The 64,691-nt window shown below is 38.5% G+C and overlaps 3 protein-coding genes across 3 annotated transcripts; 1 reads left to right on the top strand and 2 right to left on the bottom strand.

Annotated features, from left to right (window-relative positions):
- Positions 1-17,407: 17,407 nt before the first annotated feature.
- Positions 17,408-17,794, bottom strand: LOC138877736 (serine/threonine-protein phosphatase 7 long form homolog). The gene has a single exon (XM_070157368.1). It carries the CDS (start codon positions 17,792-17,794, stop codon positions 17,408-17,410), a length of 387 nt encoding a protein of 128 aa, XP_070013469.1.
- A 12,384-nt stretch (positions 17,795-30,178) lies between these two features.
- LOC104245191 (probable E3 ubiquitin-protein ligase BAH1-like 1) lies at positions 30,179-35,992 on the top strand. The gene is made up of 6 exons (XM_009800757.2): positions 30,179-30,723; positions 32,075-32,319; positions 32,402-32,656; positions 34,802-34,939; positions 35,489-35,547; positions 35,651-35,992. The coding sequence occupies exons 1-6, from the start codon at positions 30,540-30,542 to the stop codon at positions 35,754-35,756; spliced, it is 987 nt and encodes a 328-aa protein (XP_009799059.1). The 5' UTR covers positions 30,179-30,539; the 3' UTR covers positions 35,757-35,992.
- Positions 35,993-50,215: 14,223 nt separating this feature from the next.
- Positions 50,216-52,060, bottom strand: LOC138877735 (uncharacterized). Its single transcript, XM_070157367.1, has 3 exons — positions 51,629-52,060; positions 50,471-51,535; positions 50,216-50,344 (listed from the first exon to the last, which is right to left on the bottom strand). Exons 1-3 carry the CDS (start codon positions 52,058-52,060, stop codon positions 50,216-50,218), a joined length of 1,626 nt encoding a protein of 541 aa, XP_070013468.1.
- Positions 52,061-64,691: the final 12,631 nt, after the last annotated feature.

Below are 64,691 nucleotides of genomic sequence, written 5' to 3'. Positions count from 1 at the left end.
GAAGACAAATAAAAGGCGAAATAAGTGGTAATTCTTAAATTATCACTTGGATTTACCTTGACGAAGTTAAATTAAGTTCAAAATTCAAAGAGTTATCATAAGATAAAAGTTTTATGAATTCTATCTTTTGAATTTTCTTGAATTCATAAGTTGTGACTAAGTTCTATCATTAAAAAAAAGTGGTAATAAGGTGCAAATATTTGATTCTAAGAGAATGCAACACTAATTGCTCCACAAGCTCAGAGGATGTTGCCACTACTTTTTTGCCATAGCACATATGTGCCTCATACAGATAACGAGCAGAGGACAAAAGAAAGATTTTTTTTTTAAAATTTGATGAACATCTCAATTATCATATGGGATTAAAAGAGGAAATGTGTAAAAGTTACGGTCTTTACTTATCTTTTTCCTAACTTTAAACTTATGGGACAAATATGCATTGGATACTGTGGGAACTAAAAGCACAAAAAGGACTAAGAAAAGTTGGAGTCCGGAACCAAAATGTGGTTCTTTTGGACAAGTAGCAACTTAATAGATGTAAAAAAAAGATGACATTTTTATATATAGCGCCCAAATACTGGGCGCTATACATTAACGTTAATTGTGTCGTTAATGTATTTGGGCGCTATATATAAAAAGCTGACAGTAACAGGTATAACGCCAAGTTTTATGTATAGCGTACAGTATTTGGGCGCTATACACCTTTTTCCTAGCCCCACCAATAATTCAAAAGCGTATAGTGCCCACTTTTTGGGTGCTATATATAAAAAAATTCCGGCTAGCCATTTCCTATATAAAGAGGTTAGGATTGTATAGAAATTCATTCAAAAGGTGTATAGCGTAGAAATTTCCCGGCTAGCCATTTCCATACTCTTATTGAAACGTTTATTGTTGTTAAATTCTCCAACATTTTTTCATTATGTCTGAAGAGAGTAGAATAAGAGTTTCATTATATTGGGGGTGAGGTTGTGATGGAGAATAACTCCGTGGGCTACAGTTTACTTGCTCAGTGTCAAGTTAAATTGCTAGTTACAATGGAGTACGATAAATTGATATTGTTGTTATGCAAAAAAATGAGTGTGAGGAAACGTTCAGTGATACTTAAAGTAATCGGAAGATATCCGTATTTGATCACTCCGCAAGGGGTTGCTTTTTACTCGGAGTTTAACATCGACGATGATGAAACTTTGAGTGATTTTCTGAGGACTCCGGATGAATGCCGGGAATTTCTTGTATTCACAATGTATGAGATGTACGTGAAGGTCGAAGATGTTCCAAAAAACGAGGTTGTGCGTCGTAGAGATAACCCCCAGTTATCGGGTGTTTATTCTGGAGCAGTTTTTGCCAGACAGGTTCCGGATAAAAGAGTTTTCCTTGATTTAAACTTATCACCGCCGGCGAATGAACAGCGAGAAAATAATTTATGCCCTGCTTTCCATAATTCACAAGACGAGTGGTAAACTTCAATTTTCATTTGTGTTAATTAAGTATATTTTTGGTGTATTGAATTTGTATTAACGCTCATATATTTAATAGGGGGTACCAGCCGGATATGAATTTTACAAGTGGCCCATCTGGTAGTCATCACCTAATTGAAAACGTCCATCATGGAATTTCATCACATTACGACTTGTAGGTGAAGTGATATAGTCATATGGAAAGCATTTATTAATTCAGTAGCTTATATTTTTGTTGGTTGTGCAGTGAAAACGGGCAAGTTGAACCACCCGTACTCACTCAATTGCCCAAAAATGACGTATTACATCAGGATCTGGCAGATGCACAGAGTGAGGAACAGAACAGTGATTACGATAACAATGCCGATGAATCCAGAGACGAGACACCCTTTCCTCGTGAGGATGGTGATTCGCAGGATGAGGAGGAAGGACCTGATTTGAAGAGAGACCCCCCTAGACGAAGAGTGTACGAGTCCGAAGTGCCGTTTCATTCAAGGGAGATTCCTTACATTGATAACTTGCCAACCGTGCCGGATGTGGAAGTTCTCACAAGGGATTTTGATGAAATCCGAACAACAATGTGGGATGAGTCTAGACCAACGGTGCTTGCAAAGGGATGCTTTTTCTTGATAAAGCGCGCGTAAGCAGGGCTTGTAAAATGCACAACGTAAAAGAGTGTCGTGAGATGCAGGTATGAGAGTCAAGTTCGATGGTACAAGGCTTTTTGCCGCAGGTGGTTTTGGCCATGTAATTGGATGTTGCGTGTGACCAAGAAGAAGACAGGTATGTGGAAAGTGGGTAAATACATTCTCACCCACATATGCGAAATGGACACATTCAACGGGAATCACTTCAACTTGGATATTGACTTGACTTCTCTTGTACTTATTCCGCACCTCGAAGCGTCCATAAAGTATAATATCAAAGAGTGCATTACATCAGTCCACCAGGAATATGGCCATACCATTACAAAAAAAAGGCATTTCTCGGCCGCAAACGAGCGTTTGAAATTGTCTACGGTAATTGGGATAAGTCATTTGCATCTCTGCCAAAGTACATGGCCGCACTGCAGCACTTTAACCCTGGGACAGTTGTTGAATGGAAGCTTGAGCGAAGTTCGGGAACACCAGAATACATATTCAATTATGTGTTCTGGGCGTTTAAGCCAGCAATTGATGGTTTTTCGCATTGCCGGCCCGTAATATCCATAGACGGAACTCATGTCTATGGAAAGTACGATATCAAGCTATTGATAGCCGTGGCAGTGGATGCTAATGGACAGATATTTCCTCTAGCTTTTGTTGTTTGTGCCAATGAAAGTACAGAGACGTGGACGCAATTTTTGAACCACCTGAAAGAGCACATTGTCAAACAACGTTCAGGTATTTGTCTAATATCTGATCGGCACGGTGGTATATTAAGTTCTATGAAGAACTTGCCTGCATGGCAAGAACCTTATGCATATCATCGTTACTGTGTGAGGCACTTTAAGGCCAATTTCCAGAAGGCACATCCCAACAAGGATCTACATGATTTGATGTGGATGGCAGCAACAGACCACCAACAGCATAAATTTTGGAGGCATATAGATTCTATCAGGCAAGAAGACGAGGCAGCCTATTGTTGGTTAATGCGACATCACCCGAAAAAATGGACTTTGCATGCGGATGGTGGAAGACGATGGGGAATTCTTACTACAAACGTGTCAGAGTCCTTCAACGGGTTATTGAAGTCAGCAAGAGGATTGCCCGTCACAGCCATGGTGCGAATGTCGTTCAAGCAGATGGTGGAGAGGTTTGTTGAACGGTCTGTAGTTGCAACGGAATTGATGGAAATGGGTGTTGAATTTATGCCAGTGACGATGCAGAGATTTGAGAAATACAGATGGCGAGCACATTGGCATTGATTTTTGCAGTATGATAATGAAAGAGGTGTTTTTGAAGTTCGCACCACTATCCATAATAATCGGGGTAATAATGTACATATTATAAATGAATCAGCAATGTTATGCTCCTATGGGAAATGGTTCATCTACCACATGCCTTGCTCACATGCATCAAGTGTTTTCAACATGTCGGTTATGCGGAGACCAACTATGTTGATCAACAATATAGTGTTTCCAAGTACCTAAACACATATAGTGGTCAGTTGCAGCCAGTGAGTGCTGAGTATTATTGGCCTCCGGAACCATTTAAAATGGTGTGTAACAAGTCCTATTTGCGTAAAATATAGGTGCAGAAGAGAGTGCGTATACGGAACCAAATGGATGTTAGTGATACCGTTTATGCGTGCAAATGTGGTATATGCTCGCAAACAGGACACGACTGTCGTAAATGTCCTTCAGCTGGTTTGGGTGGCAAAACTAATCAAGCTCGTGGTGGGTGTTCTTCTAGTGTACCTAACTACCCATGAGTTGATGTTGTAATAATTAGTTGTTATGTCTATGTTGCAAGATTTATGAAATAAAATTATGCTTATTAATTATGATTTGTACTTTCCCAATGTACCTATTTAAATAATAATTTAATAAAATTATCTGTATATTTAGCGCGGTTAAATATACAGTTTTGTGTGTGTTGTCTTGTCGAACTGAAAAAGCTGACCAGCTGACATAAAGTTCTCTTGTCAGCATCATGATATTTAACACGCAAAATATAGCGCCATTAGATAGTACGTTATGTATTTAGCACGGTTGAACACTACGTTATGTGTGTGTTGTCTTGTCGAACTGAAAAAGCTGACCAACTGATATAAAGTTGTCTTGTCAACATCATAACATTTAACACGCAAAATATAGCGTCGTTAGATAGTACATTATGTGGGTGTTGTCTCGCCTATAAATAACAGGCTCATTGTAGTTATTTTGTGTACTCAAAATTTACTAAAAGCAAATATTTCATTAAAAGTAAGGTTTTTTTACTAAAAGCAAATATTTCACAAATGGCTCAACCTCTTCGTCCACCAAAGCGCAAGTGTGGAAAAGCATGCTTGATGCAAAATTGTTGGGACGGTGGTGAAGTTTGACGCTGCTACTGGCACTGTATGAACCAGTTTTACAAGGTTCCCGGCGAACCTATTTGTGATTTTGAGGAATGGGTTGATGAACCATGTTATCAGGAATGCTACAGAGAACAACTACAGTATCTTCATAATGTGTGTTTAAGACAACGGGAACATGAAAAAGAAAGCAATAGAATTATTGCAGACTTGAGGGCGAAACTGAAGGAGGTGGGAGAAGAAAAATGGAAAACACAATGGAATTGTGAAGCACAAAAGGAACGTAAAAAAAATATAAATGGGAACTTGCGGAGGTGAAGGCGAAACTGAAAGAGGTAGAAGAAGCAAAAGAACAACTGAAAGAACGATTTAAGTGGTTGGAGCGGAGAAAAAATGGCAACCGGGGCTAAACATTGGCATGTATGTGTTTAGTGTATTTTTCATATTTCATGTATTTTTATTATGTTAGCCTGCTATGTTTTGTGTTTGTGCTTGTAGTAATGTTTTCCTTGTTTGTTGTACTAAATTTTATTTTAATTAAAGTGGAAGTTAAGTTAAGTGCTTGTGTTGTTATATGAAACTATCAAACGAATGAGGAACTAAAAAAAGTGATGGGCATATTCGATTAAATATTGTTGTTAATGTATACAAAAATATTATTTACACCAAATAAAAAAAGGAAGGCTGAATCAATGTGTCCCACATCCGGTGTGTCTCAATGCAGTCGCTGGCCTGAGGTGCATCCCCTCCCGCCCGGGTGCGCTATCAGGATCATCATCATCATCAAGTCGTCTCCTTATAGCCGGATGCGGCGCAGGATGACATGTATCGGTGGTGCTGTCAGATCTAGTAGAAGGATACATAATAATATGAAACTTAGTATAGAAAACTACATAACAATTCACAACAATTTATATTATCTTACCATCATCGTGTCTGGATCCTGAATGTAGTCATCTATCGCAGCATCGCATGAAGCCTTAAAAGGAAATTAATAAAGTTAAAGAAAATAAATAAGTTATAGTTAAAACAAATTCAAATTCAATACTAATAAACTCATACCTGTGCATGTGATGTGGATCCATAACTCAGTCGGCGCCCACTATAAAATTCTCGGGTCGATCGATCCTCATCAGTGGTAGACGGGCCTGGGAAGTATCTACCCCAATCCACTCCTTGAATATCCGAGCCCGTGATCAATAATTGACCCGATGGGGTCACCTGCTATGGCACTGGAGTGCGATAAATTCCAAGGTTGTAAGACGACATGTCCGTCTCATGCATGCCACCTACCATATCAGCAGCAACATCATCAGTAGGAGCCTCAATGCCCCCTTGTTGGGGACCACCTCCTCTCCGCCCATGACTATGTCGTCCTGCACCACCAGCTCGTCGGGCACGTCCAGCTCGTGGGATACCACGACCTCGCTGGTATTGCGCTGGGTCCATATAATCAGCCTCGTGTGCCAAACGTTGATCCGATCGGGCTCGCTGCAGTGTCTGGGTAGCCACATCCATGAATCGACGACTATACTCCTATATGAATCCCTCTCATAATGTAAAGCAAGCCATGCAGGCGGACTCGGTATAGGTATGACAGGCCAAACTGACGAAATACCTGCTCGGAGGCATGATGCTCGACAATATCGAGACATATGAGGGGGACAGAAACCCTCCAAATATGTCGGCCGAACGTGCAATACGCTGGCAGGGTACCTATCACCTCATCGCTGTACGACGTCCAGATGAACTATCATATAAGAACACAAACCGTTAGTATGCGCAACACTAAGTTAATCTATAACAGGTAAGTTTAGTTAGATATTCACCTATGCGTCCTCCAGCAGATCCAACACATCCCTGCAGAGGGGGAGATTATGATGGGCATCATACTCTCGTGCAAGAGTACGATGCATAACCCACCTACAGGCTAGAGGGAGATGCAAAATTTCTACATTAGCCGGTAGCTGTGGTAGAGGTGGCTGAAACTGCAGAAATCGCTCCCAGGCCCAAACCTAACATACAAAGTTGACGTAAAGTAGAAGATTAACTATAACAAGGTAGAATTGTAACTAATGGACATATTATTTGAATATGTTGTCACCTGTAGAAGTGGAAGAAAGCCACCAACGTCTCTCTGTGTGCTGATGCAAGCCCGACACATCTGTCTGTACAAATATGAGATGACAACACCACCCCAGCTGTAGATGGCTATATCCTCGAACCGGCCAATATGATGCAGAAAACAGAGGCTCACTAGGTTCTCCGAAGTGTTCGAGAACAAGACACCCCCCTAAGTAGAAGGAGCAACAGCAGCCTCGTATATCGTTGTACATCCACCTCCGCTGACTCGTCGGTGATAGTATGGTGGATCTGCTCCAGGTGGTCTCTAATGGGGACCAACTGCATACGACTAGACCCAGACGCTACAGTCTCGTCCTCCGGCCTGAAACCGTAAACATGTGCAGCATATCCCAATAAGACTGCCGCGAATAATATCTCACGGTCGTAGGCAGTAACACTAGCAAGCCATCAGCGAACATGCAATATAAAATCTCAGCGTACTAGAGTGCGATGGTGGCCCCGCCGATGGGCAGATGGAAAGTGTGTGTTTCTGGTCGCCACCGCTCAATCAAGGCCGTGATCAAAGCCCAGTCGAGCTGTATCTGGCCAATCCTAATAATCCTATATAATCCCATCTCCTCCAGGTAATGGACCACGCAGGGATGTAGATCTCTATGACTCAAAAAGTCCCACGATAGATCCACTCTCCTGGCCCGGAAAGTCTGCGTAAGCAATTGTCTGTCCCATATATACTCGGATCTATGCTGGGGTTGTAGGGCTAATAGATCCAACGTCCGAGGCCCGGGATGTATAGTCGTGTCCATGTCGTCAACTGTAAATTAAAACAACATTAATTGTATTTTATTCTGTATATTAAATATTAATTTTTTGAGATACACAATTTTTAGCGTTATACAAAAATTATACCTATGGGTTCCAGGCTCGATATTTGAGTCCCAGTAGCACCAAACTATCATTAATAATTATGTGTTTGTTTTATAATTTAAATTCATATTTTTAATAACTTAATTGTACAAATATATATATATATATATATATATAATTTGCAAGAGTACGACGTATAACCCACCTACAGGCTAGAGGGAGATGCGGAATTTCTACATTAGCCGGTAGCTGTGGTAGAAGTGGCTGAAACTGCAGAAATCGCTCTCAGGCCCAAACCTAACATACAAAGTTGACGTAAAGTATAAGATTAACTATAACTAGGTAGAATTGTAACTAATGGACATATTATTTGAATATGTTGTCACCTGTAGAAGTGGCAGAAAGCCACCAACATCTCTTTGTGTGCCGATGCAAGCCCGGCACATCTGCCTGTACAAATATGAGATGACAACACCACCCTAGCTGTAGATGGCTGTATGCTCGAACCGGCCAATATGATGCAGAAAACGGAGGCTCACTAGGTTCCCCGAAGTGTTCGGGAACAAGACCCCCCCCCCAAGTAGAAGGAGCAACAGCAGCCTCGTATATCGTTGTACATCCACCTCCGCTGACTTGTCGGTGATAGTATGGTGGATCTACTCCAGGTGGTCTCTAATGGGGACCAACTGCATACGACTAGACCCAGACGCTACAGTCTCGTCCTCCAGCCAGAAACCCGTGAGCATGTGCAGCATATCCCAATAAGACTTTCGCGAATAATATCTCATGGTCGCAGGCAGTAAAACTGGCAAGCCATCAGCGAACATGCCATATAAAATCTTAGCATCCTGGAGTGTGATGGTGGCCTCGCCGATGGGCAGATGGAAAGTGTGCATTTCCGGTCGCCACCGGTCAATCAAGGTCGCGATCAAAGCCTAGTCGAGTTGTATCCGGCCAATACTAATAATCCTATATAATCCCATCTCCTCCAGGTAATGGACCACGCAGGGATGTAGATCTCTATGACTCAAAAAGTCCCACGATAGATCCACTCTCCTGGCCCGGAAAGTCTGCGTAAGCAACTGTCCGTCCCATATATACTCGGATCTATGCTGGGGCTGTAGGGCTAATAGATCCAACGTCCGAGGCCCGGGATGTATAGTCGTGTCCATGTCGTCAACTGTAAATTAAAACAACATTAATTGTATTTTATTCTGTATATTAAATATTAATTTTTTGAGATACACAATTTTTAGCGTTATACAAAAATTATACCTATGGGTTCCAGGCTCGATATTTGAGTCCCAGTAGCACCAAACTATCATTAATAATTATGTGTTTGTTTTATAATTTAAATTCATATTTTTAATAACTTAATTGTACAAATTATATATATATATATATATATATATATATATATATATGTTCGAGGCTCGATATTTTGAGGCCCAGTGGCACCAAACTATCATTAATAATTATGTGTTTGTTTTATAATTTAAATTCATATTTTTTAATAACTTAATTGTACAAATTATATATATATATATATATATATATATATATATATATACCTATGAGTTCCGAGCTCGATATTTTGAGGTCCAGTGACACCAAATTAACATTAGTAATTATGTATGTTGATATAATTATTAACTTAATTGTACAAAGTTTGCATTTTCAACTACCAGTATAAGATACTTAAACAAAAGAAATTCTAAGCTAAAATACTACACATTACTATGCTACAAGGCTCTAAATTTTACTACGCTAAAAGGGTCTACATTTTACTACGCTAAAAAGGTCTAGATTTTACTATGCTAAAAAATAATCTAAACTAAACATAAACAACAAATAAATTTAATTGCAAATAAAACACAAAACGGCATGAAAACACACATATATAAATCAGGATATTAACAGACAAATTTATTTGACAAATTTATATTTTTTTATAAAACACTAATATTAAATCCGGAAAAATTTAATATACTAGTTTCGAAAAAAAAAAAATAACACAAACTGAAATAGAACACATACAAATCAAATAATATGCATTATTACAAAAGTTTCAACTTCAAATAAACCGAAATACCTCGATTTAGAATTTTCGGAAAGCAAATAGATTGAAATTTTGACTCCGGAAGTGTGAATCAACAATAATACGAAGCTCTACTCGAATGTGGAACCTACGTTCTTCACCTTTTATGTGACGGGGGACCCAAAAAAAAAAATTGGGGCAGCGGGTATGGAAGTGGGGGACCAAGATGAAGAAGGTATAAAATATTGAGGAAGAAGAAGCAGAATCGTCGTCTTGAAGAAGACAGCTCATTTTAAAAAAAAAAGGTATAATGCCGGGTATTTGGGCGCTATACCTGTTACTGTCAGCTTTTTATATATAGCGCCTAAATATTGGGGGCGCTATATATTAACGGCACAGTTAACGTTAATGTATAGCACCCAGTATTTGGGCGCTATATATAAAAATATCATTTTTTTTACACCTATTAAGGTGTTACTTGTCCAAAAGAACCATTTTTTGGTTCTTGACTCAAAAAGTTGGCATATACCTATTGTACTATTTAAAAACAAAGTGTCTTAAAACTAAATTTGTGATCAAGAATGTCTTCACGTAAGGGAAAAGGTGAATAGTACTAAAACAAAAGACATTGTACTTGATATATCACATATGAAAAGAGAAATTGAGTAGTACAAATAAATCTCATGGTACTTGTCATTGAAAATGACATAAAGCAAAAAGCGAGTCCGAAACCTTTTTTAATTATTTTTTGGACAAAAAATACTTTTGTACTACTTAAAAAAAAAGTTACATAAATGAGTAAAACGCAGTATTATACTGCGAATTACGTTAACGGAAATTTTACCGTTAAAGTAATTCGCAGTAAAGTACTGCGTTTTACTTAAAAAAGTTTTTTTTTTGTAAATCGCAGTACTATACTGCGTTTTACTAAGATATATTTGTAAAACGCAATATAATAATGCGTTTTACATTAAATAATTGCGTTGTCCTCTGGTTTTTGCCCCAACCAATGAACTGACATAACAATAATTCAATACATAAAACGTAGTATTGTACTACGTTTTACATAGAAAAATTCTACACCCCAACGTCGGACTTGCCTTATTTAAAGGCGTTTCAATTTTATAAAAATTCATTCAATACTTTATTTCAAACTTATGTTCATACTTCTCTCTTCTTCTTATCAATTATTTTTTTACAATGTCTGAAGTGGCAAAAATAAGGGTTTCACTATATTGGGGGGTGAGGTTGTGTTGGATAATAACTCTGTGAGGTATAGCTCACCTCCACAATGTCATGTTAAATTGCCGCTTACTATGGAGTATGATAAATTGGTATCGTTGTTACGTAAAAAAAATGAATGAGAGTAGGCGTTCGGTTAACCTTAAAATAACCGGTAGATTTTCGTATTCAGTGACTCCGCAAGGGTTTGCTTATTATTCTGAGTTTAACGTCGAGGATGATGAAACTCTTAGAGATTTTTTGCTGATTCCGGATGAATATAGGGAATTTATTGTAATAAAATTATTGGAAATGTACGTCAAGGTGGAAGACGTTCCCAATAATGAGGGCGTGCATAGTAGGGATAACCCCCAGTCATCGGGTGGTTATTCTGGAGCAGTTTTTGCCAGTCAGATTGGTGATGAAAGAGCTTGCCTTTATTTAAACTTGTCACCACCGGCGAATGAGTAGCCACAAAATAATTTTTTGACTTTAGATAATCAACAAGACGACTGGTAAACTTCAATTTTACTACGCTTTAGCGATGTTTAATTTATGTTTTAATTGGATTTGTATTAACACTCATATTTTTCATAGGGGGTACCGTCCGGATATGAATTTTACAAGTTATGACCCTGCCCCTAGTTGGAATATGCGTAGTTCTGGAGTATTGGACCATGGTGGTCCATCTGGGAGTCATCACCAACAAGAAAATATCCATCATGAAACGTCAAGACAGTACGACTTGTAAGTAAAGTGATATAGCTATATCTAAAGTATTTATCTAGTTGGGTAACTTATCATTTTGTTCTTTATGTGCAGTGAAAACGAGCTTCTTGAAGCTCTTGACCTCACACAATTGCCCATAGACGACGTATTTACTCGTGATTTGGCAGATGCGCAGAGTCAGGAAGATGATAGTGATTATGACAACAATGCGGATGAGTCTGGGGATGACACACCCTTCCATGATGAGGGTGATGATGAGGAGGAAGTGAATGTTGAACCTGAGTTGACGAGGGAGCATGTTCCTCCACCTCCAGCTAGACCAAGAGTGTACGAGTCCCACGTGCCATTTCATGAGCGGAATATTCCCTACCTTGATAATTTGCCAAGCATGCCGAACGTGGATGCCCTCACAAGGAATGATGATGAATTTTGGCCAGCGATGTGGGATGAGTCTAGACCAGCTGTTCTGACAAAGGGCATGTATTTCCCCGATAAAGCTCGCCTAATTAGGGCTGTAAAAATCTACAGTATAAGAGAGTGCCGTGAGATGACGTTAAGTGAGTCAACTACGGAGAAATACAAGGCTGTATGTCGTAGAGACTTTATGGGTTGTCACTGGATGTTGCGTGCCACCAAGAAGAAATCAGATTTGTGGAAAGTGGATAAATTTATTAGCGAGCACAGATGTTAAATGGACACATACAATGAGAATCACTTCAACTTGGATGTGGACTTGATTTCTCTTGTCTTGATTCCATATTTGGAAGTGTCCATTAGGTTCAAGATTAAAGAGTGTATTATAGCCGTCCACCAGGAGTATGGTTGTACTATAACCAAAACAAAGGCATATCTCGGTCGCAAACGTGCCTTTGAACTTATTTATGGCGACTGGGATAAGTCTTTTTCAAATCTGCCTAGGTACATGGTCGCATTGCAACACTTTAACCCCGGGACTGTTGTTGAATGGAGGCGTGAGCGGAGTCCGGACAGACCCGAATATATTTTCAATTATGTGTTCTGGTCATTTAAACCAGCAATTGATGGTTTTGTGCATTGTCGTCCTGTTATTTCCATAGACGGTACTCATGTCTATGGAAAGTATGATATTAAGCTTTTGATTGCAGTTGCAGTAGATGCCAACGGGCAAATATTTCCACTAGCTTTTGCCATATGTGCCAACGAAAGTGAAGAGACATGGACGCTTTTTTTGAACCACTTGAAGCAGCACGTTGTCAAACAACGTTCAGGTATTTGTCTAATATCTGATCGGCATGGTGGTATTTTAAGTTCTGTACGTCACTTGCCTGAATGGCAGGAACCATGTGCATACCACTGTTACTGTGTGCGTCACCTAAAGGCCAATTTCCAGAAGAAATATCCTGACAAGGCATTGCATGGCTTAATGTGGCTGGCTGCAACTGAGCACCAGCAGTGCAAATTCACGAGGCGCATGGAAGCGATCCGGCAGTTAGAACCACAAGCCTATACTTGGTTGATGGGGCATGAGCTTCACATGTGGACATTGTATGCTGATGGCGGCAGACGATGGGGAGCCCTCACTACAAACATGTCGGAGTCATTCAACGATTTGTTGAAGTCTGCCCGTGGACTGCCTGTCACTGCCATGGTCCGCATGACATTCAAATAGAGTGCGGAGAGGTTTGTTTAAAGGCATGCAGCTGCATCAGCATTGATGGACAGGGGTGTTCAATTTATGCCAATACCCATGAGAAGATTTGGAAGGTCCAGGAGGCGAGCACAGTGGCATTCATTTCTTCAGTACGATCATGAACGGGGTATTTTTGAAGTTAAGACCGCTATCCGCGGACACCGTGGGAATAATCTACAGACGGTGAATGAAAATAGAAGGTTATGTTCATGTGGGAAATGGACCATCTACCACATGCCGTGCGCACATGCATTGAAGTGCTTTCAACAAGTTGTATATAGGGCAACAAACTATATTGATAGGCAATACAGTGTTGCTGCATACATAGACACGTATAGTGGGAAGTTGCAGCCATTAGGTGCTGAGAATTATTGGCCGCCGGAACCTTTTAAGATGGTATGTAACAATGACTATTTGCGCAAGCTGCAAGTGCAAAAGAGAACGCGTATATGGAACCAAATGGATGTTAGTGACACCGTTTATACGCGTAAATGTGGCATATGCTCGCAAACAGGATACGACCATCGTAAATGTCCTTCAGGTGGTGTGCGTGACGGTGGTAATCCGGCTCCTGGTGCAAGTTCGTCGAATGTACCCAACTATCAAGGATACCCCTAGTCTTTTATTTTGGTATTATTTTTTGTAATACATGTTTTTACTTGTGTATGTTGCAATATATATCAAATAAAATTATGTTCCACAATTTGAAATGAGTGAAGAAAAAGTTGTTTAATTGTTGGAAATGTAATATGTAAAGCGTGGTTTGATAGTTTCATATAACAACACAAGCACTTAAACTTCTTGCACTTCAATTAAAATAAAGCATTACTACAACACAAACACAAACATAACAGGCCAACATAATAAAAATACATGAAATATAAAAAATACACTAAACACATACAAGCAAATATTTAGTCCCAGTTGCCATTTATTCTCCGCTCCAACCACTTAAATCGTTCTTCCATTCATTCTTTTTCTTCTTCTACCTCTTTCAGTTTCGCCTTCACCTCCGCAAGTTCCCGTTTATATTTTTCTTTTCGTTCCTTTTGTGCTTCACAATTCCATTGTGCTTTCCATTTTTCTTCTCCCACCTCCTTCAGTTTCGCCCTCATTTCTACAATAATTCTATCGCTTTCTCTTTGTGTTTCCCGTTGGCATAAACACATATTATGAAGAAACTGCAGTTGTTCTCTGTAGCATTCCTGATAACATGGTTCATCAACCCATTCCTGAAAATCACAAATAGTTTCGTCGGGAACCTTGTATAACTAGTTCATACAGCACCAGTAGCGGGCATCCAACTTCACCATCGTCCCAACAATTTTGCATCGAGCATTCTTTTCCACAGTTGCACTTTGGTGCACGAAGAGGTTGAGCCATTTGATGAAATATTTGCTTTTAGTAAAAAAAAACCTTACTTTTAATGAAATATTTGCTTTTACTAATTTTTGAGCACACAAAATAACTATAATGATGCTGTTATTTATAGGCGATACAAAATACATAAAGCGTAGTAAAGTACTACGTTTTATGGAGTTGTCTTGTCATTCTGAAAAAGATGAAAACCATATAAAAACGATGGTTTATTGCAGAAAAATTTAACACATAAAGCGTAGTATAGTACTACGTTTTATGGAGTTGTCTTGTCGTTCTGAAAAAGATGAAATCCATGTGAAAAAAGCTGGTTTATTGCAGAAAAATTTAACACATAAAGCGTAGTATAGTACTACATTTTATGGAGTTGTCTTGTCGTTCTGAAAAAGATGAAAACCATGTGAAAAAGCTGATTTTAGTTATCCTTTGTGCAGTGATGGTTTTAGTTCTATTGTTTGTTTTTCTGTGTACTGTTATCCTTTGTGCAGTGATGGTTTTAGTTCTAGTATAGTACTACGTTTTGCAATGTTTGTGTTTCTTGTGTACTGTTTAAGTAAAACTGCTATTCAAATGCAATTAAAATATAAATGTTGTTAAAAGATAATTGTTATCATTATATACATAATGCACTATTTACACAAACTAAAAACCTAAGTAAATCAGTGAGTCTCGCAGCCTGTGTGCTTCAGTGCTGCTGCTGGCCTGAGTCGCATCCCCTGTTGCCCGGGTACACTATCTGGATCATCATCATCAAGCCGCATCTTTATCTGAGGATGTGCAGCAGCATCGACACCACAACTGGCAGGATCGGAAGAATAGGCCGTCGGGTCGTCAGCAACCAACAAAAAAAGTACTAAACTTAGCATGTGACAAAGTATATTTGTATTGTACGTGTTAAGTCAAAAAATATTCTCCCCCCGTGGTCTTGTCGGCCTCCTGAATATACGCATCAGTGGTGTCCTCATCAAAGCATGTAGTGGCCTCAAAGATGGGCTGGGACGATGCCTTCATAAGAAAGTTAAAAATTAATTAATGGCAGCTCATTAAGGAAAAGAAAACAAATTAAAATTTTAAAGTAATACAAACATACCTGCGCCTGTGATAGATCTGCATCAACCGCCAGGGATGAGGCATAACTCAAACTGCGCCCGCCATCCACGTCCCGGGTGGGACGATCCTCAGCTGCGGTAGATGGGCATGCAAAGTACTGGTCTACATCCCCGTCGAATGTACCCGTGATCGACAATGCTCCTGACGAGGTGACCTATGATGCTGGCAGAGATAGCTGAAGGCTGTACGAAGGCATGCTGCTGGAAGGCTCATCTTCCCGAGGTATATAACCCGGCTGATCATCTCTAAGCACCACAACTCCAAAGTCCTCATATTGTCCCTCAATAGGTGGGTCGACAGGTGCCTCAACGCCCCCTTGCTAGGGACCACCTCCTCGCCGTCCCCCGCGACCCCGTGGGGCACCCCTACCTCGTGGGGCACCCCTCCCTCGTGCCCTACCCCTTCCTTGTGGGACACCCCTACCCCGATGGTAGTCCTCTGGCGCCGCATACTGAGCCTCGTGGTCCAACCTCGTGGCATCTCTCGCCTGAAACAGGGTCCGATGAGCCAACTGTGCCACCCGCCGGCCATAGTCAACGACTGCAGGGATGTCGGTATGCTACTGCATCTCCTGTCCCAACTGGTAGAGGTGATGATGCCCAATAGCGTGTGAAATATTTAAAATATTAATTAAATAACGCAATATCACAATTATACGATATTAATAAGCCAAAAAACATACCACTGCCTCGTGTCTCCCGGTGTATGGTCTGTAGCGCTCGCCAAGTACATGAATGGGGTTCCCGATAATCAGTCGGGTGTGACGGCGGTACCATGACGCATACATATGAATAATGGCTTGCTGGGTAAATGTAGGTGCTGGCGGAATATGGTCAGCTCGCTGCTCCTCCAAATATGGACCTGCTGCTCTAGCCATCCCATATATATATCGTCCAGCCTGGCACGGTCATCCCGCTGTTAGTGTATAGCCAACCATCCAGGATCCCTCGGTATAGGCTGGGGACGGTGAAACTGGCGAAGCACACGCTCTGTGGCATGATACTCAACCATATTGAAGAAGATCATCGGGACAGAGGTGCTCCAAAGTATTCGATCGACTGAGCAATAAAAGGGTAGCTGAGCTACCAACTCGTCGATGTATGGCGTCCAGATGAACTGCCAAATAATAACATAAAAGTGAGTATGCGCAACACAACTCAATTTAAACAAGTAAGTGTATGTACATATCTACCTGTCCGTCCACCAGCATATCTACCACATCCCTGATAAGGAGGAGATTATGATGAGCATCGGTCCCTCGGTAGTTCCCACGCCGGAGAATCCACCTAGAAGCTAGAGGGAGAAACGAATAAGCCTCACCAGGCGCAAGTGGTGGTACAGGTGGCTGCAACAGCATGATCCGCTGCCAGGCCCAAACCTAAGATAAAAGGTTGATGTAAAATTTATGAGTCATTTCGACCATATAGAATTCGGAGAAATGAACAAAGTATTCAAAAATGTTGTCACCTGTAGGAGGGGCAAAAAACCACATATGTCCACCGCTGGGTCCATGCTCGCCCGACACATGCTCCTATATAGGTATGCGAGAACAGCAGCACCCCAACTGTACTGGGGTAAACCATCCAGCTGCTGAAGATGATGGAGAAAGCGCATACTCACTTTACTCCCCGAAGTGTTCGGGAACAAGACACACCGGAAAAGCAGGAGCAGCGCCAACCGCGTGTACCTCTCAATGTGGAGATCCTCAGTCTCGCCGGTAATGTCTGGGTGCAAAAATGCCATATGATCTTTGATGGCTGACAAAGCAATGCGACTGTCCCCAGCGTCACCCTGAGGTCTATAACTAGTAAGATGCCCCATCATATCCAAAAACTGTACACGCATCATGGATCTAATGTACTAGGGCAGTGCTACGGCCTGTCCATCTACACGCAGCCCGTACAAAACCTGAACATCCTCCAGTGTGATGGTGGCCTCTCCAGTTGGCAAGTGAAAAGTGTGCGTCTCCAGTCGCCACCGCTCTACCAAGGCCGCGATGAGAGACCAATCAAGCTGCATCCGTCCAAGCTCAAAAATCGTATAGAAGCCCGTAGCCTGTAGGCGCGTGACTACACGTGCATGGAAAGGATTCTCCCCGATGAACTCCCACAAATCGTCAGGTCTCCTGGGGCGGAGAGGCTGCATCGATAGTTGTCCCTCCCATACAAAGGAGGACCTATGGTCGCCCTGCAACACTAGTAGTTGATCCTCGGCAGGTCCGGGATGCGCAGGCGGAGGAAAGTCCATGTCGTCTACTATAATTTAAACAAAATTAATTATGTATGTTAGCTTAATAAATTAAATAATTAATTATGTTTACAATTGGACTGAATAATTATGTATGGGTTCCAGGCTCGATTTTTAAGGCCCGGTAGTACCGAGTTATCCTTAATTATTATGCGTGTCAATTTCAATATTTTTAGAATTGTGTGAGTTAGCTTAATAAATTAAATAATTAATTATGTTTACAACTGGACTGAATAATTATATATGGGTTCCAGGCTCATTTTCTGAGGCCCGGTAGCACCGAGTTATCATTAATTATTATGCGTGTCAATTTCAATATTTTTAGAATTGTGTGAGTTAGCTTAATAAATTAAATAATTAATTATGTTTACAATTGGATTGAATAATTATGTATGGGTTTCAGGCTCATTTTATGAGGCCCGGTAGTACCGAGTTATCCTTAATTATTATTCGTGTCAATTTTAATTTTTTTAGAATTGTGTGAGTTATCTTAATAAATTAAAGAATTAATTATGTTTACAATTGGACTGAATAATTATGTATGGGTTCCGGGATCATTTTCTGAGGCCCGGTAGCACCGAGTTATCCTTAATTATTATTAGTGTCAATTTTAATATTTTTAGAATTGTGTGTGTTAGCTTAATAAATTAAATAATTAATTATGTTTACAATTGGACTGAATAATTATGTATGAGTTCCAGGCTCGATTTTTAAGGCCCGGTAGCACCAAGTTATCCTTAATTATTATGCATGTCAATTTCAACATTTTTGAATTGTGTGAGTTAGTTTAATAAATTAAATAATTAATTATGTTTACAATTAGACTGAATAATTATGTATGGGTTCCATGCTCATTTTTTGAGGCCCGGTAGCATCGGATTATCCTTAATTATTATTCGTGTCAATTTTAATATTTTTAGAATTGTGTGTGCTAGCTTAATAAATTAAATAATTAATTATGTTTAAAATTGGACTGAATAATTATGTATGGGTTCCAGGCTCGATATTTGAGTTAATTTTACAACATATAGGAATTTGTTACTTTTGTAAGTTTATTGTTATAAATTAAATAATTAATTTTGTAAAGTGTAATTGGATAGAGTTTGCAGTTACTACATACTTAAACTACATAGACTCTACGCTAAAAGGCTCTACATTTTACTACGCTAAAAGGCTCTATATTTTACAACACTAAAAGGCTCTATATTTTACTACACTAAAAGGCTCTATATTTTAGTAGAAACGATACCCAAAATTTTGCAACGGCAAAATTGCTGTCAAAACCTTAAACGATTGAATCTGATCAAAGGTATCACCTTTTTGGGTTCTTGATACCTTACTGTAGTAGCTTCCTGCGCGGCATCACGTTTGATTCCTTATTTTTATTCCCTCTCTACGGTCCACCTATTTCTCTCTCTGCTCTAAGTTTTGGGTTTCAGAAAAAAGGTAAGCTCCTTTTTACAGATCCATTTTCGAATCTTCAATTCTTCTTCTTATTTCAATTTCAATATCTTAACCGCTTTTCAACGCCTTCGGTTTGTTTCCCATTGTTACATCTGTATCCAGTTCTCTGCTTCTCAGTTTATTTATATGTCCGCTGATTGCTCTGTATCACTGTAGTTATAGAACGTTGACATAATTTTATGTTTTTCATTTGAAGCTCTTTTGTTTCTGTACTTTGTATGATTTTTCTTCAGTTAATTTCGGCTGCTAGTTACTTTCGGTGCTACACCAGTGGTAGCGGTGATAGCCCTTTTTGGTCTTTGGGTCGTGGTATTTTCTGTGTTTTCAGGGAAATTCTCAAAGTGGTTGGAGACAAGTTGGGCGCACGAGCACTAGCAAAGGAGAGCAACCTAGACGAGCGTCAGCAAAGGGCGGTGGGAAGCGGTGCGAGAGCTTGCAAGTATATCGAGGGCTGCAAATCAACACAGGTTTGGTTCTCGGGAATTGGTACCTCCCGTTCTACTGTTTTCCTTTTGGTGTTATCTAAATTGATGTTACTTTAGTTCACAATAGTTAAATCATTCAATAGGTGTACAGGTAGTCACTTGTTTCCTTCTAGTTTGATTCGTTGGCCGTTGTGCACTAGCGAGTCTTTTGTAGGTCTGTTGTAGGTGTAGTGGCGGCAGTCTGGGATGATAGATTAAAGGCATGTCCTCAGGTGGGGCAGAGTGTGAGGCAAAGAGTGGGCCCAAGGTCAGGGGGTGGGTCGGGAGGCAGGGGATGTAGAGGGGGCAAGGGAGCCTATAGATTGAGAATCGGGTCATGGAACATAGGATCGCTAACGAGTAAGTCTATAGAGTTGGCGAAGATCCTTCAGAAGAGGAAGATTAATATAGCGTGTGTCCAGGAGACTAGGTGGGTCGGATCGAGGGCGAGAAACGCGGATGGGTATAAGTTGTGGTACTCTGGAGTCGTGAGGGGTAAGAATGGAGTGGGTATCCTAGTAGATAGCCATCTTAGGGAGTCGGTGGTAGAGGTCAGGCGTGTGAATGATAGACTAATGACTATTAAATTGGTGGTGGGTGAGTGTACTTTAAACGTCGTTAGCGCGTACGCACCGCAAGTAGGTTGTGATGAGGAGATTAAAAGGCGTTTTTGGGAAGGGTTGGATGACATTGTTCGTAGTATTCCACCTTCCGAGAGGTTATTCATAGGAGGGGATTTCAATGGCCATATTGGGTCGTCTGCAGGTGGTTATACTGAGGTGCATGGCGGCTTTGGTTTCGGGGAACGGAACGGAGGGGGCATCTCACTGCTGGATTTTGCCAAGGCATTCGATCTAGTGATTGCAAACTCGAGTTTTCCGAAGCGAGAGGAGCATTTGGTTACTTACCAAAGTTTCGGTGGCGAAGACTCAAATTGACTATCTCCTCCTCAGGAGATGCGACAGAAGGTTGTGCGAGGATTGCAAAGTTATCCCAGGTGAGACCCTTGCAACGCAACATAGGCTCTTGGTGATGGACGTTAGTATTATGATAAGAAGGAAACAGAGGTCAGTACGAGGCCGCCCGAGGATTAGGTGGGGCGCCTTGACTAAGGTTAAAGCCCAGGAGTTGGAAGGAAGGTTGTCGGCAATGGGAGCTTGGAGAAGTAGTGGGGACGCAAACACTATGTGGTCGACAACGGCGGACTATATAAGGAAGGCGGCGAGAGAGGTGTTAGGGGTATCTTCAGGCCGCACCGGTGGCCACAAAGGAGACTGGTGGTGGAATGCAGTTGTACAAGGTAAAGTGGAAGCGAATAAGGTGGCTTACCTGCGGTTAGTGGGGAGCACTGGAGAGGAGAAGAAGAGAGTGAACATTGCGAGATATAAGGTTGCTAGGAAGGAGGCAAAGATGGCAGTGACGGAGGCAAAGACGACAGCTTTTGCTCGTTTGTATGAGGAACTAGGGAACAAAGGCGGGGAGAAGAAGTTACTCCGACTAGCTAAGGTGAGAGAGAGGACGGCTCGGGATTTGGACCAAGTGAGGTGCATAAAAGATGAGGACGACAAAGTTTTGTTGGGGGATGACCAGATAAAGAGGAGATGACAGACCTACTTTCATAAACTTCTAAATGAGGAAGGGGATCAGGATATTGTACTAGATGAATTGAGGAACGCCAAAAGCCCCCATGTACTAAGTGATTGTCGGGACATTGAGGTCGATGAGGTCATGGAGGTAATGCGTAAGATGAGAAGGGGCAGAGCCACCGAACCAGATGAAATTCCGGTTGAGCTTTGGAGGTGTGTGGGTAGAGCAGGCTTGGAATGGCTTACTAAGTTGCTTAATGTTATATCCAAGACTAATAGGATGCCCGAAGAGTGGAGGTGGAGTACAATGGTCCCGTTGTATAAGAACAAAGGCGATATCCAGATCTGTAACAACTATAGGGGTATTAAATTACTAAGTCATACCATGAAAGTCTGGGAGAGAGTGGTAGAAATGAGAGTGCGAAGGACGGTGTCTATTTCAGACAACCAGTTCGGGTTCATGCCGGGGCGATCTACCACAGAAGCTATCCACCTTATTAGGAGGATGGTGGAACAATACAGGGATAAGAAGAAGGATCTCCACATGGTGTTTATCGATCTAGAGAAAGTGTACGACAGGGTTCCTAGGGAGGTCTTATGGAGATGCTTATAGGCTAAAGGGGTCCCGGTTGCCTACATTAGGGCGATTAAGGACATGTATGATGGAGCTAAGACTCGGGTTAGGACAGCAGGAGGCGATTCAGATTATTTTCCGGTTAGTACGGGGTTGCACCAAGGGTCTGCATTCAGCCCTTTCCTATTTGCCCTGGTGATGGATGCTATAACGTATCATATTCAGGGGGAGGTGCCATGGTGCATGCTATTTGCTGATGACATAGTCCTAATCGACGAGACACGACGCGGCGTCAGCGAGAGGTTAGAGGTTTGGAGACATACCCTTGAGTCCAAAGGTTTCAGGTTGAGCAGGACGAAGACGGAATACCTTGAGTGCAAATTTGGGGCAGAGCCGACGGAAGCGGGAGTGGAAGTGAGGCTTGATTCTCAAGTCATCCCTAAGAGGGGTAGTTTCAAGTACCTGGGGTCGTTTATTCAGGGGTCCGGGGAGATCGACGAGGATGTCACACACCGTATAGGGGTGGGGTGGATGAAATGGAGGTTAGCGACGGGAGTCCTGTGTGACAAGAAAGTGCCACTGTTACTGAAAGGTAAATTTTATAGGGCAGTGGTTAGGCCTGCTATGTTGTATGGGACCGAGTGTTGGCCGGTGAAGATCTCACACATCCAGAGGATGAAAGTTGCAGAGATGAGGATGTTGAGGTGGATGTGCGGGCATACAAGGAAGGATAAGATTAGAAATGAAGATATTCGAGAGAAGGTGGGTGTGGCCCCCATGGAGGACAAGATGCGGGAAGCAAGACTCAGATGGTTCGGGCACATTCAGAGGAGGAACACTGATGCACCGGTGAGAAGGTGTGAACGACTGGCGGTGGTGGGTACGAGGAGAGGTAGAGGGAGACCTAAGAAGTATTGGGAAGAGGTGATCAGGCAGGATATGGCGCGACTTAGGGTTACTGAGGACATGACCCTAAACAAGGAATTGTGGAGATCGAGCATTAAGGTTGTAGGTTAGGGGAAATTGTGATGTCTTTTTTACAGCGCACTAGAGTGTGGCTAGCCAGTTAGGAATTAGTCTTAGGATGTTATTGATCAACTACTGATGATGGGCTTTATCTGTTGTGTATTAATACCTTACATCTTTCTCGTATTTCCTATATCTCTTATATTGCTGTTACTTTGTTATTTTATGGTATTTATGTTATGTTATGGATTTTATGGTATTTTATGTTGTTTTATTATGAGTCTATTGATAGTACTAATATAGTGTCTCTTGTTGCCTCTTTGAGCCGAGGGTCTCCTGGAAACAGCCTCTCTGCCCCTCGGGGTAGAGGTAAGGTCTGCGTACATATTACCCTCCCCAGACCCCACTTGTGGGATTACACTGGGTTGTTGTTGTTGTTGTTGTTGTAAAATGCTATTTATTTTACTACGCTAAAAGGTCATTATTACATATAAAAACAACTAACATAAAATACAAATATGAACAACAAACAAAATAAATAATATTAATTTTTTAACAATACAAATAATTTATCAAATTTTAATAATTTTTTGTACCAAAGCTAATAAATCAATCCGGGTATAAATAAGATACAAATTTAAACACAAACATAACACAAATTAACATGGAAACACATTAAACAATACAAATATGCATGTACTATATGAGTTTCGACATAAACAAAATTGAAATACCTCGATTTAAGTTTTATGAATTTGATTGAAATCAAATTTTTGCACTCGAAAGAAGGAATCCAAAGTTTGTATTGTATGTGAGACCTACACTCCTTGCTCTTTAGGTGACGGGTGGGGCCCAAAAGTAAAATGCAGTACTATACTGCTGGGCCTATATTTTATTGAAGTTGTTCGCAGTATAATACTGCGTTTTACTCATTTATGTAACTTTTTTTTTAAAGTAGTACAAAAATCTTTTTTGTCCAAAAAAAATAATTAAAAAGGTTTCGGTCTCGTAAATAAGGGTGCATCGTACTATTTTTTTGTACCGTGCAAATTTCCTCTCAGCAATTCCAGAAAGCTGGAGAGCTCTTTGTATTTTCCAAAGGGTAATCTCCTTCTTTCATGTCACTTTTAGTATCAGTACAATGATTATTATCATTTAATACCGGTACTTTTTGCAAACTGGGGAAGAGTAAGGAGTTCTATGCATTTGTTTTTTCTTTAGAAAGGTAGTCATGTCCTTTTACATGAAAGCTTTTTTGCTGAGTCCGAAACCTTTTTAATTATTTTTTGGATAAAAAATACTTTTGTACTACTTAAAAAAAAAGTTATATAAATGAGTAAAACGCAGTATTATACTGCGAATTACGTTAATGGAAATTTTGCCGTTAAAGTAATTCGCAGTAAAGTACTGCGTTTTTGTTTAAATTTTTTTTTTTGTAAATCGCAGTACTATACTGCGTTTTACTAAGATGCTGGGCCCAACTATATTTTATTAAAGCTGTTCGCAATATTATACTGCGTTTTACTTAAAACGCAGTATAATACTGCGAACAGCTTCAATAAAATATAGCCCCTTCTTCTTCCTTGGACCACTGAACCGAAGGAAACCAAAAACCTTCGATTATGTTGGTCCCTTCCCCTCCCCCCCCCCCCCCCGCGTCAAACTTCAAAAAAAAAATTTTTGGGTCCCACCCGTCACCTAAAGAGTAAGGAGTGTAAGTCCCACATACAAGACAAGTTTTGGATTCCTTCTTTCGGGTGTAAAAATTCGATTTCAATCAAATTTAAAAAACTTAAATCGAGGTATTTCAATTTTGTTTATGTCGAAACTCGTATAGTACATGCATATTTGTATTGTTTAATGTGTTTCCATGTTAATTTGTGTTATGTTTGTGTTTAAATTTGTATCTTATTTATACCCGGATTGATTTATTAGCTTTGGTACAAAAAATTGTTAAAATTTGATAAATTATTTGTATTGTTAAAAAATTAATATTATTTATTTTGTTTGTTGTTCATATTTGTATTTTATGTTAGTTGTTTTTATATGTAATAGTGACCTTTTAGCGTAGTAAAATAAATAGCCTTTCAGCGTAGTAAAATATAGAACCTTTTACTGTAGTAAAATATAGAGCCTGTTAGGGTTGTAAAATATAGAGCCTTTTAGCGTAGAGTCTATGTAGTTTAAGTATGCAGTAACTGCAAACTCTATCCAATTACACTTTACAAAATTAATTATTTAATTATAACAATAAACTTACAAAAGTAACAAATTCCTATATGTTGTAAAATTAACTCAAATATCGAGCCTGGAACCCATACATAATTATTCTGTCCAATTTTAAATATAATTAATTATTTAATTTATTAAGCTAGCACACACAATTCTAAAAATGTTAAAATTGACACGCATAATAATTAAGGATAACTCGGTACTACCGAGCCTCAAAAATCGAGCCTGAAACCCATACATAATTATTCAGTCCAATTGTAAACATAATTAATTATTTAATTTATTAAGCTAGCACACACAATTGTAAAAATATTAAAATTGACACGAATAATAATTAAGGATAACTCGGTGCTACCGGGCCTCAAAAAATGAGCCTGGAACCCATACATAATTATTCAGTCCAATTGTAAACATAATTAATTATTTAATTTATTAAGCTAACAGACACAATTCTAAAAATGTTGAAATTGACACGCATAATAATTAAGGATAACTCGGTGCTACCGGGCCTCAAAAAATGAGCCTGGAACCCATACATAATTATTCAGTCCAATTGTAAACATAATTAATTATTTAATTTATTAAGCTAACAGACACAATTCTAAAAATGTTGAAATTGACACGCATAATAATTAAGGATAACTCGGTGCTACCGGGCCTCAAAAAATGAGCCTGGAACCCATACATAATTATTCAGTCCAATTGTAAACATAATTAATTATTTAATTTATTAAGCTAACAGACACAATTCTAAAAATGTTGAAATTGACACGCATAATAATTAAGGATAACTCGGTGCTACCGGGCCTCAAAAAATGAGCCTGGAACCCATACATAATTATTCAGTCCAATTGTAAACATAATTAATTATTTAATTTATTAAGCTAACAGACACAATTCTAAAAATGTTGAAATTGACACGCATAATAATTAAGGATAACTCGGTGCTACCGGGCCTCAAAAAATGAGCCTGGAACCCATACATAATTATTCAGTCCAATTGTAAACATAATTAATTATTTAATTTATTAAGCTAACAGACACAATTCTAAAAATGTTGAAATTGACACGCATAATAATTAAGGATAACTCGGTGCTACCGGGCCTCAAAAAATGAGCCTGGAACCCATACATAATTATTCAGTCCAATTGTAAACATAATTAATTAGATATGCCTTTGTTTTGGTTATAGTACAACCATACTCCTGGTGGACGGCTATAATACACTCTTTAATCTTGAACCTAATGGACACTTCCAAATATGGAATCAAGACAAGAGAAATCAAGTCCACATCCAAGTTGAAGTGATTCCCATTGTATGTGTCCATTTCACATTTGTGCTCGCTAATAAATTTATCCACTTTCCACAAATCTGATTTCTTCTTGGTGGCACGCAACATCCAGTGACAACCCATAAAGTCTTTACGACATACAGCCTTATATTTCTCCGTAGTTGACTCACTTAACGTCATCTCACGGCACTCTCTTATACTGTAGATTTTTACAGCCCTAATTAGGCGAGCTTTATCGGGGAAATACATGCCCTTTGTCAGAACAGCTGGTCTAGACTCATCCCACATCGCTGGCCGAAATTCATCATCATTCCTTGTGAGGGCATCCACGTTCGGCATGCTTGGCAAATTATCAAGGTAGGGAATATTCCGCTCATGAAATGGCACGTGGAACTCGTACACTCTTGGTCTAGCTGGAGGTGGAGGAACATGCTCCCTCGTCAACTCAGGTTCAACATTCACTTCCTCCTCATCATCACCCTCATCATGGAAGGGTGTGTCATCCCCAGACTCATCCGCATTGTTGTCATAATCACTATCATCTTCCTGACTCTGCGCATCTGCCAAATAACGAGTAAATACGTCGTCTATGGGCAACTGTGTGAGGTCAGGAGCTTCAAGAAGCTCGTTTTCACTGCACATAAAGAACAAAATGATAAGTTACCCAACTAGATAAATACTTTAGATATAGCTATATCACTTTACTTACAAGTCGTACTGTCTTGACGTTTCATGATGGATATTTTCTTGTTGGTGATGACTCCCAGATGGACCACCATGGTCCAATACTCCAGAACTACGCATATTCCAACTAGGGGCATGGTCATAACTTGTAAAATTCATATCCGGACGGTACCCCCTATGAAAAATATGAGTGTTAATACAAATCCAATTAAAACATAAATTAAACATCGCTAAAACGTAGTAAAATTGAAGTTTACCAGTCGTCTTGTTGATTATCTAAAGTCAAAAAATTATTTTGTGGCTGCTCATTCGCCGGTGGTGACAAGTTTAAATCAAGGCAAGCTCTTTTATCACCAATCTGTCCGGCAAAAACTGCTCCAGAATAACCACCCGATGACTTGGGGTTATCCCTACTATGCACGCCCTCATTATTAGGAATGTCTTCCACCTTGACGTACATTTCCAATAATTTTATTACAATAAATTCCCTATATTCATCCGGAATTAGCAAAAAATCTCTAAGAGTTTCATCATCCTCGATGTTAAACTCAGAATAATAAGCAAACCCCTGCGGAGTCACTGAATACGGAAATCTACCGGTTATTCTAAGGTTAACCGAACGCCTCCTCTCATTCATTTTTTTTTACGTAACAACGATACCAATTTATCGTACTCTATAGTAAGCGGCAATTTAACATGACATTGTGGAGGTGAGCTATACCTCACAAAGTTATTCTCCAACACAACCTCACCCCTCCCCCCAATATAATGAAACCCTTATTTTTGCTACTTCAGACATTGTAAAAAAATAATTGATAAGAAGAAGAGAGAAGTATGAACGTAAGTTTGAAATAAAGTATTGAATGAATTTTTATAAAATTGAAACGCCTTTAAATAAGGCAAGTCCGACGTTGGGGTGTAGAATTTTTCTATGTAAAACACAGTATAATACTACGTTTTATGTATTGAATTATTGTTATGTCAGTTCATTATTGGTGGGGGCAAAAACCAGAGTACAACGCAATTACTTAATGTAAAACGCATTATTATACTGCGTTTTACAAATGTATCTTAGTAAAACGCAGTATAGTACTGCGAATTACAAAAAGAAATAATTTTTTAAGTAAAACACAGTACTATACTGCGAATTACTTTAACGGCAAAATTTCCGTTAAAGTAATTCGCAGTATAATACTACGTTTTACTCATTTATGTAACTTTTTTTTTTAAAGTAGTACAAAAATATTTTTTGTCCCAAAAATGATTAAAAAGGTTTTGGACTCCTTATTTATAGGGATGAAAATTGGGTAAATGGCCGAGTCCTACATGAAAATGGATATTGTCATTGGATCCTAACCAATCTCAAAAGATACACATAGCAAAGAATTCCAATTCAACTAGGAGAACAAGCTACTGGCGGATGGAGAATATGTTTCCAACTTGGACTCTATGTCATTATCTCTTAGAAAATTTGACTTGTAAATGCACCGTGGAATTCGGGTGATCAGACAAAGCTAAGTCGAGTAGATCTTAGTTTTGTGGAGAAAACTTGGCTCACGTGAATCTTCATGGAGATTCTCAAATTTTTTTACATGAACACTTCTAAGCCTAGTCTTCAAAAGTTGAAAAATCTTGAGTAGGGGCATTTGTAAGCATTTAAATTTTATTGAATTTAAATTCATAAAATAATTTGGACCATATAAAATTCAAGACATTAGTCCAAACAAATATTGTGGCTAATAAATTGGGTTAATTATATATGTGTTGGGCTAATCCATTTAATTAGACTACAAATTAAATGATAAGCCCACTCCATTAGCCCAAGGTCCAAATGGCTATTAGCCCGTCTTAAAGCCCAGGCTCATGTCACGTGTCAAGTGATGTGGCAATCCAAGTCAAAAGAACGAGCCAATAAAATCAAGACACATGCCAAGCGACGTGGCAATCCAAGACAAATAAATGAGCCAATGAAATTGTGCCATGTGTCAAGTGATATGGCAATCCAAGACAAATAAATGAGCCAATTAAATCATGCCAAGTGTCTGGATGGTATTGGTCAGTTCAAACGGACCAATCAAATCGCAGAGCCACAGCACTCCCTACAACTATAAATAGAGGTCTTCGTAAAGCTAGAAGACACCAGAAGTGATAACAAGAAGCAAACAGAGAGCTCGTGTATCAAACACTGCAGATTTCTCTACAAGCTACAAGTTCAAGCATTCAAGTTACAAGTTCAAGGTCAAGAACGAAGCCAAATCAAATACCAATGCGTTCAAGATCAAATTACTTGTTCGTGATCAAACACAAATTCAAGTTCAAGGAGGAGATTCAAGATCAAGCTTTACAAGCCCTTGAATCAAATCAAAGTCAAGCTCATTAAGATACTTTACATTCTTGAAAAATCAGAGGAATACCATAGAGATCTTAACACTTTCATTTATTGAAATCAAATACTATATTTGTTACGCAATTTTCTAGTCTTGATTATTTATTTTTCTCGACGCGAAAATTTATTGTTACAGCCTTTTCCATCACTCTTCTATCAACGCCCTTTAAAAAGAATGCCAAAGTTAACATTAAAAATAAAAAAACTATCCAAATATATCAACTGTAAAACCAAAGATTTATTCTATATTATATTCGTATATCTCACTTTTAATCTAAAACCAAAAATCAACAGAAAATTGCGAAATGATCCCTAATTGACCTAAGAGTCTTGAATTAGATCGAAATAAAGCTAGCGTTTGAATATAAATTTGATATTGAAAAATGAATTTTTGAAGAAGAGATGAAAAATAATTTTTGAAAGTTTAAATTGAATTTGGACATGCATTTTACTTGAAAAGAATTTGAAGTTTTGTGACTAGAAATCTTCAAAAACTTCAAAAATTATTCTAGAGCTATTTTTGGGATCTTAAGATTTTATTTTCAAAATCTGCTAAAAATAATTAAAATCTGTAAGCAAACAGATATTTGGAAAAAAGCTCCCAAATTGACCAAAGGGAAAAAAGGTCCAAAATTTGCGAACCAAACGATCCCTAATTGACCTAAGAAATCTTGAATTAGACTCGAAATAAAGAGTTGCTGTATATAATCGCTATCCAGCAACCAAATTGAAAGAAATAACGACATGTCACATGATTTCTCGTTGGCTTTTTGGCTCGAAAGGGAAAGTAGTTTAAAATACGGATGACTTTCCCATTTACGGAATCCACCGTCAGACTTTCGAAAGAAAATTTCCCTTTTCCGTGAACTTCTCAAAATTCCTGTGCGTGCGTTGTTCTTAAAAGGTGTCACTTCTACCATCTTTTAAGGATAGATCCAAAAACAAGATAAGAATTGCAGAAATTTATCGAGTAAGTGCACCTCTTAATTTATGAAAACGTTGATTTTCGTCACAATTCGGTCTAGCGAGCGTAGTAAATCTACTGTTTATCTGTTTTTGTCTCTTCATCCGAGATTGAGAAAGGGAATTTTGAAGATATGAAATTTTGCAAGAAATATGAGGAGTATATGGAGGGGCAATTAGGGCAGAATAATAAGAAACTGCCAAGAGTTGGTCTTAAGAAACTGAAGAAAATATTGAAGAGGTGTAGAAGGTGCCACCAATCACGTAGTGTTGCTGCAGATACCACCACTATACATGATTGCCCTCATCAATGCACAGGTTTGTTTATACAACGTTAATTAAACTGTTGAATTAAAATTGCTTTAGTTTGATCCATCTTTCCATAGTCAAATTATTTTGATATGATAAGCTTAAAGTTGGCTGGAGGAAAAAAATTAAATAAAGTCGCCCCCCTTTGAGTTTTTGACAATACATGTGTTAGAACCTTTAAAGCTTGTAAATTCATTAATTCTCTATTTGCTTACACACGTTAGTTGGTTGAGTTAAAATTTTCTTAAACATATGAAATCAACTCTCTGGTTGATTCATCCCTGATGAGCATAGTTGCTGCTTTAGTCAGATCTATCGTTGCATATTCAGATTATTTTGTATCGGATAGCTTAAAGTTGGCCCAAAAAAGAAAGAAAAAAAAGTAAATAGATTCACCGGCTTTTGAGTTTTTGACAAGATATGCACTAGGACAACTTTAAAACTTGTAAATGCATAACTCCTCTCATTGCTTATACACGTTAATCTGTTGAATTAAAATTTGCTTAAATATATGTAGATCTGTGGTTGGTTCATCTCCGGTTGGGCATATTTGCTGCTTTTGTTCTCATGTTCATATCCAAATTATTTTGTAGAGGATAACTTAAATTTGATAAAAGTGGAAAAAAGAAATTCGCCCCTTTTTGAGTTTTTGAAAATATATGCACCGGAACAACTTTTAAAACTTGTAAAATCAAAGAATTTTCTTGTTTCTTAGTACTATATTTTATCTCAATCATCTTATAAATTTCTAGCTTCTAATATTTCTATCTACTTATATTGCTTAAAAATACTTAGAATCTCTTGTTGATTACATCTCTAATGACCATATTTGCTGCTTTAATTTCACCCTGGAATTTAACTTTTATCTCATTTTTAGATTAATCTGGTGTAGATGGCTTGAATTTGGTAAAAGAAAAACGAAGAAATTCGCCCCTTTTTGAGTATTTGACAATATATGCACTAGAATAATTTTTATTCTTTTAAAGCTTGTAAAATCAAAAACTTTTCTTCTTGTTTCATAGATGTTTTATACCAATTATCATTGTAAGGCTAATAAATCTATCAAGTTATATTGCTTTAACACATGTAGAATATCTGGTTGCATCTCTGATGAGCATTATTTAGTGCTCTAATAACATTCTGGAATTTAATTTAGTGTTTATCGCATTACAAATTAACTTAGTACAGGATAGCTTGATTTTGGTAAAAAAGAAACAAAGAAATTCTTCCCTTTTGAGTTTTTGACAATTTATGCACTAGAACAACAATGTTCAACCCTGTAAAATTTTTAACTTTTTCTTTGTTTCTTAATATATCTCATCTCAGTCTATAAGTTCTAACAAGTTTTCCTCCTCTGTAGTTTGTGATGGAAGTTTTTTTCCATCTCTCCTTAAGGAGATGTCTGAAGTAGTTGGCTGCTTTAATAAATGTGCACAGAGATTGCTTGAACGTCATCTCTCCTCGGGTTTTCGCAAGTGTCTTATCTTGCTCAAAGAAAGAATACAAGGAAACCATATTGCTTTAGTTCAAGAAGGAAGAGAACTGGTCACCTATGCGATAATCAATGCAATTGCCATGCGTAAAATACTTAAGAAATATGACAAGGTATTTTCCTTTTGGGCTATTAATTCAACACATTTACTGAGTCATTTTGTTTCCTTTATTAACTACTTATGCCTATCTGTAGGTTCACTATTCTAAGCAAGGTCAGGCATTCAAGTCACAAGCTCAAAGTATGCACATTGAGATCCTTCAATCCCCCTGGCTCTGCGAGCTTATGGCTTTTCACATCAATTTGAGAGAAAATAAGGCAAGAAATGAGAAGGCTCTTGCACTTTTTGACGGTTGCTTCCTGATATTCAATGAAGGGAAACCATCTCTCTCTTGTGAGCTCTTTGATTCTATCAAGCTTGATATTAATTTGACCTGTTCTATTTGCTTGGTAAGTGCTTGCTCTTTCTCCATATCTTTCCTTTTATGTTATCAGCCAAGTACTCCCCCCGCCCCCACCCCCTCCCCCCCCAAAAAAAAAAAACAAAAAAAACGAAAAAGAGTTCCCCTTTAAATTGAGTACAGTCAAATCACCGCCTCTTCTGTTCCGATATTTTTTTGGCTGCTATAGTGAAGTGTTATTATAGAGAACATGTATTATAACGTAATATAAAAATCAGTTCCGAGAAAAACTTGACTTTTATAGTGAATGACTGTTATATAGGGATGTTGTTGTAGAGAGGTCTTACTGTATCACATTCAAAATTTTGCTTGAAACACAGTTCTGGAGAAAGGCTAACTTGTGGGTGTGTGTGATTTAACACGTCTTTTTGCTGTACTACAGAGCAATTATCTGACTGTTATTTAACAATTAGAAACCTTTGCGTATGGAAAGCATCAGAATTAAATCTAGATAATGTGAACATCATTCTTAACATTTTTAATTGATGTCACTATAGTTGCAAAACTGTGATCTGGTGTTAGCTGGTTCTTACCGTCAGTGATGAATGCGTTTTACTCTGTAATCAATTTATCCCGTGCTTGGACTCAATGATAAGTGGTTAAGACTTGTATGTGCAACCAGCTAAGGCCTCAGAGCTGGTCAAGTATTCAATTTTGAAGTTGCAAGCTTGCCCATGATCTCTTTGTTCAGATAAAGAGATAGTTATTCGTTGGCTCTTGACTTCTTTTAGCTTGGATGGGGTGCTTTATTTTTTACGTGGCTGATTTAAGATACTATTCTGTGAAATATCTAGTACTTGGTAGTTGTTTGGTTGTCATGTTGGGTATTATACTTCCCTAGAATTTGGATACTATCCAAGTATTATGAAAGGTTGTAGTCTTTTTATCTCATGTCGAATACACTAGACAAATAATAGGATATCCCGCTGCTAATCCAATCTACTAGAGTCCAAAACTTTTGCTCAATTTTGAGCAGGTATGATAACCAACTTCACTAGTTCACATGACTAGGACATCTATTATCAATATTTCTTCCTGTGTAATTGACCATTGGTGAGAAAAGGAAAGAAGAAAACTGGAGGGCCAGTTTTGCATACATTTGAATGATATAGATTCATGTAACAACAGACAACGAAAAGCAAGTTTTTGAAAGCTTTATCGTAATTTTATTTTAGTTGCTCAACAATCGAATTATAAAGTCCTGTGTAAAGAATTACCAACCCTAAATTCCTGAAAATTTCAAGATATCAGAAAAACAACTACTGTATAATTTATTCTGCAAACGTCATAAAGCAAAACTAAACATATGACAAATGGATGATGTAAAGTGATCGAATTTAGGAAGACATTAGATGGAGTAAAGCTAACATCCCAAATCATATCCTAAAACGTAATAAGAAAATTAGCATTGTACCTATTCTACCATTTTATTACGAAACATCGTTAGTAATATACAAAACAACATAAACTGTTAGTCTAGATTAACAGAAACCATTTCAATCTTGGCTTCTTAAGTTAAGACATCTGGTATTTATTAACCATCGAAACCATTTCTCATTTTGCTTCTTTGTTTATCACAACGAACATATCCATCTAATTGTTCATCAGATACAGTCACCCTCGCAGCTGTAAGGCGGTGTGTAGTGGCGGAGGCAGGATTTCCACTAAGGAGGTTAAAAAAAAGAAAAAGTTAAAAAATTAAAAGAGATTGTGACAGCTGGGAATTCAACCAGCAACCTTACAGAGGTTTTGAACCCCCTTGACCACTGAACTATGCTCGGGTGAACCCCCTTCCGCTCCCCTAAATCCGCCTCTGGCGGTGTGCATGGAGTTTTGAGAATAGAAATCAGAGAAAAGAGCTCATTGTTGTTCCTTTGGCTTCAAATTCTGTTGATGTCCTCAATTTTTAGTGTTGTTAAGCTAAAAGGTCGTTATCTTGTAAGTTTCAACAGAGCACTTGCTCTCCAAGCAAAAATGTTGTTGCCTTCTATCCTAGCGTCCATGCAGAAACTTTCCATTAGATTTTATCATTTGTGATCCATATTGCAACATGCAGGATAAGTAAAAGCATTGATTAACTTTGAAAGTTTGTATCGTCTATGAAACAGTGCTTTAAATACGCCTTTTTATGCAGGATACCGTGTTTGACCCAGTATCTCTCACTTGTGGCCATATCTTCTGCTATATCTGTGCTTGCAAAGGTGCATCTGTGACCATAGTGGATGGACTGCAGGCGGCAAATCCTAAGGAAAAATGCCCTCTCTGCCGAGAGGTTCGTTAAATGTTTGTTCTTTATTCAAAAACATCACGCGAAGTCTTATATTGTGAATTATATAGTTTTAGAGCACCAATTTTATTAAACAGTGGATACCAAATTGCCAGTGTTTAACTGAATGGTACTGTCTTGTGAGAGAGGATAAACAAGTTATTTAAAATTAAAGTATTCCCCTGGACTTTGTTTCCTCTGGTTACAGTATAGTAGTTTGCCAATCCACCCCTTGAAACAAGGAAAAGGATTTCACGTGGATTTATGAACCCGTGGGGAACATGAAGAAGACGTATCTGCTTTGCAAATCTGATTAATAATACAAAGATTAATGTTATTAAGAAATTTGGGGACGTTGTTTTAGTGATCGACATAAGTTGCAAAGAAATTAACAGTCAATAATATTTGTTTAGTTATAGTTGATCTCTCGGTTTTCTAGCTTCTGCACTGGCTTATTTCTTCTCCAATTATGATTTGCTTATACTGGTATTATGTGTAAATGTTTTGTGCTTTATAACATAACATTCGTCTCATATTTGTTGTTACGCGAATCAGGAAGGAGTTTATGAAGGTGCTGTGCGTCTAGAAGAGCTTAGCATTCTATTGAGCAGAAGGTATCTTTCTTCTGTATTGCATAGTCGATTTAGGTTTATCAACTATCTGGTGCGTTCTTGTTGCTTCTGTTAGTTCTAAATACAATTCCACTTTTTCGAACAGTTGCCCTGAGTATTGGAAAGAGCGTCTTCAGACCGAGAGAGTAGAAAGGGTCCGGCTTGTTAAGGAGCATTGGGATAATCAGTGCCGTGCATTCATTGGTGTCTAAGTTAATAATATCTGTCTCATGGTAGCACTAGAATTGCTTACTGGCATTTGGTTCTGCATTTTCTTACATTTTCCTAAGTTCCTGTTGTGTATGCCTGAACAAGTGCTAGAATCTGTAAATAACTGCATATTTTTGTCAATGGTTTGAGTTTAAGCATTCATGCTCACTTGTACTGGGTCAAGTAACTTAGCAGTAATTTTGTAATCAAAAGCAGTAATTAAAACTTCAATTTGTAAGTTCTTGCTTTTTACTCATCACTTCTTTAACAAAACTGAGCGCTTGATAGTGAGGAAAAAGCAGGGGCTGAGAAGAATATATTTCACTTGAAAAACGAATATGGTACTATTGACATGCCCTTAGCATTAGAATATGTAACAGAGTTGCGCGGAGGCTAGTAAATTTTTGGGTTCTTTTAATATTTTGAGAAATTATATAGTAAAACTATGTATCTCTCTTCGTCTGCTCCGGCCTTCTCCAATAAGCGGTTTCGCTCTAAGTGACATACCAACTACATCTGAAAAGCACGAGACTAAAATTAGTGATAAGTACCTAGTATTTATGCACTAAAATAATTCTTTTATTCCTATAAAGAGTTACCAAAAATAGTATCGTCGGTTAACTTTTCCGCCACTTTCAAGAATAAAAGACATTTGAGAATTTTTGATTGGGAATATCTTTTTCGGATTCCTTTACGATAGTGTTGTCAGTAAAAGCTATTTCCACTTCTTTATAAACCAAGGTGTAATTCGGATTGGCACAATCTAGATAGCTATTGATAATGTAGTAACTCTTCTTTGGTTCAAAGAAGCCCTTTCACTTTTCTACATGCTTATTGAAAAGTATTGCTTGGATCCCTATTATAGATGCAACCAACAATTTAGTTCATAAATAAAGACAATATGAATTAGTAAAGTATAGTTAACAAATGTAGAATGACATTACCTCTTCATCAACTAATATGAGTTCTGGAAACACCTTTTTACCTTTGGGTTTTGTATGGTATTACTGTACCCTTTCGAATCACCAAGACTTTCATAATCCAATCGGATGAATATTTTGGTACCTTGCTAAAGGTACATCTTGTTTTGATAATTCTATTTCAGTCGCCATTTCGACTGAACCTGAGATGGTTATATGGACAATGAAAAATAATATAATATTAATGGGTTGTGTGGTTTCTATTATAATTTATTGTGTCATTTCAAATGCACAATAGCTTATAAACATCCGTAAAAGTAGGAACAACTCGTGCTGGCAATAGCTTTTATTAATATAGTGAACCCATTGAAATAATTGTAATAACTTAAAAGTGTAATTTTATTAATTATTTGAGCGAGTATTCCTAGGAATTCGAACCTGTTAGAAAAGAACTGAACTAATTAATATTGGAGCGAGCGACATAATCTATAGTTTAGAAAAAAATCAAGTGAAATCAAAATAGCATTAGCATAATAGGTTCCTAAATCTAACTTCCTGTTTGCAAAATAATAATTAAAAGACTATTCTAATAGCATGAGCATACAAGAGATGTCATATGCTAAACTTCTCTACAACAGTTATATCGGCACATATGGAAATGGATGGCACATATGGAAATGAATGGAACTAAGAAAGAATATAACCTACTATTTAGATATTTATTGTGATATATAGACTCATATGAAAATGGGTAGAAGGAATACAACATAATTTGATTTGGACACTTTCGGTGAATTGTGAACATGAGCAGATTTATAGAATAAAAGCGTAATTTAATTTTATAACAGTCTTCAGTTTAATTAAAAACAGTAATAATTTGTGTTGGCGTTATGTTACATGCTAATTGTAGGATGGGACCTAAGTCTACAAAAGGAAAGATTAGGGGATCAGTTAGTCATTAAGGACAAAAGAGTTAGTTAGTCAGCTAAAAGAAATACAAGTTGTTAGAAGTTAGTTAAGGGGGTTAGGGAAATTAGCTGAATATAATACCCTTTCATCTGTAATTGACAATCATTGATTTGATTCTATGAAATAATCTCTCTCTCTCGATCTTTTCTCAATTGTTATATTGTTCAGGAGTAGTTCATCAATTCTACTCCTTAAGTTTGCAGTTTGGGTGTTCTTCATTGAACACATTACATTGGTATCAGAACTCAGCCAATTCTCGGCCATTAATCATGCCGAAAACGACGAGGAGTGGTGAACTCAGAGAACAAGTGCATGAGCAAGGTGAAAGGAATGGAGATGCCTTGGAGAAAATTCACCAGTTACTGGCAACTCTGACTGCTAATAGCCAGTATCAGAATCCACCACCCATGCCGAAATTTGCAGCTCCGGCGGAGGCACGAACAGGTAACAATAAGAAATCTAAAATCGATTTTCCAAAATTTAATGGTGAAGAAGGATGGATTTATAGAAGCGAGCAGTTCTTTGATTACGAGGGAACTCCAAATGAAAAAAAAGGTTAGAATTGCCGCAATTAACATGGAGGGTAGGGCTTTATAGTGGCATGTGGCTTTGATGAAGTCACGAGTAGGTAGAGGATTACCCAATTGGAACGATTATATGAGAGCATTACATTTTCGATTTGGGCAGACTCTACATGAGGACCCTATGTTAGAGCTGATTGAGCTAAAACAAACGAGGATTGTTCAAGAGTTCCTGGTTCAATTTGATGCATTGTTGGATGAGGTAGAATTATCAGAAGGAATATTCTATCATCTGTTTTTTGAAAGGACTGAAACCAGAGATTGGTGTTCAAGTCAGAATGTTGGGACCAAGAACCTTGATGAAGGCCTATAGCTTGGCCAAATTAGTTGAACATTCTTTAGAGTTCTAGAAGACACAAAGCCAACCAGTGGTGAGGAGCTCTAGGCCCTTACTACCAACCCCAAACTCTTCTTGGAATACAAACTCGCGAGGGTTCACAAGGGGGTGGGGGAAGTAAATACAATAAGGTAAGTAAATACAGTAAACAGGGAAAATTCTCTGGTTCACAGGGAAAACCTTTGATGAAAGGATCAAGGAGACTTACAGGAGCTGAGATGGATGAAAAAAGCACCAAGGGGCTATTCTTTTGGTGTGATGAAAAATATGTACCGGGTCATAAATTCAAAGGGGAAAAAAGTTGTATATCTTAGAAGTTGAGGAGGAAGAAGAGGAGTGCGAAGTAACTAATGCCTTTGAAGAGGAAGAGAATAGTGAGGAATTGGCTTTAGGTCCTCAAATGTCTGTCCATTCCTTGGATGGTACATCTGATTATAGGACCATAAGAGTAAAAGGGGGAATAAAAGGAAGAAGTGTTCACATACTGATAGATTCTGGATCTACTCACAAGTTCATGGACCTAGAGACAACTAAAAGACTAGGGTGAAAATTGAAAAAAATTCCACCCTTCTCTGTGGCAGTTGCCAATGGGAGTAGATTACATAGTTCCTTCATGAGTGCAGGAGTAGCATGGAAAATAGAGGGGGTAGAATTTAGAGCCGACATGTTAGTTATTCCACTAGGAGGGGCAGATGTTGTCTTGGGCATACAATGGCTTATAACCTTAGGAGATATCAGGTGGAATTTCAGGCAGCTGAAAATGAAATTCCAAATTGGAAGAAAGAAGATATCACTGAGGGGTAGTCAACAAAGGAGCCTAAGATGCTGACTAACCAAAAGATGCAGAAGGTTCAAACTAAGTCTGCTCAATTGAGCATGATGTTTACTGCATTTGTGCAACTCAGCGGCCAGCAGAACACCATGTAAGCCATCAGTATACAGTCACAACAATTGGAACTTCCTGATGACTTGAAGCCACTACTGGACACCTACTCTTCTCTTTTTGAGATCAATACTGCCTTACCTCCTCACAAAGATCATGATCACATGATAGTCTTGAAGGAAGGAACATCCTCAATTAATGTCATACCTTATAACCACCCTGCTAGACAAAAGGATGAAATAGAGAGACTGATCGATGAAATGCTGAGCTCTGGGATCATTCTTCCAAGTGTAAGCCCCTACTCCTCACCTATTGTGATGGTTAAAAATAAAGATGGAGGCTAGAGACTCTGCATCGATTACAGGCAGTAGAATAATTGCACTATCAAGGACAAATTTCCAATACCAGTTATAAAGGAGTTACTGGATGAATTAGGAGGGTCCAAGTACTTCTCTAAATTGAATCTTAGATCTGGTTATCACCAGATTAAAATGGCTGAGGAAGACATAGGAAAAATAGCCTTTAGATCACACCATGACCACTATGAATTTGTGGTCATGCCCTTTGGTTTAACCAATACCCCTTTACATTTCAAAGTCTGATGAACAAGGTCTTCCAACCACATCTGAGCAAAATTTATATTAGTCTTCTTTGGTGATATCCTCATCTATAGCACCACTTGGTCTAACACTTACTACACTTGGAGCAGACTTCCTTTCCTACAGGAGATTGTTTTGTTTGTGAAGCTGAGTAAATGTACTTTTGGGAAGACTGCACTGGACTAACTAGGCCACATCATTACTTAGGAAGGCCTCACTGTTGATCCTAGCAAAACAAAAACTATGAGAGACTGACCAACACCTAAAACTACCAAAGAACTCAGGGACTTCTTGGGACTGACTTGATATTAAGGAGATTTGTTAAAGAGTATGGAGTCCTAGCTAGACCATTAACCAAATTATTGAGGAAAGATAAGCTTGACTGGTCACAAGGGGCTGCTGAAGCATTTGAAAGACTGAAGCTGGCACTTCTACTCTTGTGCTGGCCCTTCCAGACTTCACAAAGGAGTTTGTAATTGAGACAGATGCATGTGGCCATGGGATTGGAGTTGTACTAATGCAAGATGAACACCATATATCCTATATAAGCAACGCATTGAGTCCTAAACATTTAACATTCTCAGTATATCAGAATGAAATGTTGGCCATTGTGACAACTATTGATAAGTGGAGACCTTACATTATTGGATGACACTTTGTAATCAAATCAGATCATCAACCTCTCAAGTACCTGTTAAAACAAAGAATATCCACTCCTAGTCAGCAGAAGTGGGTGGCAAAGCTTATGGTCTATGATTATATTATACTGTATAAAAAGGGGATGAAAAATATAGCTGCAGATACCTTATCTAGGAGTCTAATAGCTGGGGCTCAATTGTTAACTCTATCCATTGTCACTTCTAATTTGCTGGATAGAGTTAAAGCTTCTTATGGCCATGATGCTCACCTAAAGTCAGTGATGACTCAGTTGGAAGAACAACCATTATCTTATCCAGTATACATGCTGAGAGGTGGAGTCTTATATAGGAAGGGCAAAATTATTGTGGGTGCTGACATAAATATTAGGCAAGACATTCTACAATTCTTCCATGACATTGTTGTGGGGGCACTCTGGCATGGATGCCACCTTACAAAGGATTAGTTAATTAATTATTGGAGGAAGATGAAGACTGATGTGTTTAGATATGTCAAACAGTGTGTCACTTGTCAGAAGTGCAAAGGGAAAAATGTAAACTACCCAGGTCTGTTGCAACCTCTCCCCATTCTAGAGAAAATTTGGCAGGACATTGTCGCGGCCCCCTTTTTCCTTTGCAGAGTCCGGGTTTCGACATTCTTTAGGAACAAATCATTTCCTTTTGGGAATTGGGTATGAGATTTGAAGAGTCATCACCTAACGGATTTAAGGTGCATTAGGGAACCTAAAGCAAGTAACTCATGAAAACCGGTTTGCATTACCAGAGATTGGGTAAGGGGTTGAGGGGAAGGTGTTAGGCACCCCTCGAGATTTACAACGGTGGGTCCCAGCCGCACTCAAATTATGTAAATTAGTCTTATAAATAGATACACCAAATTAGACAAATGGACATTATATTTAAAACAAGGAGTAAAGGGGGGTCCTAGGTTTTTTAGCCTACATGATCACTTCTGTATAATGCTTGGTAATAGTCCCCAAGTTGGGATGCTACACATAGCATTAGCGCACATGTCATCATATCCTTTACTACCTGATTACCCTCCCCTTAGTGGTTATATAAGCGATGCTAATTAAACGTACTCTATGTGTGCATTACCCGTCCCTTCCTTGTGGCCCTGGAGGTGTTTAGGACCTCTAATTAAGGCAGTTCTACACTCTCCTAAAGTGATTAAAAGGAGAAAATCTAAGCGACAAGCAAAAACAAATAGGACATTCACATAAAAAGGCAATTAAAGGCTCACTTTTACCTCCTCACACAAGCAGAGAATAACACGTCTCAAACAACAAGATTTCAGATATTTCAAAGGATCCTAAATCATGATATCTAGGTGAGCACAAAGCAGAGCATATGTAATGTTTATTAAAGCAGGGCAGCAAGTACCTAATCTGTTTGCCTACTGATTTTATCACTTCTTGAATCTGGGCAGTTTCAGGCAGCAAGAAATAACCATTTTGAACCTACCAGATTTGCCTAAATGATGAACGGATGAGATTTTATAGACTAGATATCTAAACTATGAACTGACTGCTGATTTTATCGTAAACCCTGTAGGCATGATTTCTAAGTGCTGAAATATGCTGAAATCCTATTAGCATGAATTCTAAATATAGAAATTGATTTAAAACTTATATGCATGGTATCTAAAAATGCAGGATTGATTTTAGCACCTATAGGCATGGCATCTAAATGCAGGACTGATTTTTAGAACCTTATAGGCATGGTATCTAAATGCACATAATCAGACAAATATCACAATAACTTATAGGCATGGTTTCTAAGTGTAGGAAATAATTAAACCCTATAGGAATGGTATTTACCCATTCCCAACAATATATATATGAGAATCCCTCCCAGTTTTACTAATATCCCAATATCTGTTTACAAGGAAATTACTATTACAAACCAATCATAAATGAATTACAGAAATAAATGATACTATACTATAGGGAGCCTCGATAGGCCCAAAGTATACCTGGGAAAATCAGGCCTTCTGATGTTTTAGACTTCAATACCACACAAGAAGGGGGGGATGATTTGTGTGGTACCCAATTTTCGCTTAACTAAACTATAGAAGGACCTGGTTCTTCTATGTGTTCCAACTACTACTGTTTGCGGAATAATAAGTAAAGAAAATAAAGAACAAAGAGATTTTTACGTGGAAAATACCTGGCTCAAAAGGTGAAAAAACCATGACCTACTACTCAGTAGAATTTTCCCAAACTTCCACTAAAATAACTGAGCCAAAATAGCATTTACAAAACTCTTGTAAACCTAAGGATTAACTCTAATCCCGTTGTGGCACACAGCCTCAACTGCTGCGACAACTTCAAGTTAACTCTAACTTGAACACTCTAGGTACCGAATACAATTTCTTCTATGAAAATTGAAAGGTACAATGTAAAATCACCTACTACAATTGAACTAGAATAAAAGATAGACACTTGGAACTGATTCTTCTATCTCGTTCAAGTAGCTTTAGGATTGCACACTCGAATCACACATAAATTGCTTGCAAAATCGCCTTGCTCTTTTGCTCTCAATTTAAGTTTAACTTTTGCTTATGTGCATTACTTGTAAAAGAGAACAACACTGATATTTAATGGGTTAGTAATTAGAGATTGACTGGGATTTAGATACTACTCTTCTATCGTAGAAGAGTTCAAGTTGATCTCAAACTCTAACACTATTCTCTTCCTAAACTGTGTTCTCTTCATGTAAGGAGTCTTTCTCTCCTTATCCAATATGAAACCTTTTCAATCAAATTAGGAGATATTACTTCTGATAAGTTAGATTTATCTCCTTCGCGTGCATCTCACATGTCTGGGTTGATCTTGACTGTGCTTCACAAGATGGACCTGGTCCATGTCTGAGTTCTTTTGTCAGTCTTCAAAACTTCACCTGTTCTTGGGCCAACACCTTCAATCAGTCCAAAGTACCATATCCCATAGTGTCCGAGAGAGGGTATCCTAATGTGTCAAAGTTCCCAAGGGCCTCAGGGACCCCGGACAATGCTCACACCAAGATCCTCCTTAAAGAGCAACAGATTTGTGCAGTGTGGAATGACCATCCCCAGTGTGTCACAATTCAGAGGAGTCTCATGGACTCCTAAGCAGTGCTCACACTGGAGGGGCATGACCCTAGGTATTCTAAGAATAGGAGTGAGAGTGCTTTAAAAGAGTAGTGACATTTTAAGGAAAATAATGTAGGAGTAAAATAGTTCAGAGGTTCCAGAGGGAAAACAACTCAGAAGTGGAAACATTTAAGGAGTAAAACAGTTTAGGACTGAAAACAACAATCAAAAGCATTCTGAGAACATCAACATAGTCACAAAGCAAGAATTCACATTGCTCAAGGTCAGCGGAAGGAGTTTCAGCCTTGAACTCAATCAACAATAGAAAAGATCCATTGGTTCAACAAAGGTTTCCTATGGTCTTGGTCTATTAGCTAATACTAGGTGAACATACAGCCTTGTACCTATCATAGAGTAGTATGTTGGATCAAACGGTCACACATAAAGGCAAGCAAGTTGAGGGCATAGATACCATGATTTAATCAGGGGTTTATTAGGGATAAACATCTATAATATGACAACAATCATAGGTCTAATGACATAGGGGCAAACACATAGATATGTTGTAAGCAATACAACACATAAGTCTAGTGAATAGAAACATGCAGGTTGGCATGCTGAAAACAGGACCCTCTAGGTTTAAACATATGTGAGTAAGCATGTTGATTAAGGAATTAGCATATAGCACATAAGTCTTATAAATAGGCGTACTAATACCAAGGAAACATATTGATTCAAACAACATGAAAGTAGACATGCTACGAACAGGAAAACACACAAGTCTTGGAAACAGACAATGTAGACATATTGAAGGCAGGGAAAAACCCCATAGGTCTTAGTTAAGAGCAGTCATACTAACATCAGGGTAACATACTGATTCAATGACATGAAAGTAGGCATATTGAGAACAAGAAGCATACTGATTTAGTAACATGCAAGTGATCATGTTGAGCAGGAAGTACATAAACTAAATCATACATATGTCTGAATAATAATGAAGTGAGGCATACCAGTTAGGAATTTGCAGTAGGAAAGTGAAGTAAATAGGATCTACGATCTAGCCTTGGCTTTCAGCCGGCTAGACAGTGCAATAGACAAATAATAGTAGAGAGCAAGAGTTTTTAGAGGTGTTTTTCCTTAGGCCTTTGTGTGTGTGTGTGTGTGTATGTTTGAACAGAGTCATGTATTTATACGAGTCGAGTAGTATAAAGTAAATAAAGCAAGGTGGTTCAACATTGCAAATAAGGCAAGGAAAACAATCAAACAATTATTCAAGCTTGACAAGGTAGAAAATCAGGGAGTTATACCCAAAAATAACTCCGATTGAGTTTCAAATAAGGCAAGAAGTGAGTCTGACAGCCAATTAGGGTCAGAACACCATAAATCAAGAAATTAACCACACAAATAAGGTAACATAAGTAATTAGAGACCAATCTAGTATCAAACACCCCTAATTTAAGCTTAATAGGCAAGGAATGTCAATTAAAAATGTCAGAATTAAGGAAAGCAGGCAAAATACAGTAAATCATCTCAGCAAAACATGAAACCTTAGACGGTTGAGTCAGTCAATCACTATTTAAAAAATAACGGGCAAAATGTTGAAGTGAACAACGAATAATCAAACAACTAAGACTAGAACACAGTCATTAAAGAAAGATTAATCAAACACATAAGGAATTTCAGAAAAGCCCTTTGCAAAAACAGACGAAGTGGAACCCTAATTTTTAAAAACATTTAGAGTCGATTAACAGTAAAGAAACAAGAGATCTTTAAAGAAAAATCACTGACAAACTCAGAATCACTCCAGATCTACAAAGATCTGGACAGATTCATGTCTAAAAGATTAGGGTTTTGAGGAAAAAGGGTGGGGTAAAGAGAATCTAGTTTTGAACCAAAGATTCAAACCATAAAACTCAAGATAATAGCACTCACAAACGGAGGTGACCATATGCAGACTCTTAAAGAGTCTTGAACAAGATCTGGGCTAGATCTCTTTGAGATCTCTTACATAAGATAGCAAAATCAAACAACCAGAAGAAGTATGATACCAGTAGTGGTCTGAAACAACCATGGAATCCCATATAACATGTAAGAATCGAAGGGATTATGGGTAGGTTTAGGTGGCGGAAATTAGGGTTAAGGTTGGTCTCAGACAGAACCGAAGAAGAGGGGATTCAAGGGCGGCTGGTGTGTGAAGAGTGATTAGGGTTATGGGTCATTTGGAATAAAAAGGAAAGAATGAATGGTGGCCGTTGATCTCTGTGATCAACGGCCAAGATTAGAGGGGTTTGGGGCCGGGTAGAAGTCTTTAGGGTTTGGGCTGGGTAGATTTGGACCTGGCTTTTAATTGAATTGGGTTGGGGGAGGGGTCCGATTTTGGGTATAATTAGGGGCTATTTGTTAAATACCCAATTTACTAAATAAAATAATTTTAAAAATATCTAATTAAATGATAAAAAATAATTTTCATGCATGAAGGCGATTTAAAATAATTACTTACTATTATAAAAATATAAAAAGTCATTTTCTGTGTAGATAAGGTAGTTATGCATATATAGGGGCTATTTTTGCAAAATATGCAATTATAGTCTTTAAAAATACAAATATAATTATAAAAAATACGATTAAAATATTTGAACGCTCATATGAACATAAACGCTAAATTTAGATGATTAAATCATCATAAAGTAATATGAGGTATAGTTTTGAACATTTATGTAATTAAAAAATGCAGAAATAAATGGATTTAGGACCTTTAAAATTTTTAGAAAAATTGTAAAAATACTTGTGCATATTATAAATGCATGTACAATATTTTTAAAGTGTGTATGCATATTTTGAAATATATGAGGGAAATATTAGGTATCAACAACTGCCCCTCTTTACCCGGGAAGGATGACAGAGTTTTCGGGATAAAGAAATGATGACCGATTTTGACCGAATGGGTGTTTTGAAAAAATAGAGGCCGAATCGTGTTCTCTGAGTTGCCTACATATCCCTGGTTCTACAGGAATTAATCCATGTGTAGTTCTGGATCCAACAGTGAATAAAATCGATGGAAAAAGTTCTTTTGTGAAGGGTAATGTCGGATAGAGTTATGATTGTGAGTTTGGAGTGTAGCGGATGCATTATAGGGCAGATATCTGAATGGTCACAGAGTAAGGTGGGTAATTGATGGGAATCAACTATAATGGCAAAGTGAAATTATTATGAACTGAAACCGGAGCGAAGGTTGCTCCTGTTTGAAGAATGGTTGCCTCCTGGATTACCTGCAAAACTTAAAACACAATGCATGCGAGTATATAGATGATGCAAATTCCCTTTGGACCATGAAACATTGTCTTTGGACAGTGCGGATGACGTCCTTATACTATGATGTCCTGGGCCATGAGTTGTGAGATAGGAGATTCGCAGGCCATGAAATGATGTTATCGGGCCATAGGGATGGTGCCTCTGAACCATGACGCCTTTGAATAATGATATGCAAGTATTGAGAGATCCTTAGGCCATGACATGGTGTCTTCAGGCTATGAAGATGATACCTTCGGACTATGAAGCCTTTAGATGGGTTGGCTATATGTCAGCCCATGAAGTACAGAGATATGATATTGAAAGTGATAGCAAGACAAAGCTTAGTCTTGCGCGGAGTTTGGGGGCAGAGCTTAGCCCGAGGGAAGAAGATAGTGCCAAGTTTAGAATAGAGCAACATTTATGTAGGGAGGGACAATGCTTAGTCCCATGAGAAGGCAGTGCTTAGCCTTATGCAAATATGGAGGCAGGGTTTAGTCTCATGCAAGATTGGAGACAGAGCTTAGCCTCATGCAAGGGGAAGGCAATGCTTAGCCTTATGCAGATATGGAGGCAGTGTTTACCTCATGCAAGATTGGAGACAAAGCTTAGTCTCATGCAAAGGGAAGACAATGCTTAGCCTTATGCAGATATGGAGGCAGGGCTTAGCCTCATGCAAAATTTGAGACAGGGCTTAGTATCATGCAAGGAGAAGGCAATGCTTAGCCTTATGCAAATATGGAGGCAGAGCTTAGCCTCATGCAATATTTGAGACAGGGCTTAGTCTCATTCAAAGGGAAGGCAATGCTTAGCCTTATGAAGATGAGAGGTAGGGCTTAGACTCATTCAATATTGGAGATAGAGATTAGTCTCATGCAAAGGGAAGGCAATGCTTAGCCTTATGTAGATATGGAGGCAGGGCTTAGCCTTATGCAAGATTTGAGACAGGGCTTAGTGTCATGCAAATGGAAGGCAATGCTTAGCCTTATACAGATATGGAGGCAGGGCTTAGCCTCATGCAAGATTTGAGATAGGGCTTAGTCTCATGCAAAGAGAAGGCAATGCTTAGCCTTATGCAGATGAGAGGTAGGGCTTAGACTCATTCAATATTGGAGATAGAGCTTAGTCTCATGCAAAGGGAAGGCAATGCTTAGCCTTATGCAGATATGGAGGCAGTGTTTAGCCTCATGCAAGATTGGAGACAAAGCTTAGTCTCATGCAAAGGGAAGACAATGCTTAGCCTTATGCAGATATGGAGGCAGGGCTTAGCCTCATGCAAAATTTGAGACAGGGCTTAGTGTCATGCAAGGAGAAGGCAATGCTTAGCCTTATGCAAATATGGAGGCAGAGCTTAGCCTCATGCAATATTTGAGACAGGGCTTAGTCTCATGTAAAGGGAAGGCAATGCTTAGCCTTATGCAGATGAGAGGTAGGGCTTAGACTCATTCAATATTGGAGATAGAGCTTAGTCTCATGCAAAGGGAAGGCAATGCTTAGCCTTATGTAGATATGGAGACAGGGCTTAGCCTTATGCAAGATTTGAGACAGGGCTTAGTGTCATGCAAATGGAAGGCAATGCTTAGCCTTATACAGATATGGAGGCAGGGCTTAGCCTCATGCAAGATTTGAGATAGGGCTTAGTCTCATGCAAAGAGAAGGCAATGCTTAGCCTTATGCAGATGAGAGGTAGGGCTTAGACTCATTCAATATTGGAGATAGAGCTTAGTCTCATGCAAAGGGAAGGCAATGCTTAGCCTTATGCAGATATGGAGGCATTGTTTAGCCTCATGCAAGATTGGAGACAGAGCTTAGTCTCATGCAAAGGGAAGGCAATGCTTAGCCTTATGCAGATATGGAGGCAGGGCTTAGCCTCATGCAAAATTTGAGACAGGGCTTAGTGTCATGCAAGGAGAAGGCAATGCTTAGCCTTATGCAAATATGGAGGCAGAGCTTAGCCTCATGCAATATTTGAGACAGGGCTTAGTCTCATGTAAAGGGAAGGCAATGCTTAGCCTTATGCAGATGAGAGGTAGGGCTTAGACTCATTCAATATTGGAGATAGAGCTTAGTCTCATGCAAAGGGAAGGAAATGCTTAGCCTTATGTAGATATGGAGGCAGGGCTTAGCCTTATGCAAGATTTGAGACATGGTTTAGTGTCATGCAAATGGAAGGCAATGCTTAGCCTTATACAGATATGGAGGCAAGGCTTAGCCTCATGCAAGATTTGAGATAGGGCTTAGTCTCATGCAAAGAGAAGGCAATGCTTAGCCTTATGTAGATTAATAAGTAGCAAATAAGACTAGAATATTTCATTGCTAGAGATATATTTGCGTCTGGTGGCCTGATTGTTTGAACATTGATGTGTACACGTTTGCGGATACTTCTGTTATGTTCACCACACCTGCATCCAAAGAAAAATTATAAGTTTTGTAAGGGGAGGTTGGTTCGTGCCTTTGTCTGTTGGCTTTGCTTCGCTCCGCTCTGGAGTCCTTGTTTGAGGTGCCCTGGGTAACGCCTGACTATCATGGAAATAGAGTTTTCGAAAATATGCATTTATTGATAAAAATGGAGTTACTTTTTTTAGAAGACATAGTGAAATATTGAGTGATTTTAGATGAACTAATGAATGTAACACATTTCAGAGACATTACAGCTTTCTCATTTTAGAATTTTGAGGGTCCTCCTCAAAATTCTGGACCCTCAAAATTCTGCTCCAGTTTGGTAAATGATCCTTCGACCGTTTGCGTGCAACGAAACTTGCTGAACTTTTTCCGGAATTTTGAGAATCCTTCTCAAATTCTGTCCCAGTTTCTTAACCAATTTCTGATTGTCTGGCGTATGATGACATCGATGGGACTTACTCCGGAATTTTGAGGGTCCTCCTCAAAATTCTGCCCCAGTTTCTGGTTCTGAGGGAAAATAAAAATTTTATTATGATATAACCGAACTCACAGGGCTCCATACATATCCCCTCTTAAATAGGAATCTGGTAAAGCGTTGTTGAGTTACATAAGATGAAGGAACGTAAATGATCTAAACATAGTATCTCTTGACTGCATCTGAATTGATTTGTTTCGGCCAAAGTTCTCCGTCCATTTCTGTGAGTATGAGTGCTCCTCCTCTTAGCACCCGGTGAACCATGTAAGGACCTTGCCAACTAGGGAGAGAATTTTCCTTTGGCTTCATCTTGATGCGGGAAGATCTTCTTCAGCACTAGCTGCCCCAGTGCAAACTGTCTTGGTCTGACACTTTTGTTGAAAGCTCTGGACATTCTGTTCTGATAAAGCTGACAGTGACATATTGCGTTCATTCTCTTTTCATCTATAAGGGCCAGTTGCTCATAACGGCTCCTTATCCATTCTGCATTGCTGAGTTCGGCTTCCTATATGATTCTTAAATAAGGAATTTCTACCTCGGCTGGAATGATAGCTTCGGTACCATAAACCAGTAAATAGGGAGTTGCCCTAGTTGATGTACGGGCTGTAATGCGGTACCCCAATAGGGCAAAGGGTAGCTTCTCATGCCATTGTTTGTGATTTTCTACCATCTTCCTTAGTATCTTCTTGATGTTCTTGTTAGTAGCTTCCATAGCTCCATTCATCTGAGGTCTGTATGCTGTAGAGTTTTTGTGTTTGATTTTAAAGGTCTCACATATGGCTTTCATCAGGTCACTGTTGAGATTGGTGGAATTATCAGTGATAATGGAATTGGGAACTCCGAATTGGCAAACAATACAGTCTTTGACAAAGTTCGCGACAACTTTCTTGGTTACAGCTTTGTAAGACGCGGCCTCTACCCATTTAGTGAAATAGTCGATAGCCACCAAAATGAACCGGTACCCGTTTGAAACAGTGGGCTCGATCGGACCGATGACATCCATTCCCCAGGCAGCAAAAGGCCAAGGTGCACTTGTTGCATTGAGCTCGTTTGGTGGTACCTTTACCATGTCTGCATGTACCTGGCACCGATGGCATTTCTGTATGTACCGGATAAAATCTGTCTCCATGGTCATCCAAAAGTATCCAACTTTGAGTATCTTCTTGGCAAGAACAAAACCATTCATATGTGGTCCACAAGTTCCGGCATGTATCTCCTCGAGCAGTCTGGAAGCCTCCTTTGCATCAACACACCTTAACAACACCAGGTCAGGAGTTCTCCTATACAGGGTCCCTCCGCTTTGGAAGAAGTGATTGGACAGCCTCCGTAGTGTGCGCTTCTGAGTATGGTTCGCCTGTTCCGGGTATTCTCCTCTTGCCAAATATTCCTTCATGTCGCGGAACCAAGGTTTTACATCTGTTTCCTCTTCACCATGAGCACAGTAAGCCGGTTGATTGTGGATTTTCACTGCGATGGGATCGATGAAATTCTTATCTGGATGTTGTATCATTGATGACAAAGTGGCCAGTACGTCTGCGAACTCATTTTGAATTTTGGGTACATGTTTGAATTCTACCTTTGTGAATCTTTTCATCAATTCCTGCGCATGATGCAAGTATAGTAGTATTTTGGTGTTCTTTATAGCCCATTCTCCTTGAACCTAATGTACTAGAAGATCCGAATCACCAATTACCAGTAACTCTTGTATATTCATATCGATGGCCAGATTGAGCCCCATGATGCAAGCCTCATATTCTGCCATGTTGTTAGTGCATGGAAACCTAAGCTTCGCGGATATAGGGTAGTGTTGACCTATTTCTGATACCAAAACTGCTCCAATGCCCACTCCTTTGAAGTTTGCAACTCCATCGAAGAACATTCTCCAACCGTCATAGGCTTCAGTAATGCATTCTCCTACAAACGATACTTCTTCATCGGGAAAAAACATTTTTAAGAGTCCGTATTCTTCTCCCACAGAATTTTCAGCAAGGTGGTCTGCCAATGCTTGTCCTTTGACTGCCTTCTGACTTACATAGACGATATCAAACTCACTTAACAGTGTCTGCCACTTAGCTAACTTCCCGGTTGGCATGGGTTTCTGAAAGATGTACTTCAGAGGATGCATCTTGGATATGAGGTACGTGGTGTAGGCACATAAGTAATGCCTTATTTTCTGAGTTGTCTAGGTTAAAGCATAGCAAATGCGTTCCATCAGGGAATATCGTGCTTCATAAGGCGTGAACTTCTTACTCAAGTAGTATATAGCTTGCTCCTTTCTTCCTGTCTCGTCATGTTGTCCCAAACACACATCTGAAAGCTCCATCTAATACAGATAGATAGAGTAGCAAAGGTCTCCCAGGTTTGATAGGTATTCCTTGATTTTGCCGAAAGCCTTCTGAAAATCTTCGGTACAACTTGTTTTGGCATCTTTCCTCAACATTTTGAAGATGGGTTCACATATAACCATAGACTGTGCTGTGAAGCGGCTAATGTAGTTAAGGCTCCCTAGGAAGCTCATCACATCCTTTTTGCTCTTTGGTGGTGGTAACTCTTGGATAGCCTTAACTTTGGATGGGTCCAACTCGATCCCTCGGTGGATGACGATGAATCCCAACAGCTTCCCTGCGGGAACCGCGAGTGCACATTTTGCGAGGTTCCGCTTTAGATTGTACCTCCTTAACTTGTCAAAGAACTTTCTTAAGTCTGCTATGTGATCTGTGACCCTTTTGGATTTGATGATGACATCATCAACATAAACCTCTATTTCCTTATGTATCATGTCATGGACGATTGTTGTCATTGCTCTCATGTAAGTAGCCTCAGCATTCTTTAGACCAAATGACATCATCTTGTAGCAGTATACCCCTCACGGTATGATGAAGGCTGTTTTCTCTGTGTCTTCTTCATCTATCCAGATCTAGTGATAACCCGCGAAGCAATCTACAAAAGATTGGAGTTCATGCTTGGCGCAATTGTCGATCAGGATGTGTATATTTGGCAGTGGAAAGTAGTCCTTGGGACTTGCTATGTTTAAATCTCTATAGTCAATACATACTCTAACTTTCCCATCTTTCTTCGGAACTGGTACAATGTTGGCTAACTAGGTTGGGTATTCAACTACCCTGAGGACTTTGTCTTTGATCTGCTTAGTGACTTCCTCCTTGATTTTCAGGCTCATGTCTAGTTTGAACTTTCTGAGTTTCTGCTTTACTGGCGGACACATTGGATTGGTAGGCAACTTGGGAGCCACTATGGGTGTGCTCAGACCGGTCATGTCATCATATGACCATGTAAAGATATCCTCATATTCCTTCAGGAAACGAATGTACTCTTCCTTCTCTGACGGTGATAAGTGAATGCTTATGCGAGTCTCCTTGACAGTTTCGGCGTCTCCTAAATTGATTGCTTCGGTTTCGTCCAGGTTGGACTTAGGCTTATTCTCAAAGTTCTCAACCTCTCTGACAATTTCCTCAGGTATTTCATCTTCTTCCTCCGAGTCACTATCCTTATGTTGCGTTGTCTCATTACATGTCACAGTTATCGGTTCATCAGGAAAAGTAATAACAACGCTGTAGAAAGAAAAATGTGAAAGATAATAATGAATAATAAATATCAATGCATTGATTAAATTTGAAAATATTCAAAACAAGTATGGTTCGATGAATTGAGCAATTATTTTGAAACAAAAAGCGTCTTTAAATAAAATTACTGAAAATATTTGAAATGCCTAGCATGACTATAGAAATAAATTTAGGCTAAATGCCAAGCTATCCAGGGACTCGGCGGGCCCAGGATGGTGTGACAGTCCAATTCCTGAGAGGGGCTCCTTTCTCCACAGTGTGAATGATGAGGCCTTCTTCCTCCTCCTCCTCCTCCTCAATTATTGCACTGCAATCCATATCCTCGTCCTCTAGGAACAATTCCTCAGCCCAACTAAAGCTTCTTCCTCTGCAGTTCCCCATATTGTATCAGCCTAGTGAAAAGTATGACCCAGATGCGGCACTGGTTGCTCGAGAGGGTAATAAGGACCACGCCATGGAGGCGACCAATCATCATATTCTTGCCATTTATACTGATATCCGAGCCCGAAAGTTGTACCATGACGTTTCAACTGTATCGGTTTAGTAATGCCTTGGAGATTCTTCCGAAGCCCTTTGCCGGGTTCATACCCAGACCATGCCAGTATGCTTTCTATTTTGTTACTCCACAATTTGTCTTTCTCAACTGCATTGACATGTTCGATGTGGTGATACGTTTCCCCTCCTAGCCTTCTTATGTTCTCGATAACGAGATGGTTTGACTGGTGTAAATAGGATTACTTCCATCTCCGTGAATGATCACCTCCTGATGGTTCCATTCGAACTTCACGACCTGGTGTAGTGTGGAAGCCACAACTCTAGCGGAATGTATCTGTGAACAACTAAGTTTTGACCACATCCGGTTCTATATTATTTTAGTGTAAATATATATATATATATATATATATATATATATATATATACATATAGATATTTTTTTAAGGTCTAATCTTAATATTTTAAAACTTTTATCTTACTCTTAATAGGTTTTATCTTTAGAAAAATAAAAAAAAATACTAACTACATATTCACATTCTTAGAGTATAAGTTTTATTCTTATTTTCAAATAAAAGAAAATTTTAAAAAAATTATTTTCTTCTAATTAGAATTTTAAATGTAAGCTATAGTATTTTTCTTAGTATAATTTAAATTATAGTGTAAATATTGGGTTTTTCTATTTATATAGTTTTCTTTAAATCTAAAAGTAAGTTATATATATATATATATATATATATTTATATGTGTGTGTGTGTGTGTGTGTGTGTGTTTGTGTGCGTGTGTGTTGTTTTTCCTTCTTTTATTTAATAAAAAAAGGGTTAAGAAAAGTTTTTAAAAAATAAATAATAAACTAACGGAAGAACAAAAATAAGTAAATTAAGAGAGATACAAAATAGTATCTTTAATTACCCATGATCTCCTCAACCCTCTCCCCCACGATTTTCTTATCCTACACCCATTACCCACGCCTCACGTCTCAATTTGTTTTTGAACGTCAATCCCACGTTTTCATTTCAACTCCTTGGCACAAGACTTAATAACTACCATTGTTCTTCTTTATAAAAGGGAGAAACTGACGAAGACAACAAAAATTTGAGAAGATTCGGATAAAAAAAGTTATCCAAATACCACAAAAAGGAATTCACTTTCTTCCTGGTATAGAGAAGGAAAACAGTCAAGGAAATAGGTCTCCGGTCGCGGTTCGGTTCTGCAATCACTGCTCAAGTTTCATACATAATATTTGTTGTAAAGTTCCAAGCTCGGAAGTTATCTCACTAGTCAAATATTGGAGATATTTTGAATTTTGCGTTAAAGGTTCATTACTTGCTTTGCCTTCTAAATTTTTAATGTTGGATCCATATCTTAATCATTTCTATCTCATTTTGATGTATCCGATTTTGATTATGTGATAAACCATGAAATATATTTGGCTTTATAATTTTCGTTTATGTGTTTATATTGAAGAATTAGTTTTTTTGGTGATGAATTACCAAATGGGTTAGAGTGCATAATATTAATGAGAATAGTGACTGTCCACTTACATGGTGACATCTTTTGGTTTATAAAATTGAATCAGCTTCATGACCCATTATATTTGGGGTTGATTTTTTAGTTATTTTAAACCAATAGAAGTATTTGTGATTTGATCTATTTGCTCTCATGTTGATATTTAGATTACTATACCGTTTGAAAATTTGGAAAATTTGGTGAACAAACAAGATAGGATGTTGGGAGGTTTAACAAGATCTAGACCAAATTTGACCTTTAAAGTATTCTGTCATATGCATATTATTTGAGTAAAACTCATATCAAACTACTGTTTGTTTCATTGCCACTTCGTTCGTTTGCTTCAATGAAAGTATGATTTGTATTTGTTAGATTCATCTAATAAACTTTTAAATAATTCAAGTTTAGATAGTTTTTGTAGAGCCAAACCTCACCACAATCTCAAATTAATTTAGGAAAATAACTTTAAACACACTAGAAAAAGTTTTGACGCACTTTAAATATTGGCCCATGTGTTCATACCTGAACTTTGGATTGATATGCTTAAATGATAAAAGGATCATGTGAGCATTCCCGCGTCTTGATACCTTTAGATTTAAAATAATTGTGTTATAACCATGTGTACATTCCGTATCTTGGTTTAACACTTAATTTCAAAGAAGTACCTCGTGTGCATTCCACATCTTGGTGAATACAATTAATAAGATATAATAATTAATTAAGTGGTAATAAATAAGCCATAATCAATAAAATACAATCATAGCTAAAAATTAATTTAAGCCATACATTAGTCAATAAAGCGGCCGTGCTAGAACCACGGGACTCGAGGAGTGCCTTACACCTTCCCCTCGGTCAATAGAATTTCTTACTCAGTCTTCTATTTTCGTAGACCATGAATTAGAGTCAAATCTTCCTTTTGATAAGGGATTCAATAAAAGGTAACTCGCAACACCAAAACTCAATTCCAAGTGGCGACTCTGAATAATATATAATCCCTTTTCAAAACGTCACTTCAATTGGAAAAACTCTTCTAACTCAACCTCGTAATAGGGTTGCGTGGGAAAAAGAGGTGTGACAGCTATGACGACTCTGCTGGGGACTAATTAATAAGAATTCGAGCTTTGTATATTGATTCTTGTTTGGCTTTTATCATGTTTTCAATATTATTGAATTTGGAATCCTAATGTGCTATTTGCTGCTTATTTACTGCTTTAATATTTATTTGATCTATGATATAACATGTATCCTCTCTCGCACCTCTTTGAGTCTTCTAATAGGTAATTATGTTGTGTTTGCCTACCAGCATCACAAAATTTCTGTCTTGAGATAAAGCCAGTTAGCCTACCAGCTTCTGGTGAAGGATTTAGTTACATATATTTAGGCGGGAGAGCCGTTAGCTAGCCAGTGCTGTTCTACTACTGGTGACGCTTGACGCTCCTCGGCTCGGATTGTCCACCCGGATAAGCCAGGTCTAGATACCATCTCCTTTAGGATTTGAAAACTTAGAAGAACAAGCCTCAAGCAATGAATATCTCTAGTAGGCTACGCTTTATTTGCATCATGTGCATTGGACTTAGTAGGACTCGGCACAGGGACCGGGCCCGTCTAGGACAAGTACCAATTTTTCGGTCCAACATGTTCATCTTTATGTGCTATATGTAACATTATTTGGTAGACTTCACTCAAATATTGACCGGCTTTAGGATAGATTGATTGAACAGAGGAGAGAAAAAGAGAAAATTTCCAAGTTTTCATAAAATGCCCGTTCTTTTTTTAAATTTTTTTTGAAAGGTTCTGGTATGTAAAATTACAATTTTCAAAATAGTTTTTTTCAGTCATTTTAATCGAACTACGTGGATTTGATTCTCACCAGATGTGAGATACGTAGGCAACCTTCATCAGGTTCAACCCCATTTTAAATAAAAATAAAAAGAAGTAAAAAAAAGGGTTTCTATGGACTATTAGTTATTATTTTTTATTTTTTCAAATGATGATAATATAGTCACTTTGTTAGTTTTTAACCAGTTTTGCCCTTGCATCCAGTCTTTTTGTTGAAATAGCCTTGAACATCGAAAATGCGAAATGGGAGGCCAGTTTATTTTTTATTATTTTTTACTTTTATTACCAAAAAAAGTCATTTGGACCTTTACTTTTTTATTTAATGACTATATTACTAATTTAACCTTTTTTTTAATCCCACAATTTTTTTTATTTTATTTTTATAGAGTCAAATTCGAGAAATTGGAATTTTTGTGTCAATAATATATTTAATTAAAACCTAACCCCATGTCTGGATAAACAGGTGCATCATGAGTGGGGAAAGAGGTAAGTCTGAAAAGAGGCCCAGGTCATAAGGGATACCAGATTTTCTTATTGTTGATCAGATACCACAATTGATGTGGGATTGGGAGAGAGATTTTAAGGAATATGAACGAAACCAGATAAAGAAGTACTTGGAACATTTGGTTCACATGATGACGATCAAGCCAAGGAGGGATGTGATCGAAGCTTTGATTCCGCATTGGGATTCTGAAAACAATGTGTTTCATTTTACTGACAGTGAAATGACTCCGATCTTGGAGGAAATCGCTCATTTCCAGTGGTGGGGCCGTAATCTTCACCGCCAAAGTCCCATAGTACCAAAAAATGTGAATGAGGGTAAGTTTCTGAAGCTCTTGAACATAAATTACGGACAATATGAAGGTTTAGGAGGCAAGTGGGTTAAGTTGGGATTTTTGTTTCACTTGTACGACGTAGAATGTAATTTCGAAAGGAATGTGGAAAAATTGAAATCAAAAGAAGACAAGGAAACATGGAAGATACACAGAAGGTTTGCATTTATGGTTGCCTTTTTGGGGCGTGTAGTTTTTTTGGAAAGGGAAAGACGAATTGACATCCGCTTGGCAGGTGTAATGGAGGCTCTAACCTCAAAAGGGGATGATTATACTTTGGTCCCTATAATTCTTTATTCCATTTTTTGTGCTTTAACTAGATGTAAATTGGGCGCATGAAACTTTGATGGCTGCAACATTTTGCTACAGATATGGTTTTTGGAGCATTTTTATCGCCATCCTACGATCTCTAATTTTATTGAGCGCTGGCCCAATCACACTTATGATCACCAGAAAAGAATTGACAAATGTGACTTACCTGAAGGGATTAATGCCCGGAAAGAACTACTTTTTACTTTGTCCGCCAAACAGATCACATGGAACTATGATTGGTTTTCCTCTAAAGAGGTCATTTGTGAGTCTGCATACCATTCTTATTTGGTACTCATAGGATTGGATGGTGTTCAGCCCTATGCTCCACTTCGAGTTGTGCGCTAGTTTGCACGACGACAAGAGGTGCCACCAACACGAGATATGAGCAAGTTTTGTTATGATTTTGGTAAAGATCAACCTCATGACGAAGAGGAAATTATGAAAATTTGGTATGCAAGTAAAGTCTCGGAATTGAATGAGATGGTAGAAGACCGAGATCAGGGAGAGGTGATCCTTGAATATATTACTTGGTTTCATGATACTTCGTCATTTAGAGATAGGCTTGAGGGGTCTAACATGAGGAGAAATGATCAAAGAACTATAGAAAAGCTAAAAGAGGAATTGGAGCATGCTCAGATGACCATAGCCAAACAACAAGCCCAGCAGCAAGCCGGAGTTGCTCAGATTTATTTAAATATTGAGAAAGACTATCAATCTGCCTTATGGGTCATGGATAAAGATCTAAAGCAAGCTAAAAATGAGGCAGCTCGTTTACAAGAAGAACTGGCAAACACGATTGGTTTAGTTAGAAGAGTTGAGGCGAACCAAAATGCTGAAATACATAAATTGCAAGAAGATTTGAGTATCATTGAAGAGGATGCGCACCAGCAACAACTGGAGTTTGATCAGCAGAAAGAGCAGTTTAATATAGAAAGGGCCCACTGGATATGCTCAAAGAGTCAAATTTATACATAATTAGAAGAAATAAAAAGGCAGAAGAGGGGTCATTAGCACACAGATTTTGAGGCAGAGCAGCGTCAGTGGATGATTGAGAGAGGTGTGTTAAACCATCGCATTGAAGAATATGAGGGACGTGAGGTTCAGATGGGGCACGCCCTCAACACTACCCAGATATGGTTGCAGAATTGTCACGTGAATATGGGGCAAGCTAGAGAGCACGTACTTCGATTGGCAGAAAAAGCAACATATGTTCATGATGATCATCGTCGTTTAAACAATGAGGAAGTTGGTCAACAAGAACGTGCCCTCGTTCTACAGTTGCCGGCGGTGTTTCAGAATTTGTACGAGACTTTGGGGGGAGAGTGGAGGCCAAGAGATGCAGACCATTGATGATATCAGTTTAAGCAAGAAGAACATTAAAGATTAATTTTTTTGTGCAGTCCATTAGTTCTTAGTTTCATTTTTATTTGTCGCATTTTTAATTTTATATTTGGAGTCTTTTATTCTTATCAAAGTTTATTTTATTCCAGTCATGTTTATGTCTTTAGAGTCACTAGAGTCAGTTTGTATATATTTCCTTTTCTCTCATTGTATATAAAAATATTGACTGAAAATGAATGAAAAATATTTTAGTTTGTTTTATTTTCTTTTAAAAAAAGAAAATTAAAAAAAATCATTAGAATTGTTATTATTTCTCTTGAACTACGTAATGGTTTGATTCATGCGGCATCATGATATGTAGGAAATCCCAATCGGATGCGATCATAGCCATAATTAATCTGGAAAAAAACATAATAAAGAGCATTAATACAAAAGGAAATAAACCAATAAGCCGGGATGAAGCATGAAGCCTTCCAAAATCATTTTAGAAATGAAAATAGCATTAGGTGCATGGAATACAATGTGTGATTAATATTAGTAAAATGCCTAACTCTAACACATTTGTTGTTTGTCATTTCTAAAGAGATAAAGTTAAACAGAGGTGGTTGGTTTGTGGTTTAAACTAGCGACTCACCCTTACAACACGAGATCAAAAGAAAAAAGTAGAATGGCAAACAACAGTGAGAATGAGTCAGATAATGATAATGTCCATGGACAATTGGTCGAACAAGTTTTGGGACTTGTTGAAGAAGTAAGAGTGTTGAAACAACAATTGGCAGAGATGTACCAAGCTTGGGTGAATGGACAGGCACCACCCTTACTACCCATAGGGCCTTCGGATAATCTTCATAATGTGTTAGTTGCAAATCAAGTGCCCATCTCCATAACAAGTAACCCATTGTACCAACCTGGTTTCAGTCCGAGCATTAACCTTCCAACTATCCCCAGTACCTCCATTCCACGTCCTCCAACCGCACCCCTTAGAAATGACCCACCTGCTGTACCCATTGTCCCTAATTTCACCATTCCTCAACCGACTCTCGCTCAAAAGCTCAACAATGAATCACAAATGAATGCTCATAATGCCCAACATTACTCTCCAGAACGGACTTTCAAGGTTCCAGATTTATACAAGCTCACTCCTCAGAACATGTTCCCAGTTGAGATCGAAAAGCCTGACAAGAATATGGAACAAGAGGAAATGACCAAAAAATTGAAGAGCTTGGAGCAAACCATGAGAAACATACAGGGTTTGGGACGCCACAAGAGTGTTTCGTTTAACGATCTATGTATGTTTCCCCATGTTCATTTTCCACCCGGCTTCAAGACCCCTAAGTTTGACAAGTATGATGGTCACGTTGATCCTGTGGCCCACTTGAAGAGATATTGTAACCAATTGAGGGGAGCAGGAGGCAACGAAGAATTACTCATGGCTTAATTTGGGGAAATTTTGACAGGAATTGCTTCAGAGTGGTTCATAGATCAAGATATATCTCACTTGCATGTTTGGAACGACATGGCTCAAGATTTTGTCCAACAATTTCAGTACAATATTGATATAGTGCCAGACCGCTCCTCTCTCGTCAACATAAAGAAGAAACCAATAGAAAGCTTTAGAGAATATGCAATCTAGTGGAGAGAGCATGCTACTAGGGTCAAACCACCAATGAAAGAGGTAGAAATGATTGACTATTTTCTCCAAGCTCAGGATCCTGATTACCTCCATTATATGTTAGCCTCCATTGGTAAACCTTTTGCTGAGGCGATTAAGATCGGAGAAATAGTTGAGAATGGCATGAAGTCGGGCTAAATTGTGAGTTAGGCAGCCCTTAAGGCGATCATGCAAGCAATTCAAAGCGGGTCAGGCAGTTTCGGAAATCGAAAAAAGAAGGAGGAAGGATCCATGATGGCATCTGGGTTCGGGGGAGTTCAAAGAGGAATAGTTCCTTCTTATGTGCAATTCCAACAAGGACAATCCAATTCTCCTCAACATTATTATCCGCCTCAGGGTCCTCGGTACTCAATTCCCTCGCAACAATACACAGTGTTTAATGCTCAGGCTTATGCTAGGCATATCAATCACCAACAACGGCGGGCACCGATTCCACAAGGCTCCCGTCAACTCTGGCCAAATTTTTAGGAGCCATATAATCCTCATCCTAGACAGGAATATGTGAGAGAATAGGAGCCAAAGAAAGAGTTCACCCCAATTGGAGAATCGTATACAAGCTTATTTCGAAAGTTGATGCAGTTGAAGTTGACTGAACCTATCATACCGCGTTATGTGAATCCAAATTCAAAAGGTTTTAACTCCAATGCAAGATGTGAGTATCACTCTAACACCCAAGGTCATAGTACCAAAAATTGTTGGACATTAAAGAAAGCCATTGAAAATTTGATTGAAGCAAAGACAATTGTGGTGACAAATAATGAGTATACTCCTAATATCACAAACAATCCGCTCCCATCTCATGATAATACACATTTTATTGGGATGATTTGTGATGATCGGGATTATAAGCAGTCTTGCAAGACATAGATGATTGTTGGAACCATAGGGCAAGAGCCAAAAGTGATAGTAAGCCCGCCGCAATTGGCACCATTGGTTGCGAAAGGTGCGAGTTCTAGTTCAAACTTGGCAGGTTCTGAAAAAATGGTTCTCTATGTCCCTAGAAGCACAAAAAAGGTTGAGGTCCAATTGGGTGAGCCAAAACATTACATCCCTGGGGGCATTCAAAAGATTGTTCCAAATAATGGTTTGAGAAATATAACAGAGCCAGTTGTGATCCGGCCTATTGCACAACTCCCAATGTCAAGCACAAAAGCTATTCCCTGGAATTATAACAAAACTGTCATGACATACAAAGGAAAATTGATAGTGGAAGAAATAGATGAAATGGGAGGCTTAACCCGCTCTGGAAGGTGCTACTCTCAAGAGGAATTGAGAAAATCTAAGCAAGCCAAGGAAAATCACTTTCCAGTGAAAGAACCCATTTCAGAAAAGAAGCGGAGGAATTCCTTAAGAAGATGAAAATGCAAGACTACTCATCATTGATCAACTAAGGAAAACCCCCGCTCAGATATCTTTGTTATCTCTACTTTTGCACTCTAAAGAACATCGTCGTGTGTTGATCAAAACTTTGAATGAGGCATATGTCTCAAAAAAGACAATGGTGAATCAGTTAGAAAAAATGGCTGAAAGATTCTTTGAGGTGAACAAAATTTCTTTCAACGATGATGATTTTCCTGAGGAAGGGGTTGGGCACAATAAAGCTTTGCATCTTATGGTCAAATGTGAAGGGTATTACGTAAAAGGAGTCATGATTGATGGAGGCTCAAGTGTAGATGTATGTCCTCTTTATATTCTACAACAACTGAACATTGACACTAACAGAATTCGAACTAGTAGTGTCAGCATCAGAGCTTTTGATGATTCAAGAGGAGACACTATTGGGGAAATCGAACTCACCATGACAATTGGCCAGGTTGATTTTAACATTGTCTTTAAATTGTTAGATATGAAAACTTTCTACAATTTTTTTCTAGGAAGGTCGTGGATCCATATGGCCAGAGCTATACCATCCACCTTACATCAAATGGTCAAATTCGAGTATGACATGCAAGAAATTATTGTTCATGGGGAGGACGACTCATCCGTCTATAATGACCCGTCCATTCCATGTATCGAGGCCAAGGAAGGATGTGAATCCCTCATATATCAAACACTTGAGGTGATTGAGGTAGACCAAGTGGAAGAAGGAAAACCAATTTTGCATCCCCATCTTTCAGCCACATCTATGATGGAAGCTTCACTGATGTTGAGGAACAGCTATGAACCAGGAAAAGGATTAGGATCCTTTCTGCAAGGAATTGTGAACCCCATTGCTCCCTTTTCGAAGAAAGATACCTTTGGATTGGGTTTTAAACAAACATTAGCTGACATAAACAGAGCCAAGGCCTACAAAAAGAATGGTTAGAAATTGTGAAAACCAATCCCTCACATTGCCTACTCTTTTGTCAAGCCACAATTCGAGGAAGTCCAAAATCCTTCTACTCAGGATGACATTGATGAAGTTTGCCAGGGTCTCAAGGAGATGTTCTATGGGATCAATATGGTTCAAGTTGGTGAGGGCCCTAGCCGTGGAAGTGTTCAACTGATTGGTCCAGATACTTCGCTCAACAACTGGGAAGCAACTCCTCTTCTATCAGGAAGGAGTCTTGGTAGTCTGTTTTGTTGCTTTTTCTGTATTTGGATTATTTTCAGGGTTGTAATCCATATATTTTAGTTTAATTGCTTTGCTTTGATGTTAACCCTTCTATCCTTTCAAATTCAATGAAATGAAGTTCCAGTTTCATAGTAGAATTTTGTCTTTTCCTTTCCCTAATTTTTGTTAATTTCTCATCATTTTCAGTTTCGTTAATGTTGGCTTTAAAAATATGACATGCACGCGGAATTCATGCCCAAATCTTAAAAGGTTGTCTAATCTCGAAACAATGAATCAAGAAGTTGAATATGATGAAGATGAGGCTTTTAAGGAAATAAAAAGAGAATTGGATCAATTTGAGAATAAGCCTAAGCCTAACTTAAATGAAACTGAGGCAATTAACCTGGGAAGTCCTGAAGAAATTAGAGAAACAAAAATAAGCATTCATACTGGACAAAAGACGAGAGATGCCATCATTCAAGTTATGTTCGAGTACAGAGATGTATTTGCTTGGTCGTATGATGACATGCCGGGTTTGAGTGCCGATTTAGCGGTCCATAAGCTTCCCACATATCCTAATTTTCCACCAATCCAGCAAAAACAAAGGAAGTTTAAGACAAACATGAGTGATAAGATTAAAGAAG

The sequence above is a fragment of the Nicotiana sylvestris genome, chromosome 9, assembly GCF_000393655.2.
Source record: "Nicotiana sylvestris chromosome 9, ASM39365v2, whole genome shotgun sequence".
Lineage (NCBI taxonomy): Eukaryota > Viridiplantae > Streptophyta > Magnoliopsida > Solanales > Solanaceae > Nicotiana > Nicotiana sylvestris.
Note: the sequence above shows the minus strand (reverse complement) of the source record. Positions and strands in the feature narration are given on the sequence as shown.

Bases quoted from the DNA above. Each gene is read 5' to 3' on its own strand.
- LOC138877735 (XM_070157367.1), bottom strand. From the start codon at position 52,060: ATGCATCCTCTGAAGTACATCTTTCAGAAACCCATGCCAACCGGGAAG. The intron at 51,536-51,628 runs GTAATTGGTGAT...CATCATGCGCAG, and splicing joins TGAATATACAAGAGTTACTG to GAATTGATGAAAAGATTCAC. The intron at 50,345-50,470 runs GTAGAAATTCCT...TGTCACTGTCAG, and splicing joins AAGCTATCATTCCAGCCGAG to CTTTATCAGAACAGAATGTC.
- LOC138877736 (XM_070157368.1), bottom strand. From the start codon at position 17,794: ATGGACTTTCCTCCGCCTGCGCATCCCGGACCTGCCGAGGATCAACTA.
- LOC104245191 (XM_009800757.2), top strand. From the start codon at position 30,540: ATGAAATTTTGCAAGAAATATGAGGAGTATATGGAGGGGCAATTAGGG. The intron at 30,724-32,074 runs GTTTGTTTATAC...CCTCCTCTGTAG, and splicing joins TTGCCCTCATCAATGCACAG to TTTGTGATGGAAGTTTTTTT. The intron at 32,657-34,801 runs GTAAGTGCTTGC...CTTTTTATGCAG, and splicing joins TGACCTGTTCTATTTGCTTG to GATACCGTGTTTGACCCAGT.